Raw genomic sequence first — 72,089 nt, forward strand, 5'->3', positions numbered from 1 at the left:
TTGATAAGCATCTGAATGAATCTTGGATACATCGCCCACGTAGCTCCACTTGCATTTTCAAGCATATAGTTGAATATTAATCCAGAGAGATTAAACTTCTGATTAAGACATAAGTTAGCATAGCTGCCGACCATTCCAAGTTCAAACCATCAAAACCACCCTTTCTGTGAGCCAAACTCATAGAAATAACATGAACAATGAATCTCCAATCTCTGGTGAGTCCTCCTCTCTTGATCTCTTTCTTATGACTGAAATCTCCAGCGTAGCCCATTCCTCGAAAACCATCAAGAATGTCATCTTTGCTCATGCTTAACGGATCTTAATCATTGTCTAGCAGCTTCAGAACCTGACGGATCATGTCTTCAGTCACTTCTACTCTTTTGTTGCGAACCGTTGACACTATCCCTCTTTTGTTGTTGATGGTTTCTGCTTTTGCGTTTTCCCAGAATTCCTGTATGTGAATGTTGTAGACCTTAACTGTTGTTTCCACAGCATAACCGATTCTGCTGGAACGTACCCATCTACTCACATCTTCAAAATCTGAAGGCACTTCGTCCAGGTTGATGCTTTGATTATGTTTCAACGTTTTATCCCACTCGAGAATCTTCACCATACTGCACATGGCATGCAAAACGAGGCAAGTTAGAACGAACATTTACACGGGAAACTATGCACAAGAAACTATATACTATTACATGAATTAAAAAAAATTTAAAAAAAATAAGAAATTTGACTTAATATCGCTGCCAGGTCATGTGATGTCTTCGATGGCACTGGTTATCGAGATTGAACATTAGATCAGCATCTAAGTTCGCTAGCGAACATAGCGATGACAAGGTCTCATTCCGGAAATGACCTGCCAGCGAAGACAATAGACTATATCGCTACCCGGGTGATTTAGACTATGTGGCTGGATGCTCGAACTCGCGTTCGAGACTTTTGATCGTTGCTGTCATCGCTGATGGACCAGATTGATTAGTCACAGCATCTTCGCCAAGTTCGCTAGCGATCAGATTTAGCTTAGACTGTAACTCACTCAGATCATGTGCTAAATTCGCTAGCGAACATAGCGACGACAAGGTTTCTTTTCCGGAAACGATCTACCAGCGAAGACAACAGACTAAATTGCTACACGAGCGAATTAGTCTATTTTGCTGGGTGCTCGAACTCGCGTTCGAGACTTTTGATCTTCCCTACTTAAGTTCGCTATCTTCGCTATATTCATCATTAAAATCGCTGGCACCGTATTTTTCTTCAAAAACCCTTCTAAAACCCTAACAGTTTCTATCAACCGATCACTCATGAGTTTTGTACAGATCTGAGCATATGCAATCACTTTTAATGTCGGATTCTACTTGTTTTTATACTAGTATCACCTAACATAATCAACAGATTTGCAATACATCAAGAACAACCCAAAACCCCCAATGTTTAAACTCAAAATCCCATACAATGTTTGAAACAGGAACCATTAACCTGAACCGATCAAGAAGTGAAACCTGTGATAGATTGAGTGAGATTACCTGATAATCTTGAACGGATTTGAATCTTGTGTTGATTATGTTAAAGAATTCGGTGAAAAACAGGAGTCCGGTGACCAACAAGAGAGAAAGGATAAAGATCGATTTGACTTGAATGAGAAATTTGAAATTTTAACTGACGGTTAAAAAATATGTATATATACGAAATTTTGATAACCAGCGAAAATATAATTTCGCTGGTATCTTAAATTCGCCACTCAAAGTTAGATTTCCAACATTTTTAATTTCGCTCGTTGATTTCAAACTTTCTCGTAAAACGTGCCCATTTTTGTTCAAAATAATGTTTATTTCGAAATATTTACAATATTGCTAAAAATTGGGCCATTTTGTCTCCGAACTTCGAAACATATGCTCTGGGAGCTTCGTTTAACGCAAATTTTCTTGAAGTATTCGATGCTCACCGAACTTTCCTGCAGAAGATCATATTGCCAGCACTCGCCAAATTCTTTATACATTATTATTATTATTTACTAACCAGGGCACAAGAAAAACTGCCAGTATGTTTGTCCGCTTAAATCCATGCATCCTTCTTTCAACGTGCCTTCGGAGAGCTCTTTTTATCATGTTTTTGGTAATATTGACAAGTCTTCGATGGCCCCCACACAAGCTATTGAGAATAGAATCATTACGCCCTCGTGAGTCCCACATCAGGACATAACCCCGCGATCAAGGTATGCACAAAGATTCCTCATAACGGGTGAGTATATTGGATTCATTCTCTTCAACGATAGAACGAAGATCAGGTCTGTACTTTCGTACAACAGAGATCCCAAGAGCTATCGAGGGTTAAGATAGATAGTTTAGTGAACAGGTCAGTACCACCGTACAGCAGAGATCCCAAACTAATCTATCAAAGGATTTTGGCCAAAGATGGCGCTTATTATGGATTTTGGCCAAAAATGGCGCTTATTATAAAGGGTTTGGCCTTTTTTTTAAGGCACTTATTATAAAAAAGAATATCATAGCGTCTAGGTCAGCATGTATCTGGATGCAGCAGAAGAACAACTATGATATCCTCCGAATGAAATACCAATATAAAGACCCGAAATCTCAGACTTTGGCAATCTGTCAACGCAAGATTCAAGACCATTAAGCCATATGCCGCAACGTGTTACCCACTGAGATGCGTAATGCCTGAGAAAAGCCAGAATTCTTGTGTAGACATTATGTTTTGCTCCCTAACAGCAGTTTACTCGTCGGTGTTGCTGAATCTACCGACACGTCGTTGCTTGGTACCCCGATTTCATTTTGTATTCTGTTGAAAGAAATGACAAAGTGTTAGCAATTTTCTATCACTTCCTCTAGCAGGAGTCAGACATAAGCATCTGTTTCAAGGATTTTCTGAATATCCCCCCTAAAATCTTTATTTTTGTGAGTCCATTTGCCCGAAAATAAAATTTTAAACAGAAAATCTTTTTGGTGGGCGACATTTTTCGATATTTGTTTTACTTTCAACAAACCTTTTTTTTTAACAAACGATTAACACAAGATTCATTTCCAGTCAAGGAAATTGACCATTTCCAACCATGTTACCAACTGGTTGAATCGGGTTTTGTCGAAAGCTTTCGTGAAGATGTCGGCCCGTTGTTGTGTTGTATCCACTGGCACTACTTGAATATATCCCTTTTCATAAGCATCTCGAATTGCGTGAATACGAATTTCGATGTGCTTTGTTCTTGAGTGGTGTATGGGATTCTTCACAATTCCTAGACATGCTTCATTGTCGATGAATATAGGAGTCTTCATGATGTTGATTCCATAATCCAGCAACTGATTTTGTATCCAAAGAACTTGTGAACAGCAGCTGTAGGCCGCGGTGTATTCTGCTTGAGCGGTTGAGGTGGATATTGTTGTTTGCTTCTTGCTCTGCCATGAAATCAAACGGTTTCCCAAGAATTGACATCCTCCTGATACAGACCTGCGATCTACTTTACAACCTGCATGATCACTGTCAGAATATGCAATTAAATCAAAATTACTATCTTTAGGATACCAAAGCCCTAGTTTCGAAGTTCCTTTGAGATAGCGGAAGATGCGCTTTACAGCAATTTCATGGGATTCCTTGGGATTTGTTTGAAAACGAGCACAAAGACAAACTGCCCACATGATGTCCGGTCTGCTAGCCGTCAAGTACATCAGAGAACCGATCATCGAGCGATAAAAGGATTTGTTTACTGGTTTTCCCTGAGGATCTAGAGTGAGTTCTGTCTGAGAGGCGAATGGCGTGCTTGCAACTTTACAGTCGTTCATGTTGTACTTTGTGAGAATGTCCCGAATGTACTTAGACTGATGAATAAGAATCCCATCCTCCTTTTGCTTCACTTCTAGCCCCAAAAAGAAATTCAGCTCTCCCATCATGCTCATCTCGAATTTCGCCTTCATGACGGTTTCGAATTCTCTGCACAATGCCTCGTTAGTTGACCCGAAGATAATATCATCGACATAGATTTGAACCAGCATTACATCCTCCCCGATCTTTTTGGTAAGAGAGTCATGTCAATCTTTCCCCTGGTGTATCCGCATTCTAACAACTTGAAGTATCGACCTGGAAAATGAGGGTCTTCGAACCCTGGTGGCTGACATACATAACTTCTTCCTTCACTTTCCCATAGAGAAAAGCACTCTTGACATCCATTTGAAAAACTTTGAAATTTCTATATGATGCATAAGCCAAGAATATTCTAATTGCTTCCAGTCGTGCAACTGGAGCGAATACTTCTTCGTAGTCAATCCCTTCTTCCTGATGAAAGCCCTGTACCACCAATCTGGCCTTGTTCTTGATCACCACTCCACGATCATCCATCTTGTTACGGAAGACCCATTTTGTGCCAATTGGAAACTTTCCTTCAGGCAAATCTACTAGTTCCCAAACTTTAAGCTTTCTGAATTGAGACAGCTCTTCCTGCATGGCCTGGACCCAACTGGAGTCTTGAATAGCATCTTCAATGTCTCGTGGGACGGATTGCGAAAGAAAAGCTGCGAAGAGACCTTTGTTGATGCTTGACGACTGCCCGCGTGTACGTACTCCTTCTTCGACAGCGCCGATGACGTTTTCAAGAGGATGATTTTTATTTGTCTTGTATCCGGCATTTGTCAGAGATTCAATCTGCTGCGGAAGGTTGGTGAAGTGTTCATCCACGTAAATCACGGGTGGATCATCTTCTTGAGTTGGTTCATCCACATTCGCCTGTGAAGAAGAAGCACCGTTTTCTTGGGTGTTCTCAGGCGAAGTGTCACCAGTTGCTTCATTCACAGCCAAAATTGGGTCAGCAGTTGATGAAGATAGACGAGTGGTGAATGGAGTTAAACCAATATCGGATGAGTCAAATAGTGGTTCAACATGAGTGTCTTCAACAGGTTCAGTGTCTGGGACCACTTCCGGAATTTCAAAGGTGTTAAAGATCACGCCCACATCGTAGAACCAATCAGGAGTACTACCGGTGTTGGTGTAGTTTCCTTCTTGAAAATCAACATAGTAAGATTCAATCACCATTTTTGTCCTTTTGTTGTAAACACGGTAGGCCTTCTGAGTGGATGAATACCCCATGAAGTAGCAGATATCACCCACTGCCTCAAATTTGACGAGGTTTTCTTGAGTGTTTAGAAGGGTGCACGAACATCCAAATGGTCTGAAGAAGTCAATAAGCGGCTTTCTTTTGAAGAGAAGTTCATATGCTGTCTTTCCATGTGGTTTTACGATGAGTACCCTGTTTAGAACGTAGCATTCCGTGTTAACTGCTTCTGCCCAGAAGATGATTGGAAGCTTTGAGTCCACCAGCATGGTTCTTGCAGCTTCGATCAAAGTTCTATTTTTGCGTTCAGCGACTCCATTTTGTTGGGGAGTTCTTGCCGCACTGTATTGGAGATGAATTCCCTTTTCTGCACAAAACGATATGAAGGTCTGATTTTTGAACTCGGACCCGTTGTCACTTCTGATAGACTTCACTTTCAGCTTGGTCACGTTTTCAATCAGCGGAATAAATGATTTTAAAACTTCAGCTGTCTCGCTTTTTGCTTCAAGAAAATAGACCCAAGAAAACCGAGAGAAATCATCTGTTACAACCAAATAGTAAGAACTTTTAGCAAGACTTTTAACACTGATTGGACCAAAGAGATCCATATGCAACAATTGAAGTGGTGTAGATATCGTATTCACTGCTTGGTGTTTTCTTTCTATAATTTGCTTGGTGTTTTCAGATTTTAATCCACGAAATAGATCAAATTCTTTCTTCAAAAGCGACATTTTGTTCTTGATCATCTCTTTACTTCCAACAAACTTCGATTTTAGTTCTTTCCATATTGAAAATGCACTTCCGTTGTGTTGTAGTAAAATCAAGATTTCTTCCTTAATAGCTTGCTGCAATAAACTAACCATCATCTTTTCACTTTTGTATTTCTTTTTCTCATCAGCACTTAGATCTTTAATAGCAACCTTCTCTCCGTCGTCCTTAACCGGTCTAATATATCGATATTCAATACATTCCCAAGCATCTAAGTAATTTGCTTGAACCCAATTTTCAAAACGTTCCTCCCATCCACTATACTCCTCGATACTCATTAGCTTAGGCGGTTTTTGTATGGTACCCGTTTCATTTTCTAGCATCGTATTCTGAGTAATAGTAATCGGGGTAGCAAACGCGTTGTAGAATTCGTTCTCCATGATTCGGTTTCAAAAGTTCACAAAATCAGACTTTCACATGAAATGAGAATCTCAAACGAACTGGAAGCTTATCAACCAATCCGTGCGAACTGGTATTTGTATCTCAAACAAATTGGATGATCTGGTGCGAAATGGACACTTACAAGCGAAATGGAGGTCCAATACGTGCGAGATGAAATAACTATGTTCAATTCGTGCGAAATGAGCCAAATATCTTCAATTCGTGCGAAATGGATCTAAGAAATACCAAACCGTGCAAATTGGAAGGTCAAATCGTGTGAATTGGATCTAATTCGTGCGAGCTGGACTTGTCTAATTCGTGCGAATTGATGCTGATGTCACACGATCGGACTGTTTTTGCTAAAATTGATCAACTTTTAGTTCGATTTAAGGTCTGATTCTTTCAAGGATTTGTTAAAACAGTGTTTCGCGTGTTATATGTGAAAATCAAGCCATTTTATCCGTGAAATCTCAGTGAATTTTAAAAAATGTGAAGAAGAATGAGTAGAAGTCAGAAATTTTTATGAAAAACAGCTGAAATCGGTAAGAACTCCTCCTCCTGAGCTCTGATACCACTTGTAGGATCGTTCGCACGACCAAATGAGTCGTTCAGAAGAGATCTCGTCCAATACGAAAGGCGTTTGTTTCAGCTGATTTGCACTTAGATTCACTTAAACTGTCTCTTGTATTGATATCAGATTGTATTACACTGCTGGAGACACTTCGGCAGAGCTTCGCTACCGGAAACCAAATCGTTACAAAAGAAATGACCAAGCACACTATATATAGGCAGACCATTTCGTATGGAATGGCTCACACGAAATGACAAGTCCCAATTCGTACGAAATGGACATGTTCCATTGCGTGCGAAATGGCCACAACCTATATTTTTCTCGTTTTTCTCGTATAACATGCCCTGATCTATCTAACCTATTACAAGACTTGATACAAGAGGAAGTCGACAGATATAAGCACCAACAGCTTCTGGATAAAGGTTTTATCCGGCCTAGTCGTCACCATGGGCAGCCCCCATACTTTTTGTCAAGAAGAAGGATGGTACTTTTCATATGTGCATAGTCTACCGCGAGCTAAACAAGGTGACCGTCAAGAACCGCTATCCACTCCCATGCATTGATGATCTATTTGACCAACTGCAAGGGTCAAGTTTCTACTTCAAGATTGCTCTAAGATCAGGCTATCATCAGTTGAGAGTCCGAGATGAAGACATCTCCAAAACAACATTCAGGACTCGATACGGCCACTACAAATTCCTTGTTATGCCATTTGGGTTAACGAATGCACCCGTGGTTTTTATGGATCTTATGAACGGAGTGTGCAAACCCTACCTTGACAAGTTCGTCATTGTAGGATCGTTTGCACGACCAAATGAGTCGTTCAGAAGAGATCTCGTCCAATACAAAAGGCAGAAACAGAGGTATCGGAGTTGTTTCAGCTGATTTGCACTTAGATTCACTTAAACTGTCTCTTGTATTGATATCAGATCGTATTACACTGTCGAAGACACTTCGGCAGAGCTTCGCTACCGGAAACCAAATCGTTACAAATGAAATGACCAAGCACACTATATATAGGCAGACCATTTCGTATGGAATGGCTCACACGAAATGACCAGTCCCAATTCGTACGAAATGGACATGTTGCATTTCGTGCGAAATGGCCGCAACCTATATTTTTCTCGTTTTTCTCGTATAACGTACCCTGATCTATCTAACCTATTACAAGACTCGATACAAGATGAAGTCGACAGACATATGCACCAACAGTCATCGTTTTCATTAACGACATCCTAATCTACTCTAAGATCCAGGAGGAACACGAGCAACATCTGCGTCTTATTTTGGAACTCTTACGGGATGAAGAGCTCTACGCTAAATTCTTGAAATGCGACTTTTAGCTTCTTGAAGTCCATTTCCTCGGTCACGTGGTCAATGAAGCTGGGATTCACCTTGATCCAGCCTAGATCGACCCTATAAAAAATTGGCCTGCACCTAGAACTCCAACTGAAATCTGCCAATTCCTTGGTCTAGCAGGTTATTATCGTATATTCATCGAGGGATTCTTGAAGATCGCACAACCCCTTACTTCTCTAACGTAAAAGGGGATCACCTACAAGTGGGGTGATGCTCAAGAATCCGCATTTCAGCATTTGAAGGAAAAGCTTTGTAGTGCACCTATTCTATCTCTACCAAAAGGCACTGTTGATTTTATTGTCTACATTGATGCATCCATTTAAGGACTCGGTTGCGTGTTGATGCAACGCGAGAAAGTCATTGCTTACGCGTCTCGACAACTCAAGATCTATGAAAAGAACTACACTACCCACGACCTGGAGCTAGGAGCGGTAGTCTTCGCTCTCAAGATATGGAGACACAACTTGTACGGTACCAAGTGCACAATTTACACCGATCACAAGAGTCTCCAGCACATACTCGACCAAAAGGAGTTTAACATGTGACAACATCGATGGGTTGAACTCATAAATGACTATGAGTGCGCAATCAAATATCATCCTAGAAAGGCAAACGTTGTAGCCGACGCCCCCAGCCAAAAAGAAACCAAACCTAAACGAGTTTGTGCGTTGCAGCTTACAATCCATTCGAACCTTCCCGAGAAAATTTGCAACGCTCAAGTTAAAGCATTGAAGGAGGAAAACCTTCTAGCTGATTTCATGTGGGGCATGGAGAAATAACTTGAACTCAAAGTTGATGTTATTCATTACTTCATGGAACGTATATGGGTTCCATCCTATGGAAATCTGCGAGAGCTTGTGACGGACGAAGCACACAAGTCTCGATACTCGATACATCCTAGTTTTGACAAGATGTATTACGATCTAAAGGCACTGTACTGGTGGCCTAACATGAAGGCAATTATAGCAAAGTATGATTGCAAATGCTTGACCTATATGTATGCATGTATGTTTTGTATAATCTCTCAAAACTCTCGAAAGATAAAACCTTAGCATCTCCCTTAAGATTTATGACAACAGGAAGACACCCCCCCTATCACGACCTATCTCTCTCTCGGAGCTCTCTCTCTCTCTCTCTCTCACGCTAGCCCTCCATCTCTCATCTCTTCAAGGTTTGTTTTTGTTGTTTCGGTTTAAAGCCTTTGATTTCATGGTTGTGTTTTAGTGTATAAATGTTGATTATGATGGTTATAACAGTGACCTATGGTGTAGGATGCATGAGAGCCATGTATGGCATTTTGTTTTATTGTTAGTTCCTTAAAGTCCATGCAAGATCCGATGCGTTGTCCTTTGTTTATAATCTGTGTTTTCTATCACGTTAGTGATTTTGATGTTTATGTTAATTATGATATAAACAACTTGTGGCCTCCTGTGATTAATGTTTAAGTGTCGGGGGTTCACTAGATGATTGTTCGCGGGATCGGGTAACAAAAACAGTAAGTTGTCTAACAGTTACAGCGGAGTTTAACCGGCTGTAATCGAGTCATAACTTAATGAAAACTGGATTTTCTTGAGTCCAAAGTGTAGTATTTTGAAATACGCTTCAAATGGCGCTGGAATCACAATTTTTGAACGTCGTTTGATATTTTAAATAAATTATTTTGTTTCAGTGATCAAAGCTGCATTTTTCTGCAGATTTTGTGTGTTGTGTTTTACGTCATATATCAGTGAATACTTGGAGTTTGATCACGAAATTTGTATAGTAGATAGTCTTAGGTGACGGCACTAATCTATAAGTGGAATCGGGTCAATCGGGTAGGTAAACACTCCAAATTCTTGTAGTGGATGCAACCCTGAAACACCTCTTTATCGAACACACAAAGACATAAGTACTGCTGACCATTGACCACTGGATAGAACTACAACCTTTGTTCCGCTTGTTCGTGTTCATAAACCACATGAAACACTATTTGTTTGACAACTAGACGCCCCACTGCTGACGCGACGTTGTTCCGACGATTCCTTCCGACGTTGTCCTGCGCTACACAATCATTCAAAGTTGTCGAAAAGGTTTTCTTTGATCTACTTTCTCCTACCACTACTGCTCCCTCGTTTCTCCCTTAACCATCTATTGGAAACACATGTGTAAACACCTTGTTTAATTAGCTATGATTTTACCCCGACACAGTACTGTTCGTCTCCCCACTTGGTCGATTCCCTTTTTGTCATCACCTACTTTTTTTTCTTCGTGAGCACAACCCTTGTTTTTTTATTCTTCTTGACACCATTTTGCCATCAATTCCCCAAACCATTTTCCCTTTTTTTTATTTTTCCATTTCTTTTTCTTCTTCTTTCGACCTATCTTTTGCTTCTTGGTTTAATTTTCGATTTCCAAGCTCTGATACTGATTGTTGGAAAATGAGTTGATGCCACCTCGCGCTTGCAGAGGGATGTTGATAATGAATGTGTTTAGTATCATCATCCTACCCGTTTGCACCAACTCGGACTTTTATCCTTAGATATAATGTTATGCGTTAACCATGCGAATCCATGTTTCGATATAATTGGTTCAACTAAATGTAATATATTTAAGCAATATAGTTATAGAGAAATAATTGACATGTGTGACAAAAGGGCTTATCATGGTGTAAAAAAAAATGAAACCACAAAAGGAAAAAAAAAAAAAAAACACATTCATATTAAAGGGCAACCATAAGTGGTTTGCAAAGTGAAAGGACTAATGTAGGAGATGTAAACATCGACGACTATCGTTTTTAGTATAGAAATAGCATAATTGTATTTTTACCCGCCTTGTGTTACTAGGGGTCAAATGTAGAGTATCTTGAATTTATACTGTCAGATATATTATATTTAACCACGCTCGATTCGGTCAAAATTTACGTGGAAATGTAGACCAATTGGATATATACATAAAATCATTGCGAAAAAGTATTATATTTGAGCTTACTCGTTTCCCAAAAAAAGTGTACGTCTAAAGGTAAACCAACTTGAATTTTTTACTGACGCGCACATAAAAATACACACGTAAAAGTTAGTTTTTTAAAGTAAATGAACGAAATGGTAATCTTGAAACTTTAGAAACTCAAGGAGGTCAATGACAAATTAGTTTTTTTAATAAAGAAATTAGCGAATGGAAATTATTGAAGAAAATAATAGGTTTAAAACGTATATTATATACGGTACATGGGTAAAGTTGAAACGTTAGAAACTTAAGGATTAATTTATAAAACTTGTAATATTAAGTAGTAGTTTAAGGATTAAAATTGCCATTTTGTGTAACTTCAAAGGTAGTAAACTCAAGGGACTTAAATTACAATATGGGAAAAAGCTTGGGATGCTATAAAAAATACACCGACATTATGGATTAAGATAGACTAGTAATATTGCCCGCGCGTGTTGCGGCGCGGGTACATCGCACATTTCGAATATCGTAAACATCGAATGAATTAGTTCAAATGTTATGTGTTGCGTGAACCACATAAAAACGTGTGTTTCGACGTATCCGAATAAACTTAGTGTAACCTACACAAGCATTGCGAATAGATCAAAACGTAAAGTAAAGTAAAATAAATCGAATGTATACCGTACAATTATAACGTATTATAGGTGACTTGACTCATACATAGAAAACATAGCGGGTATAGAGGAAAAAACATATACGTGTAACAAAAAGATATTAATTAGAGCTTTTAAAAAAGGAAAAAACCACAATTAAATTTCACTCGATTAAGAACAAAATTTACGAAGCAATTAACAATCATAAAATAAGTATAAAAACATATTATATTTTACGTGACTTGTTTTCCAAAAAATTTACGCCGAAATGTGGAATAACTCAAATTTAGACCGACAGGAACGTAAAAATACGCACGTAAAATGAATTTTTTTAACGGAAAGGTATTATATTTAACCCCACTCGATTTTTATTAAATATGTTTACGCCGAAACGTAGACAACTCAAATTCATACTAAGATGTACGTTAAAATAGTTTCTTTAACGTAAAGGAACGATACATAATATAGTTTAAACAAAGTAGTTTAACATAAAAATTTATAATGAAATTCGAAAAGAAAAAAAATTATTTACAAACAACATGGATCGAACATAGATCCTTCCAACACTCTACCAAAGCAGACAACCAACTATTATAAATGTAAACTATATCACTTAGTGGTGGGCGGTGGAAAAAAAAAAGAAAAAAGAAAATTATTTGCAAACAACATGGATCGAACATAGGTCATTCCAACACTCAACCAAAGCATACAACCAACTATTATAGGAATACATTTGAGTGTGTAACAGAAATGTAAATTATATAACTTAGTAGTGGTCGGTGGCTTTCGCCACCGACTTTCTATTTTAAGAGTATAGAATATGGGTATTTTGAAATATCACAAAATACGGAATATCTTGTATACCAAGTCGTATATAAATAGTTGTAATCCATATGGAAATTATTTTTTGTTATACGCCGTCTCTGAATTATGGAATTAGAAGTTCCCTGGTCAACCAACTATTATCGGCTCATACCTTATTTTCGAGGGTGGCAACCAGTGGCGGAGCCACACTTTGAACAACGGTGTCGTCCGACACCATTGAATTTTGTGTAGCAAATATAACGTACAATAGGAAAAATTCGAGCGACACCATTGTTTTTTTACGAGCGACACCATTGTCCTTTTACAAACGACACCATTGTTTTGTTTTCTTCTAAAAGAATTACATAATAAACAAATTTATATTTCAAAAATTAAGTCCAGTTACTTGAATTTTAGTATACTTTAAATCATTAAAGGTCCACGATTAATTTTTATTTTTTCTAATCCAGTAAGCATTATAGCTGCTGTCTAATTGGTTTTGTTTCAATTGTTTAACCTAAGAGGATGTTTGATGCTCATTCGAATGATGCGTGCACTTGTTTTTTATAATGAAAAAGGGTTTTTTTTTTTTTTTTTTTTTTTTTTTTTGCAAGTTGCCATTGAAAACATTATGGATCATTTTCAAAATATGAAAATACGTACATAGCAACTATTAAATGCATTTTTTATATATTTCAAATGACTTTATAATTTTATTATGTGTTTTTATTTAATGACATTGTTCTTTTACTGTGATATTTGCTTTTATTATGTGATTTGACCCGACTAGATCTGAACCGATCCAGAAAGTTCGCCTCTAGGTTTACAATAAATCGGGGTATACATAAAAAATGACATCATAAAAAAAATTTATAGCTCCGCCACTGGTGGCAACACACTTTAGTTCTTGTGATCTTTATTGAAAACACCATTGAGATAATGTCGTATACGCTAGAAACATAGCTTTGATAATCGTGCTATCATGGAAGAACCAAATTCTAGTACGGCTGCTTCTCAACATGTAGAAAGTGTTGAAATGTATCTCTGAGTCTAGAGGAGGTGCATGCATGTTTCACAATAACATAAAAAGAGTATGCAGTACTAGTACGAATCATTTTCTTTACCTTTTAACTATAGATACTTGAACTTTTTTTCTAATTATAATATAATAACTCAGTGGCCAACAAATATGAAACTTACTTTTCAAGTTTAAATGGGTAACTGTAAAAAGTTACTAAATAATAACCCAACCTCATAATTCGTTTCTATTGGATCATTTTTAAATCTAACATTTAAGAAAAGTTTCAAAACATTATATATATATTTTTTGTTGAATGAACAGTAATTTTAGTTTTATAATAATATATAGTTTTTTTTCTAAATATTTTTTAATTTTAACATTATACTATGTTTACTTTTAACTTTAATGTATTTTCATTTTTTTTTTTCTAAATCATATTTCCTTTATCATTAATCTTCTTAGTTTAATTTTTTTTTTTGATTTTTTAAATCATATTTCCTGTATCAATTAATTTAATATTTCCTTAATAACGACCATGCTTAATGATTTTAATTTTATAATAATAACATTTTTTTTATTATTTTCATACTATAATAGTTTATTATTATATTTACTTTCAACTTTTAAATTATTTTTTTTTCTTTTCTAAACCATATTTTAATTATCATTTCTTTAATAATTCTTTATTTTCCTTTTCTAACCCATATTTTAATTATCATTTTTTAATATTTTTTTCAAAATTATATTTACTTTATCAATTTATTTAATATATCTTTAATAATTTACGAATGTTAAATATTATTTTTCTAAAAAAAACTTATGTATGTAGATGAATGACTATGAAAAATAGTGATTTGAATTTTATAATAATATATAGTTTTTTAAATATTTATTATTAAAATACTCTATTATTATTATATTTACTTTTAACTTTATAACATATTTTCAATTTTTGTTCTTTTCTAAAACTATATTTCCTATATCACTTATTTGTTGTTTTAAATAATTATATTTTCCTTTTTAAGTCATATTTTCTTGAGTTAATTATGTTTTTCGTCACTTTGGTTTGTCAAAAATCATTATTTCAGTCCATTAGTTTAAAAATTACTAAAACAGTCCATGTGTTTGCACTTTCATAACTATTACAATCAACCGTCACTAACGTCATCCGCTTATTCTATTAGATTATTTTAAATGACCCTAATGCGCCTTTTATAGAATTAAAATTAAAATAAACAAAGAGTAAGTTGCCTTTTTCATCCCTGTAGTTTGCTAAAAATAACTATTACAGTCAAGTAGTTTTAAAAGTTGCCAAAACACCCAATTGTATTGTTTTGGCAATTTTTAGAAATAATGGATTGTAATGGTTATTTTTAACATATCACACGGACGAAAAGCGTAACTAACTCTTTATTTATTTTAATTTTAGTTGTAATAACATGGGCATTATGGTCATTTCAAATAAACCAACATAATAACTGGACGGTGTTAGTGTAGATGGACTGTAATAGTTATAAAAGTGAAACAACAGGGACTGTTTTAGTCATTTTTAAACTAATTGACTGAAATAGTGATTTTTGACAAACCACAAGAATGAAAAACGTAATTAACTCTATGTTCTTTATCAATTAATTTAATATTTTATTAATAACTTATGTTTGTTAAATTTTTTTCTAAAAACTTAGGTACATAGACGTGCTTAATCTTTTTCCTCTGTATTTTGGTATAACTTTTCTTAATAACGAATTAATATTCAAAATAAATTATTTATTTAGTATTTTACGTTATGATGATAAATATAAACGATTCTGATGGTTTGGCTTTCTAAACAACATGCTTCGTTTTCGGATAACGTTTGTTTTACATTATCATTTACTACGTTTCGCCGCAATGTGCGACGTCTACAAATCTAGTAATATTTAAAGCTGAGTAGTTTTATAGTTTCGAAAGTATTAGTGACTTTCTTAAAAACCATACTAACTATTATTTTATGATTTTATTCTAAACAAAAAATGGCAGTTTAAGGTAGAATTATGTTTGCAACCTTTTTAAGGTTATCTGTTATGGATTAACTATTTATTTTGTTAACTAGCAAAAAGTGCTGTCATCTTAGCGCCATATAGAAAAGGGCCGTTGACTAAACTATCCATTAACTAGGTGTTGTGAAATGACTAAACACCCAATACAAAAAACTAAAAAATAATAAGTAAAGAAAGACGATACGTGATTGGTTGGAATATCCTTGCCCTAACCACCAAAGCCACTTCCTCCATTAACTCAATGGCAACCCCCATTAACGAGCCCCATTAACAGATTGGTGCGTTGTTTGGTGCCAGTAACCAGGTGATTGGCACCTAGTTATCTCACAACGCATAATCTAACAAATCATATAAATGTAACACAAAATATATTTGAATCATTTGTTTGATATGAACAATACCCACCAATTATATATAGCATAACCAGTTAAATAAAGGATGCTATAAATGCTAATATCACTTTATTATATAAAATTTATTCTAAATATGTTTCTTTCTCAAGTTTTGAACTTAAAAATTTCCATCTAAAAAGTAAATTCTCTACACATTGGCCTATAGAGGAATCTATAGGATAATGTTTAAAGTTAGCCTAATAGCATTGAAATAAGAAAAATTATAAGGAAAAAGGAATTGATGTTATTTATTGAGGTGGGTATTACAAGATGTACAAGAGGGTACATATAAGACAGGAAAAACTCGTGGAACAAGCCTAATCTATTTTAGGTGCTGATAACCACAATATATAAAATATATTCAGAACACCCCCTTGTTTATCAACTTAATACGCTTTGAAATGCTGCATCGTTAAAAATCTTACAAGGAAAACCCTTGTGGGACAAAACCATAGCTAAGGGAAAAAGAGTGCAGTGCGTATTGTCTCCCTCTAATAATGTTGACTCGTTAAAAACCTTACTAAGAAAACTTAGTGGGATAAAACTTAGTGAAGGGAAAAGAATGCAACTTGTATGATACTCCCCCTTATTTGAATATGCAGCCTTTAAGTAACGTGCGTCGATTTCCATGAAATTTGCTCAAAGCTTTGTAGCCAATGAAATGTTGCTTGATCCCTTGAAATACAATCCCTTATATTAAGCAATGTTGTATGAGCCTTTGGTGCCTCCTCTCGAAAACAAATATCACACGATCCACGAATCTGTTATGTTACATTCCTTGCATTTATAAAACTAACCAAACTTTTTTTTGTTAGTAAATTATAATCCATGTCTTACTAACCAAACGTGTTTCTATATAGGAAAATTTAATTAAAACCAAAGACTAGCCATTTGTTCTCCATTATCTCCGTAAACCCTGAAAATATGATCTGTTACCTTCTTTACCGTATGCAATAAACCACCCGATATTCAAGAATTCGAGTTCTCATCTCATGAAACATTGACGAACCGTTTCGTTAATTAACTTTTATAATGGATCAGATTAATATAAAACTACAGTTATTTAGATAATCTTTTTGTTTATAGATTTTGGTTAGAGCGCCGGTTGCCAAAGATAATAACAACAAATTATACATAGTTCCACAATATTTTTAAAACATAAGCATGCCTGTATACGGTAGATAAATTTATTGTTCTATATGTGTAGTACCTGATTTGTAAGATGTGGTTGCGCATCGAAACAAGGCTGTCAAAATATCTTTGTCAATTAAAAGTTTAAAACAATCGTGTGAGGCCATGGAAACGTGCGATGTTAATGCTGCTTTTTTTTATGTCGGTGGCCAATGTTGTGATGTTTCTTGTCATCATGGAGCAACAAAGCCAAAGATAGATAGGTGGACTTAAGAGAAACGGAATCAGAAAAATAACAAGCAAACTCGTGCTGATGAGAACTGATATTATTATTGAGGTGTGTATTACAAGATGTACAAAAGGGTATATATAAGACAGGAAAACTTGTGGAATAAGCCTAATCTATTTTACGTGTTGATACACAATATAATAAATGTATTCACAACAATAACATTATTTTGGAAATACAAAAGACGTGACTGGCCCGAAAAAACAAGAAAACATAACAACCCAAAGTATCACTAAACCTATAATGAGGTGATGAGGTAGGATGTACAACCTTCAGACTTACATCAACAACTTAAACGAGATTGTTGGAACCCGTTTAAGACTGTAGCATAATATACAAGTTTCAAATCAAGAATAAAGGATTCTTCATCGACGATACTCAAGGCGTCACTTGAGTGTCGCTTATTGTTTGATCAGCTGATAGTTTGTTATGTGCTAATATATTGTAACTTAGTCACATGCATCACTTGAGTGATGCCTGCCTGACTGTCCCCTACGCACATGGTAATCTAGATTGTAACCTATAAATAGCCTTAGTTTCTTTGTTATGAGGTTAGGCTCTAAATTTATTGATTCTACACCATCAAGTGTGTGTTGTGCTTATTTTAGCAAAGTCGTGCTCGTATTGTAAACAGTTCCGACTATTATCAAAGCTTATTCATTTTTTATCCATTCTACTTTATTCTTAAAACTATATGAGTTTTTTATCATTGTCGAGTAAAAACATCAAACCAATTGATGTTTCAGATCTGATTGTTGTTGAGAAACATTACTAGTATTGCTAATTTTGGGATTTTGAACTTACAATCTGGTATCAGAACCTAGATGCTCTTGCTTGTTTAAAATTTTTAGGTCTTTAAAAAGTTTCAAAAAGCTTACAAAATTTCAAAATTCGGATCTGAAACAGTGAAATTGTTTGGTGTTTTTGTTGATAAATTGCTGCAAAAATGTTTTCAAAGTGTTTGGTTATTATTTTCTATCAATTGATAGTGTTAGTGAACTGATTTCTATGATTTTTGTGTTGTTCTTGAAAAAGGGGGGGGGGGGGTGTTTATCAAGCTTGAATTTAGAGAAAATGATCTTGATTTTGGCGACACTCAATTCTGGAGAAGATGATGACGTGGACTATATTAATGAAGTTAGGCATCATTAGAGTTGTGTTTTAGTTTTATTATTGATCACTGCATCTCAGGCGACAACTGATCGGCACATCATTTGTCGGTGACACTCCCTAACTTACGATGGCAACTTGTTTGTACCCGGAATCATTTCCGGCGACACTCGAGTCAAACACCATTTTTTATTGGCGCCTTGTACATTTACTAGGCGACACTCTATCCTGTTTTTCTTAGTTAGGCGTCACTAATCCTTATTAACATTTGTTGTTTGTGTTGTGATTAATCCAATGGAGAATAACCAGCTTGTCACCAACGAATTCGAACACAGCTCAACTTCCAGAATTCCTAAGCTAAAATCTGGAGATGATTTTGTGAATTGGAAAGGAAAATGAGAGCTTTCTACTACTTTACATATGCTACTCTCTGGACGTCAATCATTGTTGGTCCTCATCAGTCGATGACTGGAACACCTAACTAAGAAGCTATAAATCTTGATCCAGTTACTTATTCAAATGAAGACAAAATCTTGCTTGCTCGAGACAACAAAGCTTAGGAGCTATATGTATGGCTATCTCTGACGAGCTAAACATGTTTGAAGGTTGTCGAAGTGATCATGAATTGTGGGCTGCTCTATGTGAACACTTTGAAGGCAACAATGAAATCAAAGAGGTAAAACATGATCTTATGCAAAAGGAATATGAAACATTTGGTAGTGTTAAAGGTGAAATTCTATCTACTCACATTGATAATTTTGTTCGGGTTGTTAACCATTTAAAGAATATCGGAGTCACTCTAACTCACATTGATCAAATCAAGAAACGTCTTGATTTACTCCCTCAGGAATGTAGTCTATAGTGCACGATCATCAAGAATGAATACATCAATGCTAGGTCATCAATCGGTGATCTGATTAATACTCTGAAAGCTTTTGAGATGGATAAGCTAAAGAGAGAAATGAACCAAGCTAGGTACTCAAAACTCATTGTTAATGTCGCTCTTGTTGCTGCACCATACAGTTCTTCAAAGACAATAAATGAAGCATGGATAGGAAGTGTGCCTACTAGGGTTCTTCCGTTAAGCTCTCCTATTGCTGTCAGTTAATCCAGTCACAAGAAACAACTTATGTAGGGATCAACAAGTGGAACCCCTCAAGCTCTCAATCAAGTTCATGCTGATCACATGGCATTGTTTGGAACGTTTGTTCACGGTTATGAAGATCTGCTGGCAGATTTTAAATAGTGGAATTTAACTAGAGAATATCATATGCAAGTTGATCTTGATGATCCTGAAGAAATGGATCTGAACTGGCAAAAGGTTATGTTAACTGTGAGAGTGAGTCGTTTCATGGAGAAGACTCGAAGAAATCGTGTTGCCCCAAAGTCTGTGGGTTATGACACGTCAAAATTCAGATGTTACAACTATAAATAGCTTGGTCACTTCAAGAAAGATTGTCCCTATCCGATGAATCAGAATGTTCGTCAAACTCGCATAATTGCCATCACGGAAGAACCCAACACTGAGACCACTAAACAAGAGAATGCAAAGAAGGCTTTGTCTGTTCAAGAATTTGAATGGACCATCGAGATCAAGGATGCTGAAGATCAGAAATGCAAGGCTCTCATGGCCAAAATCACCCCACTTAATAAACATGAGAGAAGATCGAATGTGGGAATTGGTCTAGCTATAATAAAAGAATTGGTTGCGAGTAAGAGTCAGGAAGTGATTGTACAGGAAGCAAGTGTAAAGAAGGATCATGGCAAGAAGAAGGTCGACAGCTGAAGAGGGACCCTGTACCTGTTCTGCCACGAGCAGAGCTATAGCAGAAGGAATGTCACTGAAGGTAATTGATAAATTATGCACTAATGACTGTGTGAAACAAGTATAAAGCATATATGATTACAATGTGATTCTCATAATAAATCTATATTGTGAGTCAATGATGAACTAAAAAATATGAGCTTAAGTATAAGCACAAATTAGACGATAGTCTAGAAGAAATCAAGGCTCTTAAAAGGCTTGACTTTGGAAAAGATGCCATGATCAATGAGTTGACAGAAAAACTAACAATGTCAAAACATGAAACCGCCAAATTATAAATCATAATACACAAATGGAATGTTAGCAAAAACGTTTTTCAACAAATCGAAAATATCCAAAGACCAAGATGTGTAAAACATGGAATCAGTTATAAAGACAGATTTGGTGTTGATCAAATGCACTATAGTCCACCTCTAATAAACAATTATAATCCTATTCCTATGCAGCATCCTATGAATGACCTTATTAACATTGATGATTCCAATTTAGACTATGCATGAGGAGTCTAGTCCAAGGATTGAGAATGTGGAAGATGTGGTGGAAGAATGAACTCTTGACCTAATGAAGAGTCCGATATGTCAAAACATGTTTACTAATGTTATATGATTAGTTTATATGTCAAAACTATTGCTCATGTAGGTTTAAACTTATTCTATGCAAAAGGGTATTTTTGACCATTTTAAAAGTATCTAAAGTTGACTCGTCACTTAACCTATCAAACAATATGACCAAAAGGTATAACCTTAGAGGGTTATTTCAAATATTACTATGGTCATATAAATGGGCTTGATCGGATCCTAAGGTTAACCAAACGGGTCAAATTCGAAAGTCAATGAAGAAGTTAAATCGCTCGACTTTTGACTAAGGAATAAGCACTAACTAGAAATGATGAGCTTGACATGCTAAGACATGTCTAATAATGTTGAAAAAACTGATTCGGTGTCAAAACATTAAGTTTTAATACTTAGAAACTCATTCGTCGTAAACGACGTTTTTATTCATTTTTTACTTTTATTTTGTAAAAGTTTAACTTGTCATTTCGCCTACTAAACGTGATGATCAGAGGGCGTTATCGCGAGTGATTAACACCTTCATTATTACGATCACGTTGCAAAGTTCATTTTGAACTTTGACTTGACCAAAATGGTTAGAACCGAAAGTCAAAGCAAAAGTCAATTTGCTTGACTTTTGGCTCATAACTAGTTATTTAATGAAATAGAATAGGAGAAACACCTACTTGTGTTTGGAAGAAGGATTAGAAATAAGGAATAAAGGCCTCAAGTGTAGAAGCAAGCTCCAAGAAGATAAGAAAGAAGAGCTTCACACTTTGACTTTGAAGTGTTTTGAAGTGCTGTGAAGAAAATGTGAAGAATTGAAGGCTATTTATACTAATTGTGGATCAAGGAGGTGATGACAAGTGTTACCAAGTATGGATTAGTTTTCTAACATGTTCTTAACCAGAATTAAGGTGGCAAGGAGGGTCCAAGGTGCTATACTTAGAGAACAAGGCTACAGCCACATAAGTGTTTTACTGTCTTGGCTTGCATTACGGACTGTAAGGTTCAGGTCTTGCGGTTTGCAACCTCCCTCCAGATGCAATTTGTTTTTAATTTTTTTGACAGATTTAGCCGTTGGACTTGTATTATCACTTGTTTGCCATTTTTAATCCTTCTAACGCATTGTTTAGGTCATGTGAAGGGTATAAAGGCATAGGTAACTTCGATTTTATTCCGGAAGTGTCATGAATATCGTTTTGCTCGATCATATGATTACGTATTTCATAAACATAAATTTTTGTTAAACACGATTGTGATCGAAAGTATACAACGGTTGAAATTATGCAAATGTTACAGTCTTCCCTACTTTGGGAAATTCCACCCCGAAATTGTGCCAGAGGAGACTTGTGAGAAAAGACGGGGGTATTAAGCTTTCATTTGGTCCTCTCATTCCCAAGTAAACTCCGGGTCATGTTTGGATTCCCAGCGAACTCTAACAATTGGTATTCTGCTACGCTTGAGTTTCTTGACTTCACAGTCCATGATTTCCATAGGTTTCTCGATAAAATGCGTACTGTCATCAATGCAAATTTCTTCGAGAGGAATATGGAGGTTTTCATCGGCTAAACATTTTTTCAAGTTGGATACGTGGAAAGTTGGATGAACGTTCCCAAGTTCAGGAGGTAGATCGAGTTTGTAGGCTACATTTTCGATCTTTTCAATGATCTTAAAAGGTCCCACAAAACGAGGAGCTAGTTTACCTTTCTTTCCAAATTTAACCACACCCTTCCAAGGGGATACCTTGAGAAAAACGTGATCAATAATTTGGAATTCCAAAGTCTTACATCGTTTATCAGCATAACTCTTTTGACAACTTCTAGCTGTCAAAAGGTTATTGCGGATTTCCATGATTTTGTCTGTTGTTTCTTGAAGGAGTTCAGGTCCGGTGATTTGAACTTCACCAACTTCATTCCAACAGACAGGTGAATGACATTTTAACTATAAAGAGCCTCAAAAGGAGCCATGTTGATGCTGGAGTGATAACTGTTGTTGTAGGAGAATTCGATCAAAGGTAGATGTGAATCCCAACTACCACCAAAGTTAATTACACAAGCTCTAAGCATATCCTTAAGTGTTTGGATTGTCCTTTCGGTTTGAGTGTCAGTTTGAAGATGATAAGCGGTGCTTAGATTTAATTTGGTTCCTATGGCAAATTGCATGGTCTTCCAAAAACGAGATGGGAAACGAGCATCACGATCTGATATGATGTTCAAAGGAACACCATGAAGAGATAGAATCTCATCAATATAGATCTTAGCAAGTTTGTCAGCAGATAAATCTTTGTGAATCGGCAAAAAGTGTGCTGACTTAGTCAGACGATCAATGACTACCCAAATGGCATCATGACCTCTAGAAGTATGTGGTAATTAGTGATGAGATCCATAGCAATGTTCTCCCACTTCTATACCGGAACTTCTGTTGTTCAAGTAAACCGGAGGGACATTGATGTTCTGCCTTGACTTTAAGATAAGTAAGGCATTTGGACACGTACAAAGCTATATCCATCTTCATACCTGGCCACCAAAACTAGGTACGAAGATCCATGTACATTTTGTCCGTACCAGGATGGATAGAGTAACATGACTTGTGGCTTCATCCATCAATAAGGTACGAAGATTATCATGGTTTGGAATCCATAAACGATTCAAGAAATAGAGTAACTTGTCATCTTTAGTTTCACGCTGAAGCTCAAGATTATGTGGCAGTTCATTACCCATCATGCCTTGGGTTACACAAGTACGTTGTGCTTGTAGAATATGTGCTTGGATATTAGATTGAACTCTAATACAATGAAGTTTGACATGTTCTTTACGACTTAGGGCGTCAGCTACGACATTCGCCTTACTAGGATGGTATCGAATTTCGCAGTCGTAGTCATTCTGCAGTTCAACCTAACGTCGTTGTCTCATGTTTAACTCCTTCTGATTGAATATATGTTTGAGATTTTTGTGGTCAGTGAAAAACACACATTTAGTACCATAGAGGTAGTGTCTCTAAATTTTGAGAGCGAAAACAACAACACATAACTCAAGATCATAAGTTTTGTAGTTCTTTTCGTAGATTTTCAATTGTCTTGATGCATAGGCTATGACTTTGTCTATTTGCATGAGAACACAACCAAAGTCTGGATTTGAGGCATCGCAATATAAGACAAAGTCATTGTTGCCATCAGGTAAGGATATAATAGGAACATCACAATGCTTTTGTTTCAAGGTTTGAAAAGCTTCTTCTTGTTTAGGTCCCCACTAAAAAGGTTTATTCTTTTAAGTTAAAGAAGTGAGGGGAACCACAATCTTGGAGAAGTTTGAGATAAAACGACGGTAGTAACCAGCGACTCCACGGAAAGAACGAACTTCGGTAGGAGTAGTCAGTGTACTCCAATCCTTTATTGTAGTGATTTGGCGGGATCTACATGTATGCCCTATTTGTTGACAATGTGACCCAATAATTGCACTTCTTTGAACCAAAATTCACACTTGGAGAATTTGGAATAAAGTTGTTTCTCCTTTAGGAGTTCCATCACTAGACGGAGGAGATGTTCGTGGTCAGCTCAAGATTTTGAATAGATCAAAATGTCGTCGATGAAAACAATGATGAAGATATCTAAATAAGGTTTACAAACCCTATTCATTAAGTCCATGAAAATGGTAGCAGCATTTATCAAACCAAAAGGCATGATATGAACTCGTAATGGCTGTATCGAGTGCGAAAAACTGTTTTGGGAATATCCTCTTCGAGTACACGAAGTTGATGATACCCAGAATGGAGGTTGATCTTGGAAAAACATGTAGCACCTTGTAGTTGATCGAAAAGATCATCAATACGAGGTACGGGATATCGATTTTTAATCATGAGTTTGTTGAGCTCACGATAATCGATGCACATGCGAAAGGATCCATCCTTCTTTTTCACAAATAAGCTTGGATGGATAAATCCTTTGTCCAAAAGTTCTTGGAGTTGTTTCGAAAACTCTTACATTTCAGACGGTTCAAGATGGTAAGGGGATTTGGCAATCGAGTTTGCACCAGGTACAAGATCTATGCGGAATTCTACTTGGCATACCAGGGGTAAGCTAGGTAATTCTTCCAGAAACACCTCATGAAAGTCTCGAATAATAGGGATGTCTTTAGTACTCTTGCTCTTGCCTTTCTCCTCTACTATATGTGTCAAGAAGGCTACATATTTCTTTCGTAGGTACATATGGGTTTGGGTACAAGTCATGATTTTAGTCTACTAGAAGGTTTCTCTCCATGAACTTCTAGGACTTCGTCAGATGGAAGAGGCACGTGAACAATTTTATTGAAACGGATGACTTCGGCATGGTGTTTGGTTAACCAGTCCATGCCTACTATGAGGTTGAAACTCCCAAATTGCATAGGCGTGAGGTCGATGGGAAAAAAGATGGTTATTGAGGTTTAGTCGGCAATTGCGACTAACAGAATCGAGTACAAGTTATTTGCCACTAGCTATCTCTACCGTTAAAGGTTTTTCTAGCTTAGTTTAAGGCATCGAAAGAAAAGGTTCAAAAGCTAAGGATACAAAACTTTTATCGGAACCCGAGTAAAAAAGAATAGAAGTAGGTTGATTATTAACAAGGAACGTACCGTTAACTACGTCACTGTTAGCACGAGCCTCATTAGCATTGATGTTAAATGTACGTCCACAAGCTGGGTTGGCAATAACAAGCTTTGGGCAATTGTTCTTGAAGTGGCCCGTCTCTTCACAATTGTAACAAGACCTAGGTGGAAAGTGAGGTCGAGCAGGCTTTGCTTGGGGTTGAACCGGATTCGGGATAACTTGGTTTGGAATGGATCGACAAACATTCGCCAAATGACCGAGTCATCCACATGAGGTACATTGACGACATGGTAATTGATTTTGGTGGTGACCATTTCATCGATAGCACAAAGGTGCAGTACCAGCATAAGGTTTCCTAATAGGGGGTTGAGCTGTTGGTTGGGAGTAGCCTGATTGGTTTGAGCAACAATAGTAAAATTCCTTGAAGCCTTACGCTTCTTGGAATTTCTAGAGGGTTTAACTTTTGTTTCTTTTGGTTTCTCCTAGGTAGTCTTGGCAGAATGTTTCTTGTCACCTTTATGAAAAAGTTTCCCTTTTTTTACTTGAGAAACGGTTAGGGTTGCGGCTAGTTCAATAGCCTCCCTAATGGTAGCTGGCTTGCTACCAGTGACTATGTCTTGAACTGCATCTGGTAGGCCATCAATATATTTCTCAATGGCCCGATCAATGGCGTGACCGTAGTGGGGCAGAGTTAGCTTAACTCTTCGTATCAGTCTGTGTAGGCACGATTCTCGCCACTATCTTGCTTGAGATCGTGGAATTCATTCTTGAGTGCCCTCATCTTAATGTGTTGCCAGAATTCTTTTATCACAAGAGCTCTAAGTTCCTCCCAAGTTTGTGCCATATCTACATCCGCACCTCGATCTCTCATTATTCCATTCCACCACGCGAGTGCTCTCTTTTGGAAAACACTTGAAGCAAACTCTACCTTGCGTTAATTGGAACACTAACAATGGCGGAAAGTGCTCTCGATGCGTTCAAACCATTGTAGGAGCCCGGTAGCTCCCTCAATCCATAGAACTTGAGAGGTTTAACGGGGTTTAACGGAGTTGAACTGTTTGTAGTTACATGGTGTGGTTACATTGTTGTTGTTATTGTTATTGTTGGCTTGACTGAGTTGGGTCACAAGGTTTGGAAGTATCGCCTCCATTTGCTAGGCGATCAGAGCCGCCATTTCGGTGTTTTGGGTAGTGTCGCGATGAGGAGGCATTCTAAAAGAGAAGGAAAATATGAGAGGAAACGAGTGAGATTGATATAGGATAGTCAAAAGAAACATTAAAATATCGACGAAGCACAAGGATTGTAATGATTTATTCGTGGACACTTACCCCAAGAGTTCCCAAGTAAGAGTGATTGGTCTGATTAAGTGGATTTGTACGAACACTCTAGCCTTAGACAGAAAACTCAGGGTCAACCCTTCCAGATTACACGTGTTCACATTATTAAAACCCAAACTTTGACGGCATTTTGAAAACTTTTAAGGCTTAAAAGCCTAAAAATAAATCATCTATGGATAGATGATGATTTCTTGTAAAACTTTGAAAATTTGACTTTTAAGAATGATTAATGACTTTGTATTGTTTTGTAATCACCTAAGGATAGGTGATGGTTTTGTGTATTTTTGTCGTACTAAGAATCTATACACGAGTTACCTCACGTTTGGGTCCTAGGAAGGTTATAGTCTAGGTCAAAAGAAATTCTAATAACCTAATTCCCGATAACCATGGCCCTGATACCAATCTATAACACCCCGACCACTTGGGATGAGATCAGTATGATACCGGTACCGTACTGGTACCGATACCGTAAATACCGTTACCGAAATTGAGGAAATATGGATACCGATTACCGTACCGTATTTATAGATTCGGTACTGGTACGGTACTGGTATCGGTACCGGTATTTCGGTACTTTACCACATTGGTACTGCTTTGGTGTCATCCATTATTTTACCTAAAAAAATATCATGTGCAACCCATCCATCCATTATTAACTAAACTAGAGTAATATATAGAGGAATGTAAAAAAAGGTAAACATATTAAACATCCATGGGTTCAACTTTTACCCAATTCTGAGTCACCATCAAGTTCGACAAAAGGGGTTTCTTCAACAATAGTGTCGTCTCCTTACACAACCAAACACTATGATATTAAAAATCTAAAAATAAGAAAAGATATATTAATAATATATAACCAAACCATTAAAAAATTAACTTACTTCAATGGATTCCATGCTTTTTACCGATGATTATTAAATTCGGTATTAATATCGGTATTTACCGAAAAATACCGATACCGATACCGTCTTTTACCGATAGCGAATTTCAAAATCTATTACGGGTACCGGTACCGTTTATGGTCGGTACGGTATGGCATCGGTACGGTACCGGTATGGTACCGGTATTTCGGTAAAAAAAAATCTGATCCCTACCGACCACGTAAAACAACCCGTGGCAGGATCGTCGGAGAGTCACATTACAAATTGTTTCAAACACATGGTACTTAAAGTTTCATTGTTATTGATTAATTAGAATTACATTGTCTTTTGGAAACATAAACAAACACAAATAATTGTCTTTATTTTTAGTAGACTAAGGCCTGAATCCATTCCTATGTGTTGTATACTTGTATATCATTACACATTTGCACCTGAAACATATGTGAAAAAGACGGTCATCAATGAATGTTGGCGAGTAACATAGGTTTTGTGGTCAAATTCATGGCTTTGTATTTGTATTGCAATACCTCGTCCAACTACGGAAGTCAATGAGTGAAAACCTTGTAACCAAACTTGTATTAAATGTGTTTGGTATTGCAATATGTTTAACCAACTATAAAAGTTGGTATAAGTAAGAAAACCTTGTAGCCATGAATCTTGACAAAAAATGTTTCTTTTGAAAAACCATGTAAGTAATTGATATAAAAGAATACTTTGTATGGTTTATATATCTTTAATTGTAAACCATTTGTGACTTTATCTAAACCAATCGTCCTTGTTTGTGTAAACCAATCGTCCTTGTTTTGTGTAAATCAATCTTCCTTGTTTTGTGTAAATCGGTCGACTTTGTTTAATCGTCTTTGTGTAAACAAGTGTAGTCGTGTGAAAATTCAAGCCTGTGTTGACTCGACTAACAAACCACCAAAGGGTTCATCAAATTGTGTTTCACAGTTTCTGTCGTTCCCCAAACTTCCCCACAAACCCCAGGAAATTTGGAAACGAGATTGTCAGTCCAGTGGTACCATAACATACTACCGGTCGGCTTGGCCAAAGTTAATGAACGTACTCGTGTTATGGATAACACACCACCAAGGTTCACAGATTATTGAAAACATATTGTATATATAAACCATCGGAATTGTTCTGAAATCTTGAAAATAGATAGCACATATGACTCACCCCAAAATATTTTGAAAACGTAAAAGAGGAGAACTATGTACTCACCTGAGTCATTCGTAGTAAATATGTAGATTTGAAAGATAGTTTAGCACATATGAATCACCCCAAAGGTTTAAGAAAAACGGGAACTATGTACTCATGGGTTGAGTAGACGTCTTGCTTAATCGTGTATGCAAAGCTCAAGTGTTTCCTAATGTATCAGATTGTTATAAGATTAATATACATTGTGGCTTAAACAAAAGAAGGTTAGAATGAGGTTTAAAATCAAACAAGCGAAGGATCTCGTGTAATATGATTTATTAACCTTATATTTTGATTTTTAAAGTGTATGTAGGTGTTTTGACACGTTAGGACATGTTAAAATGGTTTACGCCACTTGAACGGGTCGTATTCGTAATTACGGGCCCGAATGGTCTAATGAGTCCTATGACGTGTCTGATATGTCAAAACATGTTTACTAATTTTGTATGATCAGTTTATATGTCAAAACTATTGCTCATGTAGGTTTAAAACTTATTTTACGCAAATGGGCATTTTTGACCATTTTAAAAGTATCTAAAGTTGACACGTCACTTAACCATCAAACAACAAGACCATAAGGTATAACCTAAGAGGGTTATTCCTATATTACTATGGTCATATAAATGGGCTTGGTCGGATCCTAAGGTTGACCAAACGGGTCAGATTCGAAAGTCAAAGTAGAAGTTAAACCGCTCGACTTTCGACTAAGGAATAAGCACTAACTAGAAATGACGAGCTTGACATGCTAAGACATGTCTAATAATATTGTAAAACTGATTTGGTGTCAAAACTTTAAGTTTTAATAATTAGAAACTTATTCGTTGTAAACTGAATTTTTTGACTTTTATTTCGTAAAAGTTTTACTCGTTATTTCGCCTACTAAACGTGATGATCAGAGGGTATTATCCCGAGGGATTAACACCTTCATTATTACGATCACGTAGCAAAGTTTATTTTGAACTTTGACTTGACCAAAATGGTAAGAACCAAAAGTCAAAGCAAAAGTCAATTTGCTTTACTTTTGGCTCATAACTTGCTATTTAATGAAATAGACTAGGAGAAACACTTACTTGTGTTTGGATGAAGGATAAGAACTAAGGAATAGAGGCCTCAAGTGTAGAAGCAAGCTCCAAGAAGATAAGAAAAAAAGAACTTCACACTTTGACTTTGAGATGTTTTGAATTGGTGTGAAGAAAATGTGAAGAATTCAATGCTACCTATACTAATTGAGGATCAAGGAGGTAATGACAAGTGTTACAAGTGTGGATTAACGTCCTAACATGTGTCTTAAGAAGAATTTGCTATCTGGGCATGCCTTACGGACCGTAAGGCTCAGGTCTTGCGGTCCGCAAGGCCCCTAGATGCAATTTTTTTTATTTTTTGAAAAATTTAGACCCTAGACTTGTATTATCACTTGTTTGCCATTTCGAATCCTTCTAACACATTGTTTAGGTCATGTGAAGGGTATAATGGCATATGTAACTTGGATTTTGTTTCGGAAATGTCATGAATATCATTTTGCACGATCGTACGATTACGTATTTTGTAAATAAAATAAAAAATTTTATTAAACACGGAAACGATCGAAATTGTAAAATGGTTGAAATTTTGCAAATGTTACATTCATCAAGCAGTGTCACGATTTAGAAGAAGATGGCACAACTGTAACAATTAACTCTTCATTGCCCGAAGATTTAAGCAATGAAGAATCAAATGACAAGAGCAGAATTGAATACAAGATTGAGAAAGCCCTCAAGAAACGTAATCAGTCCAAGTAAAGGCCACTAAACAATCACAATCACAATTCTTAACTTCTCAGACTTCTACATACAGAAGAACTAACCATTTTGGACACATATATTGTTTTTAAATGTGGGATCATGGGACATGTATTAGAAACTGTAAAGTAGGGATCGATCGTGAACAATATTTTACGATTAAGAACATTAATAATCATGTTCATGATTGTGATCACTTAGAAAACAATATTTCAAAATTGAATAACATTAAATAATCCATGAATTTTTTTCAAAAGAACATGTTTATGGGTAGAAAAACATAATATAAAAGCAGGTAATCATGATAGACCCAAGTTTACACCAACTTGGGTACCAATCTATCACTAATTTATCTTTTATGACATAGTGTATCTAAAAGGACTATTTGCAGACATTGGTATTTAGATAGTGGATGCTCTCGTCACATGACGGGCTGAAGGAGCTTTCTCTAATTTAAAAAACACAAATGGTGGTTCGTTGGCTTTGCAGGTGATTAAAAAGGAGGGAAGATTATTCGACGTGGGAATATTGTTCACGGAGATCTTACTCTTGAAGATATAAACCTTGTACCTGAGTTATGCTTCAATCTCTTGTCTGTGTGTCAAGTCTATGATAGATGGATGATAGAGCTCGAAGTTCCCGGAAATCTTATTTTGAAGAAGCCCCCCCCCCATAGGAAAAACAATTATATCCTAGAGCCTGATGAGTCCTTCAAAACGAATTCTTGACTTCCTTATGTCGAAGACATCAGACTTTGAAGTATTTTATGGAATAGACGTTTTGGGCATGTGAATTTCAAGAATATCAATCGTCTTGTGAAGCAAAGCGTTGTTCGTGGGGAGAAATGCATGGCGTATTCCAAAGGCAAGCAACACAAGTAATCTCATAAGTCGAAACTTGAGAACTCCATTGATGCTCCTCTTCAAATGATCCACATGGATCTCTTTGGTCCAGTGAATGTCAAAACCATTGCCAAAAGTTCTTATTGCCTAGTCATTACAGACGAATTCTCTCGATATTCTTGGGTATACTTTCTCTCTCTTACAAGTGAAACAGCTGTGCTCGTTAAAGGTTTTGTCACAAGGATTGAGAACACACTAAAAAGAAAAGTCGTTGCTATTCAATGTGACAATGGATCCGAATTTAAGAATGCATATCTCAATTCATTCTATGAAGACAAAGGAATTCAAGGGCAATTTAGTACACCTCAGCAAAATGGTGTGGCAGAACGCAAAAATAGAACTTTGATTGAAACCGCAAGAACTATGTTGATTGATTCCAAGCTTCCTATTATTTTCTTGACTGAAGCCATCAACACTTCATGTTATGTTCTCAACTTGGCACTAGTGCTGAAAGGGAAAAGAAGACTGCCTATGAGCTTATCTTTAAAAGGAAGCCATTGATAAACTATTTCAAACCTTTTGGCTATCCATGTACTTTGCTAAACACATCTGATATTCTCAACAAGTTTGTAGCTGTAGGTGACGAATGCTTCTTCATCAGATATTCAACCTTTCAATTGGCATACAGGGTCTACAACAAAAGAACAAAAGTCATAGTACAATCTTACTATGATGTAGATGTAATTTTCAGTAATATATTACTTCCTCCAAGTGATGATCAAACAATTGATTCGACAACAAATGTTGAAGATGCTGATTCATCTAATGATGAAGATTCTTCTAGACCATATCGCCTTAGCCCATCTTTCTCGGATGTTGTAATTTCGCCTTCTCAGCAATCGGTTGGTGATGCTCAAACATAAGTTGTACTTCCAAATGATGGAGCTTCAACCTCTATTTCAAATGATCCCCTTAGCTCGCAACATAATGGGTCAAGTGATTCATCCTTTGTAAATGTGAATTTAATTCCTAATCAATATCTTATGAACATGCCAGTCAATGTTGAGCATCATTCGGGTCCAAGCTGTGTTTCTCTACGAAATCACCGACAAGAAATCATCTCTAAGGGTGTTAAAATAAGAAGTAAACTTCTGCCTTCATACAACTTTTCTCTCTCAAGAAGTTCCACCCACAACTGAGCACGCTTTATTAGATTCAAGTTGGATTGATGCCATGCAAGATTAACTCAATCATTTTCGGAAGTTGAAAGTGTGGGAGTTGGTCGAGCTACCAGAAGGAAAATATCCAATAGGAACAAAGTAGGTGTATAAAAAACAATATGGATGATCATGGTGTCATTGATCGAAACTAGTAAGTCTAGTAGTTAAAGGTTTTAGACAAGAGGAAGGAATGGATTACGATAAGGTGTTTGGTCCAGTCACTCATGTAGCTTACAAGAACTTCAAACTCTATCAGATTGATGTTAAAAGTGCTTTCTTGTATGGTGAAGTGACGGAGGAAGTGCATGTGTGTAAATATCCATGTTTCGAGAATCTAATCTACCCAAAAAGATATTACAAACTTGAGAATGCATTGTATGGTCTTTACCAGCTCCCAGAGCCTCGTATGAAACTTTGTCCATATATCTTCTAGAGAATGGCTTTCCACGAGGGTAGATCGATATGACTCTTTTCAAAAGAACAGTCGAAGATGATAACATGCTTGTTCAAGTTTATGTTGACGATATCATTTTTGGATCATCGAATGATAAGTTGTTCAAAGATTTTGAGAAGGTGATGAAAGCTAAGTTCGAAATGAGCATGATGGGTGAACTTGCATCCTTCTTAGGGCTGGAAGTTAAGCAACAAGATGATGGCATTCTGATCTACCAAGCCAAGTACATTTGAGAAATTATTTAAAAGTACAAAATGTTTGACTGCACACCCAAGAACACTTCTGTTGCTTCTCAAACCTCTCTCACACCCGATTTGTCTAGAAAACCTATTAATCGCCGTACCTATAGATCAATGATCCTTCTTTGATGTATCTCACTACCAGCCACCTGGATAACAGGTTTGCAGTTTGCTATTTTACTCATTATCAATCTGATCCCAAAGAGTCTTATGAATTAGCTATAAAATGTATCTTCTACTACCTTAAGGAATCACCAACTCTTGGTTTATGGTATCCAAGTGATAACAATTTTGACTTGGTGGCTTACTCTGATGCTGATCATGGTGGTTGCAAAATGACTCATCGCTCTGTATCCGAAGGATGTCAATAGTTGGGAAATCATTTGATCTCATGGCAAGCAATAAGCAAACAATAGTATCGCAATTTATAACCGAAGCAGAATACACTACTGCCACTAGCTGCTGCTCTCAAGTGTTGTGGATCCAACATCAGTTGATCGACTATGGTTTCATGCAAACGCTGATTTTCGTTGACAATGATGCATGTCTTGGGATAATCAGAAATCCCATTTACCACTCAAAGACAAAGCACATAGAAATCAGGATTCATGCGATTAGAGATGCTTTTGAGAACGGCTACCTCAAAGTGCTGCTCATCCACGCCGATCACTAGAAAGCTGAAACTTTCACCAAAGCCCACGACAAAACGCATTTCTATTAGCTGGTATAGTGGTTGGAAATGATCAATTTTGGTTAATTTCAGCTTTTCTGCTTCATAGTTGTAAATACTCTATGTTACTGCTTTCCATTAAAACCAAGTGTTTTTCACAAACAAAAACTTGGGTATTTTGAACCGTGTTCTTTCAAGCCAATATATATGTCCTTTGTGCGCATGAGCTAATAATTCATGTTTTGGAGAGCTTTGTAAATTTGAAACTTGTATTAACGAAGTGTTGTCGAAATTTATAAAGAAATTGTTTTCACCAAGTGCTGCGGAAATTTATAAAGAAATAGATATTTGGAAACTACGCGTTACACATCGTTGTTATTTGAACTCGCGCTTATAATGATGACGTAGATATTCACTATGTACATTTCACGTCTATTTCCACAGCCAAACCGTTCCTACAAGTGATATCAGAGCTCCGATGAGGATATCTCCTTGTGAATGTGCTTAAAGTTGAAAATTTTGGTGAAAAAGCTTTTTTTCCTTATTTGAAGAGATTCCATGGTCAAAAAGTTCTGAACTTCATCCTAGACCTTTCTTTTTTCATTTTAGAACAACATATCAAAATATTACACCCAGATTCATCCATTTTCACATCAAAATCATCAAAATTCTTGCAAGAATGGGTCTAAGCACATGAGTCGTGCTCACATAGGAGTCTAATGCAGGAGCTCATACACGCGCAGGAGTCGTATGCGTGGATCAGTCATACGTTTGAGGAACTCATACGCGAGAAGGGTCTTACGCACATGTACACATCAGGATTAGGATGCATCATGGAGTCGCATTTGTTTCTTCAAACATTTAGACTCAACTTTAACTATATTAGTTATTTTTATTGTATAATCAATTACGCTTCCACAACTCAAATATGTAAACAGTATTTTCTCATGAATGAGCAAACTAGGAAATTTTTAAACTCATACAGTGGTCGGTTTAATATGACTAATATGACTGATGAGTGTGATCCTTGTTTGTCACGCGTCTCGCGGTAGAACTCTGCGGGTGAAATTTGAGGGTGTGACAGTTAAGAGCCACTTCTTAAGGAATAATGAAGGTAATCAAGAGCAGGGGCGGACCCACCCTTTGGCCAAGGTGGGCGGCCGCACCCCTTGAAAAAGAAACTTAGTGTATATTTTGGGCAAAAATCTTACCGCACCCCTTGAAAATATGGTTGAACACCTCATCCGTACCCCCAACAAATAATTTCTGAGTCCGCCACTGATCAAGAGCCATATCTTGAAGAAAGTAGGATAAAAGGTAAGAAGAAATATATTAATTTGATTTTTATCGGCTTATAGCTAGATCAAGAAAACTTATTTTTGAGTTAAGCAAGAAGCAAGAAAGTATTCAAAACATTCAAGCAAGACAGATAGCAAGTCAACAAAAAAAAAAAACATGAAGTGAAAAACGAGCAAGAAGAAAGAACAATCAAATCGGTGTGATTCGATCTGAGAAAAGAGCAAGAAAAGCTTAGCCAGGTTATAGGATTAAGGGAGAGATTGAAGGTTTTAATCCTAAAACCAAGTTGAAGGGGTCAAAGTGGCAATATTAGTTAATTAGTATTTAATTAATTATTTGAATGTTTTTTTGTAGATTTTTAATTTATAGAAATAATATTTAGAGATAATGATGCGAATTAGTATTAGATTATAATTGAACGAAGTATTTGAGTATGATTAGTATAGTTTATTTTAGTAGAAATAGATAGTTATGGACTATGTAATTTATGTGTTAAGTTTTATAATAAACAAAAGGAGTCGATATTGGTTCAGATCAAATTCCATGTTTGTGCTTGCTCGTGCTCTTGGGCTTGATGCCAACATATACAACCATGTTAGTTTCACCGTAAACCCAGGGCAGCCCCAAGCCCAAGTATTTTGAGGCTTGGGATTTAGACCTCCGAATCAATAGTGCATCCAACTTTAAAAAATAATTATATATATGATATTTGGGTTGCGTTGAACTTATCTTTACACATACAAAAAATGTATAAAAATATCAAAAAAAATTAAATTAAATTCGCCAACAATAAACATTTTAGTTTATTTTTCCAGTCCCAAGCCCGGGTAAAGGAGGATTTTTCTCAAATAGTATTTTTTTTTTTGGAAAAAAGGCCTCAAGTTTTTAATTCGCTTTAGGCTACCAAAATAGTTGAGCCGACCCTGCGTAAACCCATGTCTAATAATGGATCTAATCAAATAATGAAAAAAAATATGCATCAAGTTAATTTACGGTTGCCGTGCATACTTTTGGGACATCCTGGTTTAACACGCTTCATACCTAAAAGAATTTACAGTTTTCCAGCAAAAGGCGTACTTATAAAATTTACATTTTCCAACCTCCTTAACAAGAAGCAAAATTTCATTATCTATGTATATGCATTAGCATGGCAATTTCATATATTTTCTGAAGCCAAGTTCTGTTTCGTTTATTAGAAGAGTCAAGCCCGGCCCATGGGATGAGCAAGGTGTATCACCAGGGTCCAACATTTTTAGAGGCCCAAAAAAAAAAAAAATCTGTTTGTATATATTCATATATAACTAGTAACTAGAATTACCACCCGCCGCAATGCGGCGGGGTATTCATTAGTTATATATATCATGTTAGATGAAAGGAAAATGTTTCTCACATGATCGATCACGGACCTATGTGTAAAACTGAGAAAAAAATAACTAAGTCGATCTCTGGCTCGCACGTTGCGACAAACCTATCAAACGGGAAAAATAGACGCGTTGCGACGGACATGTCAAACAGGAAAAAAATACATGAAAAAACGTTGAACCTCACACGCACGTTGCGGCGTGTTAACTCGTAAATTTAGAATGACACGTTAAACGGAGAACTTATGAAAGATGAAAAGTATATAAGAGACTAAAGTTGAAAGTAAAAAAAGTATTGAGATTAAATTGCGAAAGATGAAAAGCTTTGAGTTGAAAGTAAAAAAAAATTAAAGGAGTTAAATTGAAAAAGATGAAAACTTTTCAATTAGAAGTGAAAAATCAAATTAATCAAAGTAGTTAAAATATCAAAAATTGAAACTTTAGACTTAAATTGACAAAGACTGAAACTTTAGAGTTAAAAAAGAAATCACAGATTATGAAAACAAAAGAGATAAATAAATTTAGTTAAATTGATTATTATTATTATTATTATTATTTAATAAAAGAGATAAATAAAAAATAAGGGTGAGAAATTACCAGAGAATGACACGTGTCCAGAAAGGATTTTTGTTTATTAGTATAGAAAGATATGACTCGCCGCGGGCCGTTGCAAACATCAAATAGATTATCCAAGCGTTATGTCATGTGTTAACCATATGAAAACATATGTTTCAACGTACTTGGTTTAACCCTGTGTAACCTATATAAGTATTGCGGTTGAATCAAAACGTAATGTAGATCGAATTTATGTTGTACAGTTATAATGTAACGCACCAAAGAAGCATAAAGCATGAATAGAAACCACAAAAGAAAAAAGAAAACACATTCACATTAAGGGTAACCATAAGTGTTTTGTAAAGTGAAAGGACCAAAGTTGGGAGGTGTAAACGTCAACAACTTTGGGCTTTAGCATTGATATATACTAATAATATAATTGTAAGTTTACTAATCTTGCGTTGCGTGAGGTTGAAACATAGAGTAACCCGAGTATATATCGTCAAATGATAATGTATTGTATTTAACCCCGCTTGTGCTGGAACAAAATTTACGTCAAAACGTACACCAACTGCGTACATAAAATAAAACGGAAACATATTATATTTGAGTTGACTCGTTTAAAAAAAAAAGGTTTACATCTAACATAAATCAACTCGAATTTATACCAACACGAACATAAAAAATATTAATTCTTTAAAGTAAAGGAACAAAAGGGGTAAGCTCGAAACTTAGAAACTAAAAACGTTTACGTCTAAACGTAAACCAACTCAAATTAATACCGACACGTAAATAAAAATATTAATTTTTTAAAATAAATGAATGAAAGGGGTAAACATGAAACTTAGAAGCTCAAGGATGTTAGCGACAAATTAGTTCTTTAACACAAAATTAGTGAACAAAAGTTATTGAAGAAAATAATAGGTTAAAAACTTATATTATGTATGATATAAGGGTAAAGTTGGAATATTAGAAATCTAAGGAATTAATATATAAAAATCATAAAATAAAATAGAAGTATAGGCATATAGGGACTAAAATTATTATTTTCTAAAACTTTGAGGTTCTTAAAACTAAGGGACCTATATTGCAATTTTATGAAATTTGAAGGGGAAGGAGGCAAAGCTGGTGAAAACCCACCGACTTCGTGCTTTAAGATGTACTTGTATTTTGCCCGCCGCGAGTTGCGGCGGCACGCCGCACGCGACGGGTGAAAACATATAGTAAGACAAAACACGATTCGTAAAACGCAGTGCGTAGAAGATAATTATAAAAAAGTGAAACACAAAGGTAGATACGAAGTGTAAAACACAATGCCTAAGACATTTCGTAAAACACAATGCATTGGCATTTGGAAAAGTAGGAGTTGTAGCCTACGGGTTACAATTGCAATTTTTGTAAAGTTGGGCGGGTGTAAAAATGGAGTAATAGAGCACGGGGTAAAAAAGCAAAGTCTAAAAAAGACAGTGTAAAAGTATAGGGGTGGTGGCGAAAATGTGTAAAAGATGAGGGGGTGTTGGTGGAAATATAAAAGAAGAGGGTTGGTGGCGTAACTTTGTAAGAGCTAAGGGGGTGATGGTGGAAAACCAAAGTAGAGGGTAGGTGCTGGCAAAGTTTGAAAGATGAGGTTGTGGTTTTTAAAATTCAAAGTTAAAGGTTTAGATACTAAATTTGCCATTTTATGAAACTTTAAAGGTAACAAAATTAAGGGGCTAAAATTGTAATATCGTTAAAGTAAGGGACTTATATTGCAATTTTATGAAATTTGAAGGGGAAGGAGGCAAAGCCGGTGGAAACCCACCGACTTTGTGCTTTAAGATGTACTTGTATTTTGCCCGCCGAGCGTTAAAGCGGCGCACCGCGTGTGACGGGTGAAAACATATAGTAAGACAAAACACGATTCGTATAACACAGTGGGTAAAACATAATTATAAAAAAAAAGTGTAAAACACAAAGGTAGACACGAAGTGTAAAACACAATGCCTAAGACATTTCGTAAAACACAATGCATTGGCATTTGGAAAAGTAGGAGTTGTAGTCTAGGGGTTACAATTGCAATTTTTTTATAGTTGGGCGGGTGTAAAAATGGAGTAATAGAGCACGGGGTAAAAAAGCAAAGTCTAAAAAGACAGTGTAAAAGTATAGGGGTGGTGGCAAAAATGTGTAAAAGATGAGGGGTGTTGGTGGAAATATAAAAGAAGAGGGTTGGTGGCGTAACTTTATAAGAGCTAAGGGGGGTGATGGTGAAAAACCAAAGTAGAGGGTAGATGTTGGCAAAGTTTGAAAGATGAGGTTTTGGTTTTGGAAATTCAAAGTTGAAGATTTAGGGACTAAATTTACCATTTTATGAAACTTTAAAGGTAACAAAATCAAAAGGCTAAAAATGTAATATCGTTAAAATATAAGGGCTGAAAGGCAAAACCGGTGGAAAATCCACCGACTTTGTCCTTAAGATTGTGTACAATGTATACATACCCCTTTGAAAATGTTTGTATATCTAATATTGCAGACACGAGTTCGTAGCCTTTTAATATTTACATACCCCTTTCAGCTGGTTCAATTTTTAAGAAGCATATGGTGCTATTTTTTGCCTAACATTTGTGTCTGATGTTTATTTAATGGGTGCACTTTTTTTTAATAGAATGGAGCCCACTAGATATAATCTTAGTAAAAATAAAAAATGAAAGTTTTATTTTCTTATAAACGAACGCAGCGACTTACCCAAAAATATAAATATAAAACCCAGATAAAAAGTGGTAAAATAAAAGTCAGTTTGATTCTGGCACATTTATATAAGCTTATATAAAAGGGTTCACTTTTTGGATTTTTTATATATAAATTTAAATTTAGGGCATTTTTTTTCTATTCGCACTGCGTTCACGAGAGTATTCGCATTCTCAGAGCCGGCCCTGACAAGAGTAATGAAATTTTTTTTTTTTACTCTTAATATTCAAAAATTAATTGCAGAGAGTTAAATAACACTTCAACTAAAAACACAATATAATCAGTGAATTTTATGAATGGAAACATTGTGAGAGAGTTAAAGACAAATAACATTATCAGTGAATTTTGTCTTTTATGAATGGAATCATTGGGAAGAGGAATAATACACACCCCAATATTTCTTGACTTGAAAACGACGATGATCAACTTGTTAAGTTGGGCGCCCTTGACTCGTTCAAAATCATTTTCCTTTATGGTGGAGAGAAACCATTTTCAATCATAAAAGGCCAAAGCATCCTTCACAGTTTCATGTCTATCTTCAAGTACATTGTTATAGGGGGACAAAATCATTTGCTATAGTAAAAAGTTAATTTATCCATGCATGGTCTTCTTCCAGAAGTTGGGACCTTTTTAGGTTTCTAGAAGTTGGCACCTTTTTAGGTTTCTAGTAGAAGTTGGCACTTGACTAGTGTTAGTTTGTTAGAGCATTCATACCCATTCCATCAAATGCTATGAGTGGAGTTTTTATAATATAAAGAGTATAAAAAGTGGTTGTGAGTGAAGGAGAGAGAAAATGTTACTGTTCATCTGTATATTTGAGGGGACACTGTTCACCTCCTATAATTTTTTAAAATATTCTGAAAGTGGTTGTGAGTGGAGGAGAGAGAAGACAATGATAAAGGCATAAAAATATTATTTAATTGAAAAGGAGAGAGATAATATAGTGTTTTTTAGTGTATTTTAGGGTGAAAATATGATGTAATGGATGTGAATGCTCTTAGTTGGCTATTATATTATACACTATAACATTTATTAAATTGGATTAACAGCGTCAGCTAGCCAGCCAACTGCGTGACACCTATACCCTTACCGTCGTTCGTAAAAAGAAAAGTCAAAAGTTTTTCCTTTTTGGAAATTATTGGTTCCCCATACAATATGTTTCTTGAAGTGGCGGACCCAGAAATTTTTTTATGAGGGTGCGGAACATTTTTAAAAATTTTTAGGCCCCTAGGTATATAAATAAAAATTCGGTTCGTATCGAGTCGGTTCGGGTCGGGTCATGTAAAACAAAAGAATATCAAACTAAATTTATATAATTTTCAAAAATACTTCAAACCTTGTAACATAATTAAAACGCCGCCTTACCGGTTTTCATTTTTTGAAATCTACCCAAAACATCATTTAAAGCTACTTTCTTAAACAAGTATTTCTCTATATAACATATACAACTATCACTTAAATTCTAATCGCCAATCCGATTACGCAAGTTGGTCTTCACATTCTTCATTGCCGAAAACATCTTTCAACAGTTGCGGTTGCGACGGGTAATACGAGAACAAGCTTCAATAACTGATATACCAATGTAAAATTTACTGAATATTTGTTGAAACCATTAACCTTACAAGACTTGACAAACCATCCAAGTTGGCGAATTGTTTAAAACTTAAATCTAATGTGGACTGGGCTTAGGTAACACTTATTGGGCTAAAGGTTAAAAGGGTTAAGGTTATAGGGGTTAAAAGTGGGTGAGTGGTTATAACTTATAAGTTATATAATTAAAGTAGTATTTTTTAGATATAAACTGCTAAGATTTTTTACCTAAGGGGTGTAGACGAAACTAAGGGGTGCAGAAGAAAATTAGCAAGGGGTGCGGACCATTTTTTCAAGGGGTGCGGACAGGATTTTCGACGGATAATACCACTAATTTTTTTTCCTGGAGGTGCGCCCGCCCACCTTGGGCTGGGTGTATGTCCGCCACTGGTTTCTTGGATGGTTGTTAAGTGTGAGAACACATGTCGCCACCGGTTGCGGTGATAGTCATACCAAACCATCCCCAGTCTATAACTGCATGACGGATCGGAGGTCGATTTCTTCTGCCATGGCTTAATCGCCATCAAAATAACCACCCATGGACCACCATTAGATTGGATCTAACTTAATAGACGACATGTAGTCGTCAGAAACCCTCGCCGATTAACTGATCTATAGCTGCTGGTCATCAACATTACAATTTGAATACCATAGTAATGATGTTGAATGGCGAATGTTGGATCGTCGACGGGATGATTACGGTTGTTAGAGTGAAGGGGGTGCACCCTTCATCAGATGGGGGTAAATTTTCACCCACCCAATCATGATGTGTCATGCAGGGCCTGTCCTAGAATTTTGGAGGCCCAAAGTGTAACACCTCAATCGCGTAACATGCGGCAGATATATCGAGGAGTCACGTTACAAATTGCTCACACAACTGGTACTAAATTGTTTCATTAATATTAACATTGTTTTACAAACAAAGAATACATGTAATTGTCTTTTGATTAAAGAAGTCTAAGGCCCGGATATGTTCTTATGTGTAGCATGCTTGAATAATCGAAATCCTGAAACATACGTGAAAATGAGAGTCAGCATAAAAGCAGGCGAGTACATAGGTTTTATTAGCCAAATAAATGATAAAATGTTTGGTATTGCAATACTTTAACAACTACGAGAGTTGTTATTTGAAATGGAATCTTTGAAGCCAAGGAATGGCAAAAAGGTTTGGTATTTCAATACATTAACTTGGATGTGAAAACTCGTGACAAAAGAGTTTTGTATATGACAATATGATTATTACTAGGTAATTTTTATGCTATTAAAAATTGTACTTTGATCTTTGTAATCACATTGAAATCGGTCATAAAACTTGTAAGCGTATTATTAAAAATCCAATCAAGGATTTATAATACCAATATTGAAATCGGTCATAACTTGTGTGAGTATTATTTAGAAATCAAATCAATGATTTATAATAATACTTTGGATATCCTTCTAAGAATCTATCATATGAAAATATGGAAGATTCTATAAGGATTTGGATAATCGAACATTGGATCAACTGAACACAAAAATCCTAAAGTGGTCCGGATAACACTACAAGAGTAATACAATAAGAACACTTATATATAGGAAGTACCAGCGGCGTATCCACCATGTTCTTATGGTATTACACTCGTTTCGTTATCTAAATCACGACTAATCACATAAACACATAATCATAAACTTGGTCATCCACTTGTAAACACGCATTAAAGTAGACAAAGAATCCAATCAAGGACTTCAATTGTACTTTAAAAATCCCACAAGAATCTAACTATGAAGATAGATAGATACAATAAAGATCCGGTTTTGTCATATCGTCTTGTCACATATGCATTAAAGTACATAATTAAATCCAGTCAAGGACTTCAAATTAGCACTTTAAACATCCTACAAGAATCAATCTATGAAGATAGATAGATGCTATAAGGATTTGGTTTTGTCACATCGTCTCGTCACATACGCATTAAAGTACACAATTAAATCCAATCTAGGACTTCAAATTAGCACTTTAAACGTCCTACAAGAATCAATCTATGAAGATAGATAGATGTTATAAGGATTTGGTTTGGTCCCATTGAATCATTGAATCATAACATCCTAAATCCTAATGGTGATTCGGGATAACGTCACGAAGGGTAATACAATAAGCACACTTATATATAGGAAGTACCAGCGGCGTATCCATCATTTCCTTATTGTATTACTCTAGTTTCGTTATCTAAATCACCAACAATTTCTACACATAAACAATAACCATTTTTGTGTAAAGCACTTCTTAGAAATCTCACTATGAAGATAGAAAGATTTAAGACTGTACTTCAAATATCCTACAAGAATCTAACTATGAAGATAGACAGATCCTATAAGGATGTGTTCTCAATCGTCGTGTTTGCATAATCGGAATAATACACAAAAAGCACTTAGTAAACACATATATGCCATATATTTGAAAATAAACTGGTTACACGTATGAATCACCCCAAAACATTTAAAAGCATAAAAGAGGGGAACTATGTACTCACTTGGGGTTGCGTCTGTCACACCCCCAAAATCCACATGCGGAGTACCACCGCTTGAAGGTGTGACTGACCAGGATCTTAGCCACCAATCACATTGAACACATGAGTATGTTTAAATAAAACTTTCATTTACTAACAATAGTGTTACAACGTTACAATATTTCACAGATTACAGCGAAAGCATATTTAACTCATTAAGTGTTTATAAACCACATGTATAAGCTCTTAGTCTTGTGTTGCATTTCCATGTAGCTCGACCCATGACCACTCCAGCTTCTCAGACAGCAAGTTCCTTTGATATGAACCTAAAGGCCTGCAAGGCATGTAACAACGAGTCAACAACAACTACCAATCACATTGAACACATGGGTATGTTTAAATAAAACTTTCATTTATTAACAATAGTGTTACAACATTACAATATTTCACAGATTACAGCGGAAGCATATTTAACTCATTAAGTGTTTATAAACCACATGTATAAGCTCTTAGTCTTGTGTTGCATTTCCATGTAGCTCGACCCATGACCACTCCAGCTTCTCAGACAGCAAGTTCCTTTGATATGCACCTAAAGGCCTGCAAAGCATGTAACAACGAGTCAACAACAAAGTTGAGCGAGTTCACAGTTGGGTGTTCATTTTAAGTTGCTTACGAAAACATAGTTTGTCTTTAGTTGGCTTACTTGCCGTGGGGTTTACCCCATAGTTGAAAATAAGATTAACCAGTTTACCCTGTTTCCCAAACATATCCATAGTTAGTGGAGGCTTCCCATGTGAATTACCTGTTTACCCTGTTTCCAAACCTTTTTACGATATTTAGTGGGGGCTTCCCATGTGAACCACTAGACCATACCATATCGACTACTAACGAAATATAAGTTGTGCCCTGCATCAGTGTCTATCATCACTGACAGTTTGCCGTAGTCCATTAGTACACGCCCGTTCGAATGACACGGTGTGAGGTTTGTTAAACCTAATAGCGCTATTAACTAATGACCCGCTCACCATCGGCCTCAGCGATTAAGTCGATATAAAGAGGAGGGACTTCATGATAGAGTTTTCTCTAGTAAGTTAAGGTTGTTGTCCTACCCAAGGAGGACGAACGTACGTAGTTCTACCCAAGGAGATACGCAGGATTATTAGTGGCATCCTACCCAAGGAGCATGGCCGTACATATCCTACCCAAGGAGGATATGTAGGTTTTCCGTTTTAGTTCATTAACCCATTCCTAACCCTTGGGAATCCCATGCCTTGTAGAAAGTGTGAACTCACCTTGGTTCGCTCGGATTTATTAATTTACTTTACCAGTTCCCAGTTGGTCAACCACACCCTACCGTGGTTGTCACAAACAGTCAGTATCACGAACACATCGTCTCATACCCGTTTCACACATTTCACCAGTCACCTACCAGCAATACACATAGCATATTACTAATCACAACAGCTACTCATGCACCTATCAGTTCATACACATCACATAGCAAGTACTCGGCTCACATGTAGGTTCACATACGTACACATAGTTAACAGGTTAGACATCAGATACTCAAGTGTGTGTGTGTGTGTGGCCTAGTTATTCAGGCCCACTACCCTTGGATTAACAGTTATCAGTCAATCATCAGGATCATAAAACTATTTACCCCACCGCTGAAATTAATCCAATGATTATGCTATACAACTGAAATCATGCTTTGTTTAACATTGAACATTCACAATCCAAGAAATTAGACTAGATTAACAACCTAACTGTTTTATACATCACTCCCTACCCAACCCTATTTATGGATATCATGCTTTACCATATCATCGAGTTCTATCAACATGCAATAATTCTAGTTCATAAGTATGACATTTAATATTACAAGCATCATGCATCTGTTTACAATGTTGGGTTGGTTTGCTTACTATCTCGGCGAAACACCCAAGAGTTTCGTCGAGATTGGTCATGGCAAAACACCCATGTGTTTCGTCGAGATCATTCACACAGGAGTATTACTTTGTTTCATCGACCTGCACGTTTCGTCGACATGTCAAGCAGTTACACTATCTCCGAAATACGCAGAGTTCCAAATCATCCTCTAATCATTAACAGCCGTATCACCACTGCCATCAACGCATATTCATCATTCACAAATATTAACCTTAATACTACTGATCGTTATTCCAAAAGCATTACAACACATAATCTAGCATAAACCCTAAATCATCAAATAATCATATACGATCTAGATTGCAACTAGAATATATTCAATGATCAAATCTACTCAATCACAAGTTCTCTAACAAATAGAAACATGGATCAAAACAGTGAACATGAACGAATACAATTTCAGGGGTTATCATCACGCAGTTCCCAACAATCGATTTGCACAAGAACATCGAAGTCTAGGTACAAAATTTTCAATTCAAACATAAATCGTAATCAAATCGTCTAGCAAACAATCTTCCTTATCATGTTAGATATCTGCACACAGTAATACGAAATCGAATCGATCAAAGAGACTAACCGGTTGAGAGGTGAAACACATGATCTTTTAGGGGTGATGATTGCCGTCGCATGTAGGGAGATGAAAGGATTTCTCTAGGGTTTGGGTATTATTACGCAACTGATAGTTGAGAGGATCTAATAAAAGAGTTGGGCCGAAACCTCACTGGGCCGAGACCCATTATGACGAAACGAAACCCCAGTTTCGTCAACCAACCTTATTTCGTCGAGTAGGTGTGGATGGAACACTAGAGTTTCGTCGGGCAGTGTGATGGTGAAACCCTAAGTTTTGACAAGTATAGATTCTTAACCTTTACATACTTCATACGTTCATAAAAGCTAAACACATTACACATTACACATTAATCATATAAATGATAACACAATATCTCAACATATAACCAACGTGCACAATTATAAAGCAAACAAGTTACGCAAACACAATCGTTAAACAAATAACGTGTCGAAGAAAGGCCTTAAACACTCGAGTTGTCACATTATCCCCAACTTGAAAGAAATTTCATCCTGAAATTTAGCACGTGCTTACTGAGGAAGCTAGTTGTGTCACGTTGTTTCCTGGTTTTCCTGGGGTGTCACATCATTCCCCCGTTGGTTTGGAATTTCGTCCCGAAATTCCACAGTAGCTTCAACCTCAGTAGTGGTTCCATTGTTCTCGAACAATGGGGATATGTGAATTTCATTTGGTTTTCTTGTTCCCAGGTAACCTCTGGGTCATGACGGGAGTTCCAACGACTCGAACAAGAGGTATTCTTAGTGCGCTAGAGAATTTAACGTTTCGGTCTGTGATCTCTACAGGTTCCTCAACGAATCGCAACTGATCGTCGGTAGTGAGATCCTTCAAAGGAACTATGAGGGTCTCGTCTGACAGACACTTCTTCAGATTTGACAGGTGGAATACGTTGTTAACTCCACTAAGTTCTGCGGGTAAGTTTAGTTTGTAGGCCACTTTGCCTGTTTTCTCAATGATTAAGAAAGGTTCCACATATCGCGGTTTGTGTTCCGTCTCGTATATCAAAACGGAGTACACCTTCCCAAGGTGAGACTTTAGATAGTACTCGATCCCCAACTTGGAACTCGAGTGGTTTCTTTGCACTTAACAGCGTAGCTTTTCTGGCGGTCACGAACTGCCGTCATTCGTTTTCGTATCCGAGCAATCTCCTCTGCTGGGTGTATGACGAGTTCTGGGCCAGTGAGTTGGCCGTTTCCGGCTTCTGCCCAACAAAGAGATGATTGGTACCTCCGTCCGTACAATGCCTCGAACGGAGCAGCCTAAATGCCGGTGCGGTAACTGTTGTTATTCGAAAGCTCCCCTAAAGGGAGGTGTCTTCTCCGACCATTGCCAAAGTTGATTTCGCGTACCCGAAGCATGTCTTCAAGAGTTTGGATGGTGCGTTCAGTTTGCCCATCCGTTTGTGGATGATTTACTGTGCTCAAGCCTAGATGCGAGCCAAAGGATTTGTGCACTGCTTACCACAAGCCAGATGCAGATCGTGGGTTGCAATTAGAGGTAATGAAGGTTGGCACCCCGTGCCTAACAACCGCTTCCTTTAGATAGATGACTGCAAGTGTAGAAACTTATTCGTTTCCTTGATGGCTGGATAGTAGGCTGGTAGCGCAAGACAATCAATGAGTATCCAGGTGATGTCGTTTCCGTTTCAAGTTGTAAGTAGACTATCGACCAAATCCATGGCAGTCTGTTTTTATTTCCATCTGAGTGTTGCTGGTTGCTGATGCTACACCTTGACTTTCCACAAGTTGATCCATCATTCTCTTACTTAACTAGATGAGACTTCATGTCTGTTTACCAGTAGAAGGTTTATAAATTCCTAATGCCTTCCATCAAAAACCCAGACGGCTAGAATGTCGAACTGGTGTGCTTGCTCAACGCGAGTTTCCCTATAGTTGTCGTGTAATGAGACCCACATTCATTTCGTGAAGTAGCGAGTATCGTCCGACTGGTCAAAGGTTGCTTCTCCATGCCCCACATGGGTTCAACTTGAAGATTCCTCTTCCTTCTGTTTTCCAGTTTGAACAGAGTGAGTCTGATACTGGTAAGTTAGGGTCGATGGCGAGCTGCAGAGCTCGTGTACGTTCAGGTTTCGCAGTCGTCTTAATCCAGAGTTCTATCCAGTGATGTCATTGCATGCTTTAGCTCTTTTGAACATTCGTACATGGGAGGCCCTTGCGATCGGTCTAAATAACACACCTGGTACCGTCCAAGTGATACCTCCATCCAAAATCCCAAAGCCATCATTTTCACCGTCAGTCGAGTGTCTCGTGCAGTTCCTCTATGTATCTCCAACACGTATGTCATCACTTTCTCGTGTTGTGTCGACGTGCGGCTGGGACTCTGATTCGGACCACAAGGATATACTACTGAATCACCCGCATCCTCGTGTAAAACGATGCTCAGTGCATTGCAGAGTCGGAATTCGAAAGCTGAAGGGACGTCCTTCTATTTGGTCTTCCACGAGCACAGCACCCTGCTGTGCCAAAGGGATTTGAAGTTGCACGTTCTCTGAAAATCCTGTGATGAATCTACAACAGCATCCACCGAAACCAAGAAATTGATGTATCCCCCGAAGGAATCTTTGGCGTCAATTAGTTTCTAACAAGATGGATCCTCGCACGATCCACGCGCATCCCCACTTTGTTGGTTACATGATCAAAATGCTTTTCTCGTATCTAAGTGTTACATTTAACAAGACTTCTCATGCAATGACTTCTCCCCCCTAGGAGTTCTAAGATACAAAGTAGGCGTCATCCATGCTGTCCCTTCCTCCAGGAAATGACCCTAAATGTCACCAATAAATATAGTCGATTCATGTGATCCCTGAAGCTGCTAGTGTGTCGAGCCACTCAATGATCATGATGTATAAAGTTGAAATGGCTGCATTGCATTCGACGTGCTGTTCTAGAGCATTCTCCTCTTGGGCAATAATTAGTTTGCTAGCGAATCTTCGAATGGAAGCTTGTTCCTCGCAATTGGTCGCCGGGTTGTCAATACACGGTCGAGGCAAACGGTTCTTGAATATCACCTTGTTGAGTTTTCGATAATCAGTACGTATACAAAAAGGCTTATCTTTTCTGGTATAACTGAGGTTCCCCAAAGCGAAAAACTAGATCCGATGAAACTCAAGTCCAATAATTCCTGAAGGAGAGGGTTACGTAGAATTGTCTCCTCACAGGGTACACCTATCAAGAATAACAGAAGAAGGTCGTTATTGAACACTTGTCCCACAAGGTCGTGTCTGCATCCCAACGATCAGATGAGGTTTTCGTGATCTTGCCATCAGCCGATTTCACAACAGGTTCAAATTTTTAGGAGTATCCGGGTCAAGCGGAACAGAGACGAAACAGATTGCTGCTCATACTAGCTACCATGTCGTTAAAGTCCTGACGTTGCCCATGCCAATTCTAAGTGTCCCTTACAAGAGCATCATTTCTGGTGTTGCTGTTTTCATTACTAGGATTCCAAGTACTGTCGTTGTTCCTTTGCTCGTTGTCCTCTTATCTTAACCACGGCCAATCCGCGTTGTGGGCAGCTTTATTTCCTCATCGTAGGTTAAGGCTACGAATACCTTGTTGTCGCTGTGGCTGCTGCTCCCAATGTCGTTGCTCGAAATGAAGCCCTACGATTCTTCACCATCATTGTCCATCTTTTCACATTCTGAGCCACGTCCTAAAGCGCTACTCATGGTGCTGGCAGTTACGCATTTCCCACTAAAGTCAATTATCATCACTTATGTCTCGATTGATTCGTAAGAGTTGGCTCCCATGGGTCGCTGACGAGGGTTAAGGATTCTATTGAAGCCAATTCGCTGATGCTAATTGCTGGCAATCAGGGCCGCCAAAGTACTGAGGTCGGTAAAGTGCTACACTCATCCTCCCATCCATTAATGTTACAAGTGGTTCGAGTACTGTTGCGGGAGTGTTGCAGAAGTAATCACACTTCAGAATCTGAGGCGTCATTACGTTAAGTTCCAGCAAGCGAAGAAAGGTGAGAAAGATATCGATAAATCATTTGACGTTGCGACATCCAGCACATGGATGTTCGTATAAGCACCTAACATTCTACACGGTTCGTTGTATTCAGATGGGTGCTCAGGTAACACTCGATAGCATCGAGTTTCTAAGGGATCCAAAGATAAATGAAAAGTTCACGTTTGAGTTTTGAGTAGGGGATAATTGCTGCTATGACCCCTATGGTTTGTTATGTTTCTCATCGATCAAATGACGGAACGGAACCCCTTTTCCACTTGTTAAGCCTCACTGGGACTCACATGCACCCCAAAGTATTATTATGTGTGCACCCACAATAATATTGTGATTTGCATGCTCATCTCAGCTCCTCTTAACTCATGTCAAATGGTTCCTCAAACTCGAGTAGCAACAAAGAGTATCACGAAGCTTAAGTCATGAAGGTTTAGGGAAATACCACCCTATCAGTCACATAACACATGCAAGTGTACATGAATTCATACTGTTGTGCTAATCGTGTATTCACATGCAATATCATATGTAGATGTTTACTAGTTATGTAGTACAATGAGTATAAGAGAGACGAACCTTGCAATCTGGAGCTGATGTCATGGTCGTATTCCCGTTATCAGAACTGTTCGGTTATAGTCTGGTTTTACAAAAAACATTTTCCCCTTTTCAAAACCAAGTTCACTATAACCAATGGCTCTAATACCAATCTGTCACACCCCCAAAATACACATGCGGAGTACCACCGCTTGGAGGCGTGACTGACCAGGATCTTAGCCACCAATCACATTGAACACATGAGTATGTTTAAATAAAACTTTCATTTATTAACAATAGTGTTACAACGTTACAATATTTCACAGATTACAGCGGAAGCATATTTAACTCATTAAGTGTTAATAAACCACATGTATAAGCTCTTAGTCTTGTGTTGCATTTCCATGTAGCTCGACCCATGACCACTCCAGCTTCTCAGACAGCAAGTTCCTTTGATATGCACCTAAAGGCCTGCAAGGCATGTAACAACGAGTCAACAACAAAGTTGAGCGAGTTCACAGTTGGGTGTTCGTTTTAAGTTGCTTACGAAAACATAGTTTGTCTCTAGTTGGCTTACTTGCCGTGGGGTTTACCCCATAGTTGAAAATATGATTAACCAGTTTACCCTGTTTCCCAAACATATCCATAGATGGTGGAGGCTTCCCTTGTGCATTACCTGTTTACCCTGTTTCCAAACCTTTTTACGATATTTAGTGGGGGCTTCCCATGTGAACCACTAGACCATACCATATCGACTACTAACGAAATATAAGTTGTGCCCTGCATCAGTATCTATCATCACTGACAGTTTGCCGTAGTCCATTAGTACACACCCATTCGAACAACACGGTGTGAGGTTTGTTAAACCTAATAGCGCTATTAACTAATGAACCGCTCGCCATCGGCCTCGGCGATTAAGTCGATATAAAGAGGAGGGACTTCATGATAGAGTTTTGTCTAGTAAGTTAAGGTTGTTGTCCTACCCAAGGAGGACGAAGGTACGTAGTTCTACCCAAGGAGAATACGCAGGATTATTAGTGGCATCCTACCTAAGGAGGATGGCCGTACATATCCTATCCAAGGAGGATATGTAGGTTTTCCGTTTTAGTTCATTAACCCATTCCCAACCCTTTAGGAATCCCATGCCTTATAGAAAGTGTAAATTCACCTTGGTTTGCTCGGATTTATTAATTTACTTTACCAGTTCCCAGTTGGTCAACCACACCCTACCGTGGTTGTCACAGACAGTCAGTATCACGAACACATCATCTCATACCCGTTTCACACATTTCACCAGTCACCTACCAGCAATACACATAACATATTACTAATCACAACAGCTACTCATGCACCTATCAGTTCATACACATCACATAGCAAGTACTCGGCTCACATGTAAGTTCACATACGTACACATAGTTAACAGGTTAGACATCAGATACTCAAGTGTGTGTGTGTGTGGCCCAGTTATTCAGGCCCACTACCCTTGGATTAACAGTTATCAGTCAATCATCAGGATCATAAAACTATTTACCCCACCGCTCAAATTAATCCAATGATTACGCTATACAACTGAAATCATGTTTTGTTTAACATTGAACATTCACAATCCAAGAAATCAGATTAGATTAACAACCTAACTGATTTATACATCACTCCCTACCTAACCCTATTTATGGATATCATGCTTTACCATATCATTGAGTTCTATCAACATGCAATAATTCTAGTTCATAAGTATTACATTTAATATTACATGCATCATGCATCTGTTTACAATGTTGGGTTGGTTTGCTTACTGTCTCGGCGAAACACCCAAGAGTTTCGTCGAGATTGGTCATGGCGAAGCACCCATGTGTTTCGTCGAGATCATTCACACAGGAGTATTACTTTGTTTCGTCGACCTGTACGTTTCGTCGACATGTCAAGCAGTTACACTATCTCCGAAATACGTAGAGTTCCAAATCATCCTCTGATCATTAACCCTAATCATTAACAACCGTATCACCACTGCCATCAACGCATATTCATCATTCACAGATATTAACCTTAATACTACTGATCGTTATTCCAAAAGCATCACAACACATAATCTAGAATGAACCCTAAATCATCAAATAATCATATACGATCTAGATTGCAACTAGAATATATTCAATGATCAGATCTACTCAATCACAAGTTCTCTAACAAATAGAAACATGGCTCAAAACAATGAACATGAACGGATAAAATTTCAGGGGTTATCATCATGCAGTTCCCAACAATCGATTTGCACAAGAACATCGAACTCTAGCTACAAAATTTTCAATACAAACATAAATCGTAATCAAATCGTCTAGCAAACAATCTTCCTTATCATGATAGATATCTACACACAGTAATACGAAATCGAATTGATCAAAGAGACTAACCGGTTGAGAGGTGAATCACAGGATCTTTTAGGGGTGATGATTGTCGTCGCATGTAGGGAGATGAAAGGATTTCTCTAGGGTTTGGGTATTATTACGCAACTGATAGTTGAGAGGATCTAATAAAAGAGTTGGGCCGAAAGCTCACTGGGCCGAGACCCATTATGACGAAACGAAACCCCAGTTTCATCGACCAACCCTGTTTCGTCGTGTAGGTGTGGACGGAACACTAGAGTTTCGTCGGGCAGTGTGATGGTAAAACCCTAAGTTTTGACAAGTATAGATTCTTAACCTTTACATACTTCATACGTTCATAAAAGCTAAACACATTACACATTACACATTAATCATATAAATAATAACACAATATCTCAACATATAACCAATGTGCACAATTATAAAGCAAACAAGTTACGTAAACACAATTGTTAAACAAATAACGTGTCGAAGAAAGGCCTTGAACACTCGAGTTGTCACATTATCCCCAACTTGAAAGAAATTTCGTCCCGAAATTTAGCTCGTGCTTACTGAGGAAGCTAGTTGTGTCACGTTGTTTCCTGGTTTTCCTGGGGTGTCACAACGTATAGATCTTGTTCAAATGATATAACAAAGCTCAAAAGATCAAGAGTTCAAATGTTGAAGTGGTTCATAGTGTATCGGATACTATGTTAGTGTAACGGGAAATAAATCGAGGAATCAGATAGAATGAGGTTTTATAAACCAAATGAGTGTTGGAACTCATATGAACTGGTTTACTTAACTTAACATTCTGATTTGGAATGAAACCTAAGTGCTCTTGACCCATTATGACTCGTTAAGGTAATTTACGCTACATTAACGTGTCATTTGCGTAAATACGCATTTGGATGGTCAAACAATATGATAAGTCTTATATGCCAAAACAAGTTTAATAAAGTTGCAATATCAGTTTATATGTCAAAAAGTTGGTTACATATGCTTAAAATGCATTTATGCGCAAAAGGGGCATTTTTGTCATTTTTCGACAAATATAAACGACTTATCATATAACTAACCAAACGAAGTGACCATAACGTATAACCTCAGGAGGTTATTCCCTATACAACTATGGTCACAAATATGTGTTTGTCGGATCCTAAGATCGACCAAACTGGTCGGATGCGAAAGTCAAAGCGATGGTCAAACCACTCAACTTACGACCCTAAATAAGCACTAAACTAGAAGCGACGAGTCAAACATGTCAAAACATATTTAACTAAGTTGCAAAACTGATTTGGTATCAAAACTTAGTGTTTTGATACCCGAAAATAGTTCCGTCGTAAAATGCACAAAATGCGCATTTTTACCGAAACTTTGACTCGTCACTTCGACTAGCAAGCGTGGTAGTCAGTAGGTATAATCGCAAGGGATTATAACCTTCGTGATCACGATCATGTTTCAAAATTCAATTGAACTTTGACATGAACAATTATGGTCAAAACCGAAAGTCAAACAGTAAGTCAAACTGTTTGACTTTTAACTCAAAATAGCTAAAAGAATTGAAATTGACTAGGATAAGAACTTACTTGTGTTTGAAAACACTTAAGATCTCAGGTAGAAGGCCTCTGAAGGATGGAAGCAAGCTCCAAATAAGTGGGAGAAGAAAGAAGTGAATGAGCAAGTTTTGAAATGAATTGGGTTGGCTATTTATACTTGTTTGTGGGTTACAAGATCATGACATGTGGCTAGAGTGTTCTCTAAGGATTAATAAGATCATTCCATGTGTTAAGATCCGATCTTGTGCTTGGAAGACACTAATCTTGGCCCCCAAGGTTAATAAAAAATCAAAACAATGTTGCAAAACCAGCTGCAGACTTGCAGCAAAGTTTCTGATCAGACCAAGGCGTCACGTGGCACGACCAGGGTGACCCTGGGCCGTCGCATGATGCCACCCCTTATATCAAAAGTTTCAAAGTTTGGTAAAAATAGTCCCTGTACTTGATTTGTTGAGTGTTTGATGCTTTAAACCCCCGATAATCCACTTTTTAGGTTACGTAAAGGCGTTAAGGCACATGTAGATTAACTTTTGTCCGAAAGTGTCGTGGATGTCAGTTCGTTTGGTTGTACGGTCGCATTTTTCGTTAAATTACATCAAACGCCCAAACGAATACGAAATCGACCGAAATTACGCAAGAATGATATTTTTGCATTCTTATCAATAAAATGCAAGATTTTATTGAGTACAAAAATATTCATATTTAGAAATACTTGAGCTTGTATAAACAGGTTTTCGTTATTCCTAACCCTTCAAAACTTATTTCTAAGTTATGTAAAGGGTATTTAGGGTACGTATGACTTATGTTCTTGTTCTGGAGTGTTCGTCGCGTTAAACGGATTACGTTTATGTTGGATCGACGTGTGACCCTAACGAGTCAATCAGAAGAGTTTGTCATCTATTTCAAAGGCGGAATCAGAGAAATAGACGTGAAACAACTTGATTCTCCCTAATTATCTTCTTATTAATCAATTATGAGCTTTTACAGATCGTTTGACAAATCGGTAGCACCTCGGCTCTGAATCGGAAAAGTTACTAATGAGATGGTGGACTTGGTATTTATAGGAGTTGTAATTTCGTGCGGAATTAGCAAAGCTAATTTCGTGCGAAACCACATGACGTAATTTTGTGTGGAATTAGCTTTGGTAATTCCGTGCGAAATTACCTCACAAACCCTAAAACTTGTTTTTCCCATACCAAACACCATTCTATCCTATCTAGACACAAGACTCTATAAAGACGAAGTTAACAGACATCTATGCACTAACAGACTCCCCCTTGGATGTTGACGAAGTCTTTCATGATCAAGTCTTTGGTCGTCTTCAGTCTTGGTCTATCGAACTCTCTGCTCTAATTTGTCTAACACTGTAAAGCATCCTTCAATCTTCTACCATCAAACTCTAAATATCTTCAATCTTCAAACTCCCCTTTGATTGTTGATCCAGAATGTAAGCTCCCCCTTTCGAAGACTCCCCCTATCGATAAGTTGGGACTGGAATTCTGCTTCAATGTTGACATTTTCTTTGCCATGGGGATTTCACTTTACTGCTATCACACTCTTCAAACCTGTAACCTGCTTCTCAAAGATATAACATTATAATCTGATAACCTTTAACATCTTTTGTTGTTCATCAGTTTTTGAGAAATCCACTTAAGTCTTCAGGTCCAAGTTAATGACCCTGAATACTCAATTTATCTACCAAGTCCAACTTAATGACCTTGGTTGATCTGAGACAAAACAAAAACTGATTTTGTTCAACATTTTTTAAAACATTTTTTGAAAATTACAAGTTTCAATTTAACGAACTTGATTTGACTTTTCAACTTTCAGGTTTTATCATGATTAGCTCCAAACTCATCTTCCAGCTAGAATCTTCCTACATCTGCTTCAAACTGCGAATCTAAAGATCAGCTTTCCACTTTGGTTTGTCGGAAAATAAAGCAAAAATGAAAAATCTTTTTGGATTTGGAATAAAGATTCTAAACTAGAAAGCTATAAAATCTTTTTAAGTTCTGGAAATTTAACAGAAATGAAATGCAGTAAAAGTAAACTATTTACAAACAAATTTTTGGCGAGCGTGTTAGGGAATCATATCAGCTATCAGACAAGTTACGAGTACCGTTAAGCTTTAATTACATACTCAGAATTAAACAATTCGCTTAGATTGTCGATATACTGATCCACTTTAAATTTTCACACAAATTTCAATCTGTTCAGGATACGAATTTAGTGTTTTATGAACTTGACTTATACGTGTGTACCATCTCAAAATATACTCCTGTATCCAGACAACTATATTCAGTCTTACAGGTGAATGCACACTAATGATATCTGTATTTGGGTAAATGCGAGATCGTGAGAGCTCAGGTTGGAACTTCCGTTCGCACAGAGTGATGACGGCTCGTCTTTCGGTGGGTTCCCTTTGGGAATCTTTTATTTCAACAGCACATGATTCACATTTTGCAATGTTTCATCATTTTTTATGCTGAGGGTGAGCTTTTAAGAACAAAGCTGTGCAGAATATTATACGTGGACTAGGCTATTGCTTCCGCAAAATCAGAAATCCAAGTATAATATCCCAGATATCATCACGTACAAAGACCTAGTATGTCAGAAATAGCGTCTTTCAAACAAGATTTCAGGGGTTACATATATATCCGAGAGATGTTCCCCACGAAATAAGCAAGTGATGATTTAGGTTTATATCCCGAACAAACCTACTAAGTGTGTAAAAACCTATCGGCACATCATCAGCGAGACTGTTTAAAACTTTTAAACATTACAAATCTTTAGCATACTGTAACTGTCTAGCCGATGTACTATCATTTTCCATTTTTACACAAGCTCTTTTTCAGTTTTCTATTGTTTTTGGATTTTAACATATCTCATGTTTTTATATTTTTGAAAATTTTTTTAGTGTTTTTGTATTTTCTGAAAATATACTAACTCCCCCTAAATACCAAAACAAGTAAAAAATCGACAAACCATTGCAGATTGCTTTTCAGCATCTTCAACAGTATTTCCCTCATCAACGCCAAGAATTTCCTCCAACACCGATAAAAGCTTCATACATTTAGTTCTAAAAGATATTTAAAACGTATTTTATCAAAAGCTTTGGTACGTAAATCAGCTTTTTGCTCGTCAGTGTGGATTTTCTCAATTCGTATCAACTTCTTCTCGAAACAATCTCGGATGAAGTGATGACGAATCTCTATGTGTTTCGTTTTTGCGTGATGAACAGGATTTTTCGTAATGTTAATCGCTGCCTCGTTATCAACAAAGATAGGGGTAGTAACAAATTACAAACCGTAGTCACGCATCTGTTGCTGGATCCACAAGATCTGAGAACAACAGCTGCTAGCAGATACATATTCGGCTTCACATGTGGACAAAGCTATAGAGGCCTGCTTCTTACATTGCCGGGTGACCAATCGTGGTCCTAAAAAACTGACAACCCGACGTTGTTGATTTTGCATTAACTTTACAGCTTCCGAAATCGGAATCGGAATACCCTTCGAGCGTGAAGTTGCCATCTTTTGGATATCACAACCCCAGTGATGGAGTTCCTTTCAGGTAGTGTAATATCCGTTTCACAATCACCATATGTGAAGCTCTTGGGTTAGATTGAAATCTTGCTGCAAGGTAGGTAGGATACATGATCGATTTCCATACAGCGCTTTATCCAGCAAATAAACCTTGTCTTTGTGGATTGGGTCGGTGAAGCCAGATGGCTGTCCGACATATACCTCCTCTTTTGCCTTCCCATAGAGAAAAGCCGATTTGACATCTAACTGAAAAACTTTAAATCCTTTCCACGACGCAAATGCTAAAAAGATTCTAATCGCTTCAAGTCTAACAACGGGAGCATACACTTCGGTGAAATCTATACCCTCCTGCTGACTGAAACCCTAGACTACGAGTCGAGCTTTGTTACGAATAATAACCCCTCGGTCGTCTCTCTTACACTTAAACACCCATTTTGTGTTAATTTTCATGTGACCATCAGGCAAGTCTACCAACTTCCACACTCCCAACTTCTCAAATTGACTTAACTCTTCTTGCATAGCATTGACCCAAGAATCTTCAGTTAGCACCTCTTTATATGTTCGCGGTTCAATCTGCAAAATAAAACAACTTAGTGAAAACTCAGTTTGTAAAAGAGCAACTGTAGAATAAAAACAAGTAAGGCCTTGGTCAATTTGTCGTCTTGTGCAAACGCCTGATTGTAATTCTCCAATGATTAACTCCTCTGGATGGTATGAAAGAGTTCTTGGCATCACTTCGCCTGGAACATCTACCTCGCCTTCCAAATTTGTAACATTTTGATTTGCATCGTGTTCACCGACTGGATTTGTTTGACTTGAGATCTGGATCTGCTCCCCCTCAGAATCTGAATCATCACGATCGAATATTGGTCTATCATCAGATTCTTGATTTTCGTTGACTGCCATCTGATTATCAGGAGCATGTTCATGTTCTGCAGATTGTTGAATATCATCATGTTCACCAGCATTGCTTGGACCGGCTTCATCATCATTTGAAGTTTGCCGTGGTCGCCTAGAATACTCAGCTGGAAATCTTTCCTGTGATGACTCATACTCTCTCAGAATATACAACTCATCAAAGAACTCTGTTTCTTCTTCTTCCATGTCAAACGAATCCCACAAAGTGTCGTAATTAAAACGCCATGAATCGCCAGGATTCTGTGGTGGCATTGTATGACCTTTACATTCAACGTTGTGTGCTTCAATAATCCGCTTCAAGCTTGGAACAAAGACTCGTCGTAATGGACTTGAGTAACCAACGAATATTCCTTCGATACTCTTTGGACCAAACTTTCCAAAAGGCTCTAGAACTGTGTAGGGAGACCCAAACGGTTCAAGATACTTCAGGTTTGGTTTGCGGTTATTGATCAACTCAAAACACGTTTTGTTGAATTTCTTCACGGTGAGAACCCTTTTGAGTGTATAGAAAGCGGCTGACACTGCTTCTACCCAAAAGTTGACTGGTAGCTTTGAATCAGTAAGCATTGTTCTGGCCGTTTCAATTAGTGTCCTATTCTTTCGTTCTGCTACTCCATTTTTTTGTGGAGTGTAAGGAGCACTAAACTCTTGCAATATACCTCTCTCATTATAATATTCATCTATCTTGTTGTTCTTGAACTCAGTACCATTATCACTTCTGATTCTTCTGATTCGAGTTTGGTACAGGTTTTCAATTTTTCTGAACAACGCCATCAAACTTTCAAATGTCTCATCTTTTGACTTCAAAAATGATACCCATGAAAATCTTGAGTAGTCATCAGTAACCACAAGACAGTAGAGATCTCCAGTAATACTTTTGACATTCACAGGACCAAAAAGATCCATATGAAGTCTCTCTAAAGGTCTTGAGACTGAATTGACTTTCTTTTGAGGATGTGACTTCTTCTTTTGCTTGCCTTTGATGCAACTAATGCACTCCCCCACAAGATGAAAACCTTTTACATGAACACCAGTAACTAAGTCGTTGTGCACTAGGTGATTCATTTTTCGTAGGTGAATATGGCCCATCTTTCGATGCCACAATTGTGATTCTTTTTCGGTTGCTCTTGACATAAAACAGTGAGCCTGGCCCGTGGTTGTAGTAGCTACGCTCATGTCCAACACGTACAGATCATTGACTCTGGGTGCTCTCATGATAATCCATTCTTCGGGAACAACAAATCCTGGTTTCAAGATCAAACACTCTTTGTCTGTGAAGTGCGTTGTATACATTCGATCACAAATTTGAGAGATACTTAGAAGATTATTCTCAAGCTCAGCAATGTAGTTAACTCTTTCAAACGTGACGATACCATTCGATAAAGTTCCTTCTCCAATTATTCTACCACCTTGATTGCCTGCGAAACCCACATATCCTCCATTAAACCCTCTAACATTGTACAATAGGGTCTTCTTCCCTGTCATGTGCCGAGAAGCTCCACTATCCATAATCCAACGTGAAACGGATCTTGGAAGCTCCTTCACATTTCAAACAAATTTAGTTAGATTTGGATGCCACCCAAGCCTCTTTCGACTAAGGTAGCTTGATGTTGATAACTGTGGTTTTGGTGTACAATGGTGGAAAACTTTTGTCATTCATTTTTAAACTCTCTTCAGACCCAACCTCAACCTCTTTGTATAAGAAAAACTCGTCTTTTTGAGGTTAACCAGATGGTTGGTCTTTCTTTGAAACAATCTTCTTCTCAGAAATGGACATCTATTTTTCAAGTTTCTTATAATAATCCAAAGGTACATTCATCTTCTCAGTTGAAGATGATGATTTTGCTGTCTCGGACACCTTTGGTGTTGGAGAACTTGTTTTCTTGTCAACAACTTTTGGCTTCCATGTTTGTTGAGATGATGCAACCCGTGTGTAAAACTTGTCATTTTTAGTTACCACATTCTTCACAGGTTAAGTTTTGATTTTTGTGTTATCATTTTTCAAAACCTTTTTCTCGACAACCAATGGAGCTTTGCCCTTTTCAAAAATTTTCTTTTTCTGACTCTCAACAACTTTAGACTTAGGCTTCAAGTTGGAACACTTTCGTGCAATATGTCCAACTTGATTGCATTTAAAGCATGTTCGAGTATCAACTACCCGACTTGTACCTTCAGTCTGAGGCTGTTAAACCTTTCTCTCAAAGAATTCTTCATTTGATTTTAAAAAAAATTTAGATTCTTCATCAGAAAGTGAAATTGAACTCGAACTTCTAACAAACACTTTCTTCTCAATGAACTTTTTGTTTTGAACATTCTTTTTCTTATAATTCTTACCACCCTGATAACCACCCGACCATCTGTTTTGATTGTTGTTATAAAAACGCAGTGGTACAACAGGTTTTTTATAGTAAGATTTATCTTTTTCAAAGTTTAATTCTCTTTTAGAATGTTTAACCCTTTAATTTCCGACACATCAATTTCAATTAACTTGAAAACATTTCTCAATTTGCCAACATTCACATTCTCCAACGGAAAATCACGATCCGAATACAACTTATCAGATCCCGCCATCTTGTACATCACAAGATTAGATTCTTCACTTAAGTTGTTTTTGGATTTTGATTTCGGAATATATTTATCCAAAAAGCATTCACCATCCTCAGTAGTGTCACTTTCAGACTTTATAACATTTTCAGCCGTACTCTTAACAATTTCAGACTAAACACTATTCTCATCAGATGATGAAGTGAATGTGACATCAATTGTGTCTGGAAGCTTAACTTCACTTTCTTCTTCATCATTAACCAACCCTGATTTTTTTCTTTGAAAAATTGTCTAAAATTGGTGGTGGAACCTGATGATAACCAACCCCGGTTCCATCAGAGTATACATCTTCGTCTGCTTTGTTCTTCCCAATTGGTTTAGGAACTATATGTTGAAGAAAAAAACTTGCGGAGTTGTAACTGTTCAATTTCAACTGAATGCGTTCATTCTCAATTTTAGCTTCTTGAAATTGAAGCTTCAACTTTGCAATTTCATCCAGTTTTTGGTTGATTAACTCTTCTTTCACTCTAAGAACTCCTGACAATTGCACATTTTCTTTGTGTGTCTTACCTTTCTCTCATCAGAATCTTTTACCGTTCGTTTTAGCTTCTCAAAATTTTCTGTGAGTTTACGATTTTCAAGAATTAATTTTTCGTTTTCTTTCCTGATTCTTTCTACATCACTCTTATCATTTTCAATTTTACCAGTTAATTCTTTCATTCGTTCATTTGAAGCTTTTAACAATTTATAACGGTTTAAAATCTGATCTTCAACATCTCAGACTCTTTTTGTCAGTTCTCCGGTCTTTTCACCGTTGAGGTAAGCAAGTGTACTACAAACCTTGCAATTTTTCATGCAATTTTTGCAGTCACTCTCAGTTTTAGCTTTCTTACCTGACTCATTGATTGCATCATTCTGACTGACCTTGCTTTTAGACTCAGTTCCATAACCAGAAACTACCTCTAGCTCTTTTGCAGCAAGAACTTTGTCTGCCATCTTCTTCAAATTTTCAGCAGTAAACTCTTGTGACGTATCAATAATCCCGTCATCAACTTTCTTTGTCTGCTGCTCTTTCACCTTTTCTTTTTCTTCTGTTTTTTCTTTTTCTTTTTCATCAGCTTCTCCTCCTCCCCACCACATTCTTTGATTTCCTTCTTCGTAATCAGCAATTTCTTGGATAATAGTTGCAATACTAATTGAATCTGGATCAACAGCAATGTTTCCATCGGGATCAAGATAACATTCTCTATCAGCATCCCATCTCTTCGCTCTTTTAGCTTCTTTGAATGTATTGTAGATTCTGGTCATCCTGAATTGAGCTAGCATCTTTCTGTTGACATATTTTTCTTCTGCTGTTATGTTGTCTTTGAAAGGAACAAGCTTTGACACAAATGCATAGCCCACTGCATCCTCTTCTGGTAACAGTTCACTCCAATCAAAACCTTTGTCATCATGAATAACAGCAAGAGCTCTTGATTTTTCTTTGGGGGTATCTTCAAGCTGCTTCATTCTGGGAGGTTCAGATTTGTTCTGATGATAGATTGCTCTCTTGTAGTAATCTTCACAGAATGGATTTGCAGTATCATCAGCAGGTGTATTTCGGCATTCACGTTTGAAGTGTCCTTTTTTTTACATCTGAAACACGTGACCTTAGATTTATCAAAGCCTAGTTTTGTAGAAGGTCCGCCAATTGAATGTCTGCCTGTGATCTCCATGAACCTTTGTCCTCGCCTTACTGCACTAGCCATACACCACCTGATATCGATCAATTCCATCTCTTCTGGATCGATCTGGTCATAATCCTCCTTGGTGAGGTTAATGTTTCCAATTTTGCCTGCTACAAGGCTCTCGTACGATTCAAGAACAGAAGCTAAGAACACCATTTGCTGCTTTGCGGATTCTTCACTAAAATTTTGAGCATTCTTCAAATCCACAACAATATTACATTGAAACAGATTCTTCGAAGCTGATTGGCTTGAATTTGTTGACGATGAACCATTATGAAAACCACTTATTGAACTTTCTTGATTTGACGTGTTAGAACCTTCTGTTGAGAAAGCTGTCTTAGGAGACACATTCTTCGGGATCATACTTCCTCGATAATACAGCTCCGCATTCTGCTGATATGAGGAATGATTGACTTTTTTTGATTTCTTGATCTCCAGCTCATGACTCTCCAGTCTTTCTATTAACAGATCAACCGTCAAATCCTCCGATTTGATTGTGTTTTTCAACATTAAAGCAAAGTATTGCCAGTCTTGCTCATTCGGCAGCGAGTCAAACAGTTTGTCAACTAACTCTTCTTGAGAATAAATGATTCCATGTCTTGCCAATTCCAACTTCAAGTGCCCAAATCTTTCAATCATCTTAGAAACAGATTCATTTTTCAAGCATCCAAACAAATCAAACTCTTTTCTTAATAACTTCTTTTTGTTTTTGACTATCTCAGCACTACCCACACATTTCACTCTCAATTTCTCCCATAGATCTTTCGCATTTGTGTATTCAATCAATGATATTATGTCGTCTCTCACAGACTGATGAAGCATTGCAATGCACTTTTGCTCAGCAACAAAACTCTCTACACTATCAGTGCCTTCTAAATTTTCATAATCTGATCTTCCGATATTGTAACCGTTCTTCAAACTCTTCCAGCTTGGGTACGCAAACGCTTTTAGCTACTCTTCAAACCTTATAGCCCATCTATTATATTCTTCAATCGCCATCAGTTTGGGAGGTTTGTTGTATGTGCCGTATGCACTCTCCACACTCAAAGCATCAGATAGAGTTTTCTTCGTACTCAGATTTGTAACGTTTTCATTTGTGTTGTTTGATGTATCATCTCCGATGTTTCCCGTGAAAGCAAACATATCACTGAATGGATTCATAAACTCATCCATCTTCATGTTATCTGAAACAATCAACAAACACTTAGAAAAATTTTTATTTTAAACAAAACAGTTTCACGCGAAATTATGAACTCAAACGAAATCAGATTTCAAGCCTTTCAAACGAAATAGCCTTTCAAACGAAATTACTTGTTCACACGAAATACCCACTCAAACGAAATAAGGTATTTCAGGCGAAATTGCCAAGCGAAATATAATTTCGTGCGAAATTAGCCTAGTTTCAAGCGAAATTAGCCAATTTGGTGCGAAATTAGTGATTTCTTATGAAATTTACAAATGAAATTTGATTTCGTGTGAAATTATCAGCACGTTCAAACGAAATTAGGCACAAAGTATAATTCCGTGCGAAATTAAGGTGACACTTTCAAGTGGAATTATTGTGATGTCAGCATATTCGAACAAATTTTCAAGCAGAATTACAAATTTTATCAGTTTTAGATTGAATTAAGGTCCAATTCTCACAAGGATTCGTTAAAACTATGTTTCGCTTATAATGTGTGAAATTCAAACCATTTTGACCATTAAAACTTGTTCAATTAAGAAAAGAAGGAGTAGAAGTGATGAAAAGAAGCTGAATCGGTATGAACTCTTCTTCCTGAGCTTTGATACCACTTGTTGGATCAACGTGTGACCCTAACGAGTCAATTAGAAGAGTTTTTCATCTATTTCAAAGGCGGAATCAGAGAATAGACGTGAAACAGCTTGATTCTCCCTAATTATCTTCTTATTAATCAATTCTAAGCTTTTACAGATCGTTTGACAAATCGGCAGCACCTCGGCTCTGAATCGGAAAAGTTACAAATGAGATTGTGGACTTGGTATTTATAGGAGTTGTAATTTCGTGCGGAATTAGCAAAGCTAATTTCGTGCGAAATTACATGACGTAATTTCGTGCGGAATTAGCTTTGGTAATTCCGTGCGAAATTACCTCACAAACCCTAAAACTTGTTTTTCCCGACCAAGCACCATTCTATCCTATCTAGACACAAGACTCTATAAAGACGAAGTTAACAGATATCTATGCACCAACAGTTTAGGTATCGCTTATCCTATTGCTTTCAAAAGAAAAAGTTTTTGAATGCCCAAAATTTTGCACAAGGGTTATAGTCTCCCCTACTTTAGGAAATTTCGTCCCAAAATTTATTTGAAGGAGACTGTGGAGTGTAATTGAAATGACTAAAGGATAAGCAAAGTGCTAGATCCCAAAGATGCGGGGTATCATTTGGTGTTGGAAATTTTGGGAGATTCATAGTGTGAGTAAGGATATTCAAAGTATCTCAAGGTATTTAAACCTTTAGAACTTGTGAATCTTTAAAAGTGTCATCAAGTGTATAAAAATTGTTTTGTATGGCACTATGTTATACTAAGCTCTTAGTATAAATCCTAGCAAACAAAGGGGTGTACATTCAAGCCTGGCCATACGTACACGGTTTCTAACGTCCCACGATTTATATCCCATGTACCATGAGCATCTCATACATAGGAGACAGGTCAACATACCTATGGTATCAAGATCGTCACCTTTAATACCATAATATACTCCCGGTCGGCTCGAAATAGAGTTAATGAATGTACTCGTCTTGGTCATTGCATTCAATAAACAAATAACAAATAATCACATAATGGTCCAAGATAACATAAAATCTTTAAGTGATCCAAGTAACGTTCTGATGAATAACAAAATAAGAACACTTATATATAGGAAGTACCATCGGTGTATCCACCATGTTCTTATCGCATCATACCCCTCCTATTACCTAATCACTCTAGATTTTATGCCACCATACTTAACAAGGCTTACTATGATACTCATGCGTCGAACCTCATAATTATGTGTGCACCCATAATTATTTGTTTCGTCGCATGTCTTGTTAAGTGAGGGAAACAAATAATAAGGTCGGAGTAACATCAAAATCAAATAAGCATCATCATAACACAACATGTATTGAATCAGAACGTGTTTCATACTAGCAATGATGGCACTACTTGTTTTGCACACCACAAAATTAATCGCAGTTATTTCATTCTAGTACAAATGTTAATATATATTTCACACTAACCAAACTGGTACTATGCATCATATACTAAGCATGGATTGTCATAAACAAGGTAAGCACATCGAGAAAATGTTCACAAATCATGTGTTAGGTATGCTAAGTCAACATACTAAGCAAAATGTATTTGAAAATCGTGTACTAAGTATGATAGGTCAACATACGAAGCAAAATATATTTGTAATCATGTACTATACATACTAGATAAACAATCCATGTATGTAATGTCATGAAAACAAAAATAGTAGTAGTGATAGGCACATAGTATTTGTAGAGATCGTGTTGCAGAGATTGTATGAACGTACTAATGTGCATTCATAATATGCTAAATTACGAGATTTAGTTCCTAAAGAACTGAATCCTCGAAGTCGGCATGTAGTTGTATATTACACATAGTGTAATCACATTGGAATTTGTAAATGAAATACGAATAACAAGAATGAAGAAAAACATCTTGAAATTTATATTGTCATTACAAATACAGTTGAAATATGTTCATAGTGTTTGAATGATAAAACAAGAAATGTAGAGGTTCAAATGATCATAAGTGCTTGATTATCAGCTTGAGCCTCATTGACATTGAACACTCGTCCATTAGCATTAGCAAGCTTGGGGCAGTTTTGCTTGAAATGATTTAAATCACCACAATTTAAACATGCTCCAGCTATGAAGTGAGGGCATGTTTGAGTAAGGGCTGCTTGGTTTTGGATGTGACAGGTCGCAGCTAGATGTCCAAAAAGACCACAGATTGTACACTGGCGGCATGGAGAATTTGCTGGGTGATGATAGTTGCAACGATTACACCGAGATTGCTTTCCACGATAAAATCCCCTAAGGGGTATTGATTTTAGTGGAATTGGTATGGCAATCGTATAACTCTTTGAAGCCTTACGCTTCTTAGAATTATTAAAAGATTTAGCCTTTGTTTCCTTTGGATTCTCCTTAGTAGTTCTAGTAGTTCGTTTCTTGTCTACCTTTCGAAAATGTTTCCCTGTTCTAACCTGGGAGTCGGTTAGGGTAGTGGCTAGTTCCATAGGCTCCCTAAGCGTTGCGGGTTTGCTGCCAGTGACAATATCTTGGACTGGATTAGGTAGGCCATCAATGTATTTCTCAATGGCCCGATCCGAAGGTGTGACCATAGTGGGGCTGAGTAGGCTCAACTCTTCAAACCGATCAGTGTAGGCACGGTTTTCCCCACTATCTTGTTTTAGGTAATAGAATTCGGTTTCGAGTGCCCTCATTTCGCTTCGTGGGCAGAATTCTTTCTTTATAAGATTCTTAAATTCTTCCCACGTTTGTGCCATCGCTATATCTGCACCTCGGTCTCTCATGACTCTGTTCCACCAAGTGAGTGCTCTCCTTTGGAAAACACTAGAGGCGAACTCTGTGACAACCCGAACTCTCGAGGTTTGTGTTACCTGATTTCAAGGCTTGTACGGTTATGTCCTATGTCCCACTGCATAAAAATCCATTGTACGATACGTAAATATGTGACGGTTTTGTGCAATAGTGTTATGAGAAGGCATCTAGTTATGTTTTGTAAGTTGTTACGCCCTACTCGAGGGTCTGCTAAATCCAGTCACACACTACCTCATGTTCTCGGCCCAGCTCCCATGAAGCCTACCATGTTATGGCCCAAGATCAGGCCCGGTTCGATTAAGGCCAGATGTATAGTTTTTCTCAAATGTCAAGCTCGATGAAACTAGGATTTTTCGTCATCACCTCCTTCGACGAAGCTTAGTCTTTCGTCGGTAAGATGCGTCGCTGCATTAGGGCTCTTGGCCCAGTTCCAATAAGAACTTATGTGGGTTCGCCCCACTAGTGATCACACAAAATAACACCCGTGTCACACCCCGGCCGCGTAAAACAACAAACCGCGGCGGAAACGCCGGGGAGGTGAGTGGCGACAGAATTATTGTTTCAACAACCATGGCAATAAAAGTTATGTATTATGAAAATTTAAAATTACATTGTCTTTGAGTTCAACTAAAACTACATAATAACTGTCTTTTAAGTCACTAAGGCCCGAGTCCGCCTAAGTGAAGCACAAGCATCATCATGCAATAGCACCTGCAACACATGTAAAAATAGGTACGTCAGCATAAAAATGCATGTGAGATACATAGGTTTTGTTTATGCAGATTCATGACTTGTATTTGAAAGAAGTGTTTAATAAAATGTAGTCATGAACCTTGTAAGATGTTTTCCTTTGTAAAACCATGTGAAAATCAATGAAAATCAAATGATGATGAAATGATAATGCATGGTTAAATGAATAACCAAGTAAAAGTGAATTTGGATAAAATGTGTGCTTTGTAAAACAATGTCTTGTTCTTGTATAAAATGTTTCATGTCTTGCCCAAGTGATATATATAACGCAACAATGTATAATACAATAAAAGCACTTATGTATAGGAAGTACCAGCGGCGTATCCACCATGCTTTTATCATATAATACATAGCCCCGTTACATAAGTCACTTATCAAATACCAACTAAAATGTCTTGTTCAATGTCAAAATGTGTATGTGTAAACCATGTACAATGTCGTGTGTGAAATTGTTTCATGTATAACCAAATGAAATGCATAGCAAGTAGGAAATCATCTACTTAAACTATGTGATGATGTCAATGTGTAACAAATGTCATGTATGGTGAATAACTAGAAGCTACTCAACCCCATAGAAAATGTACAAAACAACGTTTTTGAATAAACCTAAGTTTAAATCAAATGTTATGTTTTGCGGAAAAACATTGCTTTATGATTACAAACATTTATGCAGTAATGTTAATCGCATACATTCAAGCCTTGCGACTGTGGCGACAAACCCTTAAATGAATTAAAGGTTTATCTAAAGTTATGTAGTCGGATTCTGTCATTCCCAACTTCCAAACAAACCTAGGAAGTCGGAAACGGGAGTTGTCAATTCCTATGGTACCATTACATAAGTCTGAGCGGCGTGATCAATGTTAATGAATGTATTATTGTCCCGATTTAACATACCAAATGTCATAACCAATGTAGCATGTGAAAACCATGTACTAGGAATGCTAAATAAACATGCCTAGTAGAAATGTTCATGTAAAACAATGTGCTAGCATGTTAAGTAAACATACATAGCAGAAATGTCATGTAAAACAATGTGTTCCATATGCTAAGTAAACATATGCAACAAATGCGTAACAAATCAATGTGCTAGCATGCTTGACATACATAACAAAAAACAATGGAAAACATGTACTATAAGTGTACTAGGTGAAACTAGCATGTTTATGTCATAAAAGCATGAAATGCACAAAAGTAACATGTATGTACATGTGTATCACCCCAAAACATTTGAAAACGGTAAAAGAGGGGAACTATGTACTCACTTGGGATTGCTAATTAGTCTTGAGAATAAGACCAATTTAAGCTCCAAGTATCATGGAATCAACCGGCACCTAGTATAGGTAACTATGTTAATAATCGGCTCCTAAATCGGGAGATAGGATAGAATGAGGTTCTATAAATCAAATGAGTAATTGAACTCATATGGTATGATTTAATAGGCCCTACATTCTGAGTGGAAAGTCTACCTAAGTGCTTTTGACCCGTTTCGACCCATTATGGTAACATAAGCCAATATAATGCGTCTTTAGCGTAAAACTATGTTCGGATGGTTAACTATGTGCTATGCCAACTCTTACATGCCCAATTATCCCTAAACATGTTACTAAATCAGATTATAAGTCAAAAATATGTTCACATAGTCAAAATATGGATTTATGCTTCAAAAGGGCATTTTGGTCATTTCCTATGGGCATACAAGCTAACAAGCATATGACTAACCGATCCTATGTGATCATAAGGTTATAACCTCAGTGGTTATTCCTTATGAAACTATGATCACTAACTAAGCTTGGTCGGATCCTAAAGATCGACCAAATGGGTTGGGTTCGGAAGTATAAGCGGTTGTTTAGACCGCTTACCTTACGACCCTAAACAAGCACAAACTAATAGTGTCGAGTTAGACATGTCAAAACATGTCTAACCTACTGATTTTGTATCAAAACAAAGTGTTTTGATTCCCTAAAGTAGTTCCGAGGCAAAATGCGTGCTAAAACGCATTTTGACCGAAACTTTGACTCGACACTACAACTAGCTAACGTGGTAATCAGATGCTATAATCACGAAGGATTATAACTATCGTGATTACAATCACGTTTCAAGTTCAATTGAACTTTGACTTGACCAAATGATGGTCAAAACCGAAAGTCAAACTGTTGGCCAAACGTTTGACTTTCTGCACTACATAAGGAAAAAGCAAATAAAAGAATGAAAGAATGCTCACTAAGGGTCCTTGCTATCTTTTCAACAAAGAAGACAAAGTCCCAAATCAGATTAGATAAGCTCCCAAGCAGATGTAGAGAGGAGAGAATGAGAATGAGCAAGGAATGAAGTGAACTTGGCATGCTATTTATAGTAGAGCATGAAGAACAAGATCATTCCAAGTGTTTTGATTAGCCATTAAGCAATGAATTATGGCCATCCATTTGTCACAAGCTGATTAGAAGCCTTGGTGATCACACAAACTTGCTCAACATAACAAGAAATTGCACAAACAGCCCCTGAAGTTGCAACAGTTTGCTAAAAATCATTTCTGGAACTGGGCATGCTGATACGGCCTGCGTTAGATAAGGGAGAGGGCCTACGCGGCCCGCCTGGGCTCCCCAGATCAGCAACAGTTTGATATATTTACAGCTTTAGTCCCTGCATGCATTCGAGTCCATTTCAGGCCTTTTTGACCCCCGTTAAGCCATTTTCAAGGCTCTACAAGGTCAATAAAGTTTAGAGGGCTCAAAATATGCTTGGAACATTCTCGGATGTCGGCTCGTTTGGGCGTACGGTCGCGTTGTTCGTTAATTTACGGCGAAACTCAAACGGACGTAAAAACGAACCAAATTGAGCGACGAATGGAATTTTTGCATGCCGATCACTAAAATAAAAACATTTTAGTGTGTACAAAAATTTTGGATGTCCAGATGTGTCCAGAACGTAAGATATGCGCGAAAC

This window comes from Helianthus annuus, chromosome 7 (assembly GCF_002127325.2).
Source record: "Helianthus annuus cultivar XRQ/B chromosome 7, HanXRQr2.0-SUNRISE, whole genome shotgun sequence".
NCBI lineage: Eukaryota > Viridiplantae > Streptophyta > Magnoliopsida > Asterales > Asteraceae > Helianthus > Helianthus annuus.